This window comes from Triturus cristatus, chromosome 7 (assembly GCF_964204655.1).
Source record: "Triturus cristatus chromosome 7, aTriCri1.1, whole genome shotgun sequence".
Lineage (NCBI taxonomy): Eukaryota > Metazoa > Chordata > Amphibia > Caudata > Salamandridae > Triturus > Triturus cristatus.
The window spans coordinates 127,004,692-127,076,780 of record NC_140590.1 but is presented as its reverse complement, the minus strand read 5'-3'; positions in this window follow the sequence as shown (position 1 = coordinate 127,076,780).

Below are 72,089 nucleotides of genomic sequence, written 5' to 3'. Positions count from 1 at the left end.
CCTTAGGGATGGTTTGCCTTTTGGCCAGTTTTTGCGTATTCACAGAAATTGTTTTTTTAAAAATGATTACTTTGTTTAGGCAGGTAAATTGGCAGAGAAACTGCGACAACGTGGGTATCCACGTAAACTGGTGAAGAGACCTATGAAAAGAGCGTGGTGTAACCACCGTGAGTTTTTGTTAACACCTAAAACTCGCAAACCAATGAACCGCATTCCATGTGTCACTACTTTCAGCACTCAAAGTAACCATATTTCGGCTATTGTCCGTAAACATTGGCCTCTAGTGAAATCAACAGGTATTACTAATGAAGACCCCCTTTTTTCATTTAGAAGAGATAAGATTTTGCGTGACCATCTGGTTAGAGCAGCTTTGCCGTCAGAAGAAACCCCCAGTTTAACATCGATGTGGGGTTTTGATAAAATTGTGGGACACTATAAATGTGGGGGTTGCCTCATGTGTGACTCTGGCCTGAACACGAAGCAATTTATTCATGCAAATATTTGTCATGATTCGCGTGAACATTCGAATTGCAACACTCGGAATGTGATATATGCTGTTTGGTGTCTGTGCGACCTCATTTATATTGGTCAAACAACCCAGAAAATAAAGATACGTCTGGGCCAACACAAAAGTCGGATTCGATGCAAAACTGTGAATGCGCCTCTGGTGGCACATTTTCTGGAATTCAACCATGCACCTACAGACATTCGCTGGCAAGTGGTTGAAGTGGTGCATACCCCACTGAGAGGAGGTAGCATCACTAATATTTTGAACAAGAGCGAATGCCGTTGGATTTTTCGCTGCAACAGTATAAACCAGGGTTTGAATACCATGGAGGAATGCCACTCTCTTACTGTTGGGTAGCAATGATCCTCAGTGACATGATGTTTTAGGTAGTGACTTCTTTACTATTCACATTAATTGCCATTTTATACATATTGGTTTCTATGAAATGAATAATAAATGATATCGCGTGGTTAATATTCAAGTCTACTGACTAACGTTATTCTAATCAGCTAAATAATGTAAACTGTGATCTGTATATAACATTTTTAACGAAAAGTTCTATCTGTGATGTCGTGAATTATTCAAAACAATCCACTATCAGCTTACCATGTATTGTTATATAACAATGCTTTAACTGTTTCTTAAACCGTGCCATTATATTGATTTTATTGGCAATGTAAAACCTTCTGACTGTAATGAATGTGCAATGTGATTTAAGCTTTTTTGAATTTTGGAAATCATGTTATCCTAATGAATGTATTTGTGACTTTTGTAAAATATGCATAACACAACTTTGCAATTAGATGGTCCAAATTGCCAAGCTGAATGTTGTCAATAAAGCAGTACAAATTATAATTCTGAGGTTGTTCAATACCTTCTTACATTACTATCTAATTAAAGAATTTTATTTTTCTTTTCCCCTTTCTATGGTTGTGGGATTAACACTCACTTCGCAATTTATTTTCGGTTTTCTCGTTGTAATTCCCTTACCCGATCTAAGATGGCGCTTGGTTTCTTACGCCCCGTGCAAAGTCCTTCGTTTATTTCTCTAAGATACTTCTTAAGAGAGGACGCCGGTGAAACGGTGAAACGAAGCTGCCGGTCGGTAATTAATTTGCCGCGTTGCGTGTCCATTCTGGTAAGCAGCCCTGAAATAATGTGATTGAATTTTGTGATACTTTTAGCTTTTCCGCCTTCTGCCATCCGACCCTTCTACCACGTAAGATTGTACGCGGCAGTAGCCTTTTGTTGAAAATTAGTGGATATATTCGTTCTATCGTTTTTAACGAGGGATGTAAAAAAAGAGAAAACCAACCCAACTTTTTCTTATTTTATTTGTTTTGACATGGCGCTGTGGCTTATCTGCTGCGCCGTGTATGAAGTTTCCCCCTGTATCGTTTTTAACGAGGGATGTAAAAAGAGAAAACTAACCCACTTTTTCTTACTTTATTTGTTTTGACATGACGCTGTGGCTTATCTGCTGCGCCGTGTATGAAGTTTCCCCCTGCTTTGTTTTTCTTAAAGATTTGATACCGGTGATATGGTGTAAGGAGGCTAATAATTAGCAAGCAATTTGTGATGTGCCATGCCAACTCTGTTAAGCGTTGCCAATTCATTTACTTTGAGTTTGGTTAACTACTCATTAATCCCTTTACGGGCCTTCTTATTATTTACTTATTATGTTATATATGACTCGCTTCATGACGCGCAGGAAATTTAAGGCACTATACATGGAAGTCTCTTTGAAAATGAAATGCGCATATTATTAATATAATTTATTTCTAAAAATCTTCTTGCGTTTTAGCCTTTCAATGCGGGCATAATTTGAAGTGGATCTTTTCATTTTTGGGCCCCATAAGACTTGCTCTTGAGGGCCAGTTGCCGAATTGAATTTAGAGTAACATTGAATCTATTTGTTGTATATGTAAGTTGTTTTGGAAGTTCTACACTATCATGGTGCTGGAATCTAATACACACAGCTCTTCTGATTAATTTTTCACAACTCGTCTATACTAGCGGCACATTGATTCATCTTTTCGCTGCTATGCACTGGTCATTTATGATCATTCACTGGGGACGGTAGAAGGTTTCTTTCCTTTTACTCTCACCTTTTTTAAGATTTGTTTTTGGGAAAGCACACTTTCAAAAAACAATTTATTGACCCTTTTCAATTGAATTGAGTGCAATTACGTTATTTTTGTAATTTTTAGATTGTTCATTTGGGATGCTCAGTTAAACTTTATGTCCTGAGGATGACCATGGATTAACGCCAAAGGTCGAAACGCCGTCGACGCTACTGTGGCCGCAATTATTGGAGGACACATTGTCTTGTTTGTCGGAGTTTTCTTGTAGAGTGTTGAAACTCTGCCTTTTATGTTTTTTTCTCCTTGTCTGCCACTTGTCTGGTTGTATATATGATTGTAATATGTTACATGTACCAGCTTATTATACTGAGCCTTGTTGATATTTTACACTGAATAAATTTTGTAATTTCATTAGGGTCTTTTTATTCTAATCTTTATTTTGCTCTGTATTTCAATGTGTGCATTGTTATACATGTAAAAAAATATATGGGTCTGCATCAGCTGTCTACACCTACCAGCCACCTGAGCCGTTCCTGCTTGAACTCCTCGCCGCTCCTGGGGCCCCGACGCTGCTTGTCCCCTCTGTGGCCGCTTCCTTCCATCCCGCGGGTCGCAGGGGGAGACTACAGCTCCCAGGCTGCCTAGCGGCTGCTACGCGTTTCCCGCGCACGGAGGCTCTGTTAAGAGCGAGGCTTCCCCGGCGGAGCGGGGGTCTGCATCAGCTGTCTACACCTACCAGCCACCTGAGCCGTTCCTGCTTGAACTCCTCGCCGCTCCTGGGGCCCCGACGCTGCTTGTCCCCTCTGTGGCCGCTTCCTTCCATCCCGCGGGTCGCAGGGGGAGACTACAGCTCCCAGGCTGCCTAGCGGCTGCTACGCGTTTCCCGCGCACGGAGGCTCTGTTAAGAGCGAGGCTTCCCCGGCGGAGCGGGGGTCTGCATCAGCTGTCTACACCTACCAGCCACCTGAGCCGTTCCTGCTTGAACTCCTCGCCGCTCCTGGGGCCCCGACGCTGCTTGTCCCCTCTGTGGCCGCTTCCTTCCATCCCGCGGGTCGCAGGGGGAGACTACAGCTCCCAGGCTGCCTAGCGGCTGCTACGCGTTTCCCGCGCACGGAGGCTCTGTTAAGAGCGAGGCTTCCCCCGCGTCGCGGGACGCGCGCGGGAGACGCCGGGTTAAGCCCGGGCAAAGGGCGGGCCGTCTGAGGCCGTCCGAGGTCGGAAGAGGTCGGGCCGGGCCTCCCCTGTTCGAGGAGTGCTGGACGCTACACTCCCCAGCTGCAGATAAGGTACTGTGCTACGGCTAATGACCTTTAGTTATTGTGTGCTGGTCCTGGTCTGTTTGCTGTGGAACTTTGACCTTCGCTTCCTGCTATTCGTTCATCTACGGATTAACAGCTTGTACCCTGCCGTTGCTGCTAGGCTACATCCATGGGCAAAAGAAAAGCTGTAGAGGGAGGGCTGACGAGCATTGGTAAAAAGGGTAAAAAGCCAAAGAAGAATGTCCACGCAGCTATGAACTGTGTCCTGACCAGAATAGAGGAGATCGTACATGCTTGTGAGGATACACTACATGACGAGCAAGCGGGGAGTCAGCCAGTTAACCCCTTCCATGCTGCGCAGATTCCGCCGCTGTGCTGACGGAATCTTGCGCGGGCGTGGTCATGACGGAACGGTTCCGTCATGAGCACAGCTCAACCGTGGCTCATGACGGAACCGTTCCGTCATGAGCACCGAAGGGGTTAAAGGTGCCCCAAAGATCAATTGTACAATACCATCTATGTTTCATACCCAGCGCCTGTCAAAACAACAAATGTCTGACCCCGCTCCCGTCATCCCTACTCCTGACTTGCACCTTACTTCATCGCAGGCCATGCCTACCTCGAATGCCCCTGAAGCAGTCCCAATAACTCCGGACCCTGCCCTCCAAGCCTTACTATGTACCAACAGGTTTGCCTCTCTCGACCCTGACCTGTCTCATTTACCTAGCCAGGCTGCTGAGCCTACAGTGGATCCACCGATTGCTACCGGGCGTGATGCTGACAATCTGGCAGCGCTCTATGGCAGAATCGAGAGATTAGAGGAGTTGGTGGCTGATCTTGGAAAGAGAGTGGAGAGTCTTATCCTGAGCAGGGTTCCCTCTCTGTCTTCCCCTGTTCTTCCATCTGATCCTGGGGTAGCTTCTTCTACAAAGAAGGCTGGATCACCCAAGCCTACTCTCCCTAATACGAATTCTGGTCATACCAATCTGGGTGTGCATGACGAGGGGAGAAATACCAGAGGCAGTGTCCATTCCAAGCCTTCCCAAGACGCGCTGAGACGCTCTGACCTGCCAGGTCTATCCACCGTAGCTCCCCTTTCAAGACACGCTCCTAGATCCTCTTTGTCTTGTAGCAACAACCCTACACCTTACACACCAGCCCCCCCGGCGACCCCTCACCCTGTGTATAACCCTGTGTATAACAGCTTTCCTGTTTTCATGACCAACGCCCCAAAATTGACATCACGTTGTATCGTTGAAAACAGCGAATCCTTACACAATAAAGTCATACACTGGTTGAGACATGTAAGAGGCTGCAGATCAATCATTAGAGAGGACATCATAAGGGTAAGGAGGCTTTCTCGGGCATACTCTGGCTCTGACTGCATAGAGATTGTATTTGGGGACCCCGGCTTGGCTGAAAACCTTCTCCTGCTTGAGTATAGGACTTCACCCCCCGCTCACTCCTCAATCCAGATTCGCAAGTCTCCTGTCTGGACTCACCAGAGGGAGGATGAGGATTCCGGCTTAAGACAAGTAGACTGACTACATAATGCACACACAGGATCCCCACTATATCCGTTTACACTGTATTCTGTAGTGGGCTCACCCTCGAATACTATCTCAGCTCTCAACCCGCTCTTAATTGATTCAGGCGAAGTTACTAACAGTCTGATAGCTGACGAGGGCTGCCAAGCTAGTACGGCAGCAGACACAGGGACCCCCCTAATGCCATCCCCCTCGGGTACCATTAAGATGCTATCATGGAACATCGCAGGGCTAAGGAGGAACCTTCCAGATCCTGACTGGAGCGATTTCATCGACAAGTTCGACGTTATCCTCTTTCAGGAAACCTGGAGCCTGGTCCCCCTCTATAGATCAGGATTTACTACTTTTTCTGTCCCAGCTACTAGGTCCATACGAGGTCGTCCCTCTGGGGGCCTCTTAATTTGGGTTAATATTAGCTTGAATTGGGAAGTCAAGAGCCATGTAACTTCATCTGATGACCTTTTGCATATTTCTATCAAGGGACTGGTCCATCAAATACCTCTTGATATATTCAACATCTATGCTAGGGGCAACCCTGGCGGTCAAGTAAGCCAGACTGTTTCAGTTTTGGAGTCTGAACTCACAGCAATCGCCCCAAAGGCGAGTGTCATAGTTGCCGGGGATCTAAACTGCACCTTTGAGCCCCTGAGCAGCGATGACATTCTGGGTATTGGCGTTATAGATTCCAAGCAGGGCATCACCCAATTAACTCTTCCACCACTGAAAAAATGGTCAAAGAGAGCTGTACAAATTAATGCTCTCACCCTGGAGTTCAACTTGAGGGCCACAAATGGACGAACCCCTTCAGATGGCCTGGGTGCCCCCACATTCACAAGAACTGGAGCCCCATCACGCATTGATTACATCTTGTTGAGCGTAGAGCTCTGGCCAGACCTCAGTGACATGGAAGTGGTTGATAGGCCCGAGAGCGATCACAATCCCTTATTTATGCAATTCAGGCGAGGGCTGGTTACTACTTCTATTGAACTCCCAACCATTCAGAGGCCCGGGGCTAGAGAGGTCGCCCCCACCAACTGTAACAGACGCCTGAAGTGGCCAAAAGTGGTAAAGCGAGAGAGGGACCTGTGTAAAATCAGAAGCATAGTCGAAGAAGGCATTGTTGCTCTGGACCTGCCCACAGGCTGTCTCTCGAAGACTCTCCCCCACAATGACTTCTTAGAAGTCTATCATCGGACGGTAGCACAGGTTGGGAACTTCTTTGTGACTCAGGAAAAGGGGGACCAAAAGCGGCATCCCCCAAAAACAGAAAACCCCTGGTTCTCACAAGACTGTAGGGCTAAGAGACAGACTCTATCTAGAGCTATTAAATCCAAGGACCAGGTAGCTATCTCCAATGCCCGGAAAATGTACTACACCACCATAAGAAAGGCAAAGCGTATGTGGGACGAATCCCTCTGGCAGGAGTTAAAGGTCGCAGCCCTATTAAAAGATTCATCCCCCTTCTGGAATCTTATAAACATCAGCACCAGGGGCGGGGCAGATCCAATCCCGAATCATATAACGGGGTCCCAATGGCATTCACATTTCTCTAACCTTTATTTATCTAGGGAAAGAGAGGGCCATGAGGAGCAGTTGCCGGTATGGGAGCACTCGGAACATCTGGAATTAGAGCCCGTCTTTGGCCTAAATGAGGTCCTTTCTGCAATTAATACAATTGCCCCGGGAAAGGCAGCTGGCCCCGACGGCCTCCCAGGTGATCTACTGCTCCATGAAAAAGATCTCTGGGCTGAATTCATCCTTCGGATCTTAAAAAATCTAGCTCTAGGCTGCCCAATTCCGGACTCCTGGAAGGGGGCGGAGGTGGTGGCTATTTATAAGAAAGGGGATAGAGGGGACCCTGCCAACTACAGACCGATTAGTTTAATCGACGTAATTCAAAAAGTGGTTGGCAGAGTCCTCTTGACTAGGATTAAGGAGTGGATAGACGAGGAGGGCATTCTGAGCCATCTACAAGCAGGCTTCAGGGAGGGAGTAGGTACCGTTGACCAGGTCTTTAGATTCTGTACTATATACTGGAAATCCGTGGTCATCGAAAAAGGCAGCCTATACTTGGCATTTATTGATTTAAAAACAGCCTTTGACCTGGTGCCACGCTCTCAGCTGTGGCAGGTACTGCATGACCTGGGCATCCCTCCCCTAATTCTGGACCTCCTGAAACGTCTCCACGTAGGCAATTTTGCTAAAGTCAGGTGGGGACAACAGGGGCAGCTCACAGAGAGGATCTCCGTCGAGAAAGGTGTGCGCCAGGGCTGTGTCTTGGCCCCGACCCTGTTTTCTCTCTACATAAATGGTGTGGCAGACTATTTGAGAGATGACAGGGTCGATGCCCCCACCCTGTGCGGGGAAAAAATATCTACCCTACTCTTTGCTGACGACACCCTCTTAATTTCGAAAAGCCCCATGGGCCTACAAAGACTGTTGTCCCGCTTCTCAGAGTTCTGCGACTCCAGGGGGCTGCAAATAAACACGCTGAAAACTAAACTGATGGCGCTATCTCCCTCTAAAAACTTTAAGAACAACATCAAGCTCAATGGCACATCTCTTGAGCTAGTGGACGCCTTTGACTATCTTGGAGTGAGGGTAAATAACAAACTTAAATGGGCCCCGCACCTCTCAAAAATGCTCCTTGTCCACAAAAGAGCTGCAGGTGCAATATCGAGACATCAGAGGCTCTCATATAGCAGGCCGATAGCGGCGGCTGTCAAAGTCTATGAGGGGAAGGCACTGTCTGCAGCGCTCTACGGGGCGGAATTGTGGGGTTTCGAAAATCTGTCAGAGCTACTCAGGTCCGAGAACAAGCTCTTTAGGGACTTAGTCTCGCTTCCCCTGTCCACCCCGCTGGTTCCTCTCCGCTACGACCTTGGCAGACAAAACATCAGTAACATGGCAAGGTTGCGCCCTATACTATACTGGGCAAGGATTAGAAGATCCCCTGAACTCCACCACTTTGCCTCTGCCCTGGACGAGCTACTAAATCTGGGAGCAGACCATAAGATTTCATGGGTATCAAACTTGAAAAAACATCTGCAGATGATTGGCCTGGAAGAAGCCTGGGCGAGCCAGGTTCCCCCTCCCAAACTTACGATAAAAAAAATCTATTGGGATTGGGTCACGGCCGATACCCTAAGGAACCAGGAGGGTGTGCTTACTGTAAACTTCCTGGATACAAAACCAGCTCCCAGCCGGGAATCCTTTATGGACCTCATTGAATCACCTGAAGACAGATCTCTATATCTCAAACTGAGATATGGCACGCTCCCACTCTATGATTTTCAAACCCGCTGGAGTAAGGTCATCACACACCCAAAAGGCTGCCCAGGGTGTGCCTCGCCCACAGAGTCTATTGGTCACTTCATGTTTGCCTGCCAGGCGTACAGGCAACCAAGACTTAGGTGGCTTAAACCTGTTTGCAACAATCTGGGCGTAAGGTCCGCTAGGGTTGCATTGCGTATTTTGACCTATGACACTACTGTCCCTAGTGTAATCTGTGGGACTGCCAAATACCTGGGATGGGCCTGGAGATTAAGACGCAGGCTGCTCAAGGCGCACCTTCGTCAAGCTAACCACCCACTCCCCTGACCCTGCGATTATTATTGTTCACTCTATTAATTGCAGGGGATATGTGGAACTGATACGTGCATTTACACGCTGTTTTTTATTCATTTTTTACTATGTATGGACTGAAGCCACTTGTTGTAGTATAATTTTTTAAATCTGTTTTTATTACACATTGTACCGCACTTTTATGATATTTTTATATGTCGAATAAAGTACTACAACAACAACAATATATATATTTTTGGGCTCATTAATTGTCCCTTCTTACTGAGAAATTGGATATTCTGAACCTCTGTTTGGAAATTATTGTACCTCCCTGGTTCAGGAGGTTTGGGCTGCCCTTGTGGTAGTTAATGATTTAAGTACAGTTGTTGAACTGTGAGGGCTCCTTCTTTTGGTCTTGTGAGTTGGTCTCACTATAGTATGGCCACTATAGTATGGCCAACCTCGAAGTACCTACATATTCTGAGGAGTACATTTCAAGAATTAAAAATGGTCCTTCGCTGTTAGGATCAACAGCGATGGCTCAGCCAGCTGTCAGTGAAACACAGGCACTGCTTGATGAATTAGAACAGTACAAAAAGAAGCATGTGCGTACTACTTTGCATGCTCTCATGATGACTGAATATTTGAAAAAAGATGCAATACCGGTGGGACTGCAAGTACGCAATGTTCCTATAATCTTCATTAATGACCCCAAGTTCAGAAAAGGGTTTAGCCATATTGGAGTTACCTGTTCCCGACATTGGCTTGTACATGGCATTGACACTGCCCTTGAACACAGTAAGAAAGAATTGGAAATAATTGCTGACCTTGAGAGACGAATTCGAGAAGGTGATATTGTTAATGATGCTAAAATTGATCTTGAGAAAGTTAATAGGACTATTGTCGACTTTGAGAAATTTGAGAGAAATAAAAAATCTACGAAAATTCAAAGGGATATAGCTAATTTCAGCCAGCTTAAAGCCCATCCATATCTACAAGATGAGTTCTATTCTCAGCCAAAACCTCAATACAATGAAAATTACCCCACATGGGGCCGCTTCAAAAATAGAAATGCGGTAACTTTTTCTGAATCATCAGCAAGTTCCGGTGATGAGGGTATGGCTGAAACTAGTTCTAGACCTGGCCCTTCAACTGGAGGCTATAATTCGCCTTTTTTAGAGCAGCGTGGGAGAGGAGGGAGGGCTCGAGGGAGGGGGATGCCACCTCCTCAATCACGCTGGAATTTTCAGGCGGGAGAACGTCAGACCTGCCGCAAGTTTTATCAATGGGGACCTCCCCAATAATAGATAGTCCTTTAATTATTGATCAAGATGTGCCTATGGTTCTCCCAATTAATCCTGATTCCACCTTGGAGAACAATGAGTTGATTCCTATTTTCAACTTATCGAGTTATCTTCTATCTGTGGACTAGATTTCCCTTCTGAGTAAGGGACTAAGTTTTGTACCTACCGAAAAATCCTCTCTGTTCGAGGTTCAAATGGAACTTTTGCAATTTTTTCGAAAACTACGTCTAAGGACCTTTTTTCTGAATAACACGAGCAATGACGCCTTTAATCCCTCTGGACTGAGACCATTATCTACCTTTAACCCACCTACTAACAAAATGCCTGTGGAACTGTTGGCATTTGAAGTTATGGTACTCAATGAGGTCACTAGTTTGTATAACAATTTTGAATATATACCATACAACATCACACTATGTGAGCGTCAAGCCCTCAAAAAACTGAAAGAAAACCATGACATAATAATAAAAAGTGCGGACAAAGGTGGTGGGATTGTGGTCCAGTCTACTAACAAATACAAATTGGAAATTAAAAGACAACTTGATAATGCCGAACACTATCGGATGCTTAGATCCAATCCTCTAGCTGAGATCCAGAAATCAATACTGGATGTGACAACTGATGCTAAATCGGTTGGTTTCCTTAGCAATAAGGAGTTTTTGTATTTGAATTCAAAAAATCTGAGAACTCCTTTACTGTACACTCTTCCTAAGGTGCATAAGAGTATGGAAAATCCTCCTGGCCGACCCATAGTTTCTGGCTGTGGGTCGGTCTTGGAACCTCTTTGCAAATACATTGATGTTTTTATCAAAGACTTAGCAATGAAAACAACTAGTTATGTACGTGACTGTGGTAAATAATTTAATTACCGGTACTTAATTTGATGCGGAAAATTAATAAGAATAACTCAGTAAAATAAGAGGCAGAATCCGTGGTATTAGAGGTTCGGAACGGGCTTTATTCCAATAACACAATTCGAATTGTGGACTCCATATTCCATCACCACGAAGGTTCAGGAAGTGAAGGACCCACATTATTGACAGGTAATCATTTTTATAGAAGAGGCATTACAGTGAAACAGATGCAGGAGGCGTAACAGTTGATAACAGAGATAAAGACATACATGCGTAACTAAAATGGGTGTAACTAGGCGTAACTAAAGAACGTCATTAGGTATGATGTCACAAATGGGTGGTTCCATGAAAGAATTTCGCAATGTCAGCAGAAATACTTGGCAGAGATGCGCGCGTAGCAGCATGACGTGTGATTGACGTACAACTAGGGGGTGAAGGGGACTTGACATTTAGCTCTACATGCGGAGACAAAAGTCTGGGGGGTCAAGTCAACCTAATCCCAAATCATATCTAATATCCTATGTTTAAAGAACTGTGTTATCCAAAAAGAGAGGTCTCTTAGGATAGAATCTTATTCTATACTGACTATACTGACTGTTAGTGCGTGTACAAGCGTCTAAGTGTCTACACTAGATGCGAGGGCAGAAATCTTCCATAGTAACAGGGCTATGAATTACTTGCATAAAGACAGAGAAGCCGGGCCCTTTGCTCGGTAGCTGGGAGAATGTTTACTTAAGTTACTAGACAGGAATGCATTGGATGAGGAGCGGAGCAGAGCAGATAATCTTGAAGGTGAAATACAGTTTTTGGCAGGCAGACAGGCCGAGTCAGGCACCGTTAGCCGCGCAGGGAGTAGGACAAAGTTCATGGGCACAGATGCAGGCTCAGACTGGAGCTTTCAGAGGTAGAAGGCAGAAAAAGGCTTAATGGCAGAATCAGGGCCTACTCGCCTGGACTGTAAAATGTGGAAAGTGAACCATATAAAGCCGGTGGCCTTTCATACTTAGGAATAGAATATCCGGCCCATTCATGGCGGATCTGAAAGAGGACATGTTGACGGTGGACGCACATGTGTTTGCGTCTTCATAACTGGAACTGGAGGGAACATACATGTACTTGTGACTTATACATGAAACCGTTGGGGTCCAAGATAGGGGACATAACTGATCATAAAAATCCATATTTCCACATTCCCTCCTTGTCCCCTACTTGCCCTTAGGAGATATCAATCTTCATCAATCCGTCGATCTGTTCATATAGCATCATTTGTTCTTCTTTCTTCTTCCGGGATGAATGAAATCTTGGTGGTGGAATACACGATGTGGCACACAGATCACAAATCGCTGGTCCACATTGTAGGCATAAGCAACAACTGAATAGTATGAGAAAGCCAATACCTAGGAAGGATAGGACCCTCCATCCCCAGGCTGACAGTACACTCCAAAACCAACCGGACCAAGTCCAGGTGCCTGGATTCTGGTGTATCTGGCTTACAATCTTATGAAGGCGAGTTATGGCTTTATATACAGATGGCGAATTTTCTGGTATGAAAATGCAACAACTTGATCCGATGACCCTACAAGCTCCGCCCCTATCGGCCAGGATGACGTCAAGGACAAGACGATTTTGAAGCACAACAATCCGCATAGCAGACTGCTCTTCTGTTAAATTGCCTAAGGCGGAAATAGTTTCGTTCACTACTGCTTCAAGGGTTCTGGTTAATCTACGTATCAACTTACTATTAGTGACTGTACCTATATAGGGGAAGAAACCTTTATTGAAATCTGTGTATTTTTCCCATGCTGTTTCAGTGTAATCGACTATTGGGAGATCTCTCTGCTGTCTATTGTGTACTAAATGAGTATTTCTATGATAATCAGGAGGAGCTAGGAAAACAGGTGGCAAAAGGAATCCGATGTAACAGGTACCATCCCAATCTAGAGGCAAACGTATATATGCAGTCTGACCACATACGAAGTAGGAATGGCGAGAAGCTCTAAATGTAGACTTGCCTTGATCACTGAATTCTATTACAGTGGTGCATCTACTATGGCCCATATGTATGGAACCATTCTTTCTTACACACAATTCACCTTTAACAGGAAATACTGACATAGCGGGCAAAATTGGTGCAGCTTCGGATTCAACATTCAGGATCATGAGATTAAGCGTAAAATTCCCTAATCCATATACTTCATTTTCTAGATCAGTTCCTGTTCTTTTGGGAAGTCCCTCCTTGTTAGGGTAGCAGACTTTAAGCAAAACTAGGTTCAGGTTTCCCCATACCCAGTTGTCTTGATAAACTGCGGAATTTGAATCTAGGGAATTGATCAAACTAAACCATGCTCCACAGGAGCCATTGTGTGTGAACGGATATGGAAAGAGAGGCAGAATTCCCTTATAGTTCTGATAGGGAGGGAGTCGGCCACATATCCAACAATTTGTAGCATTGCTAGTCTGATGGGAATGATGTAACATACTAATGAAAGTGTTATTGCGCAGCGCAAATCTATAGGACAACTCATGCAGGGGTAATTCACTAAAAGAATGTTCAGCAGTAACATTGTAAACATGTTTAGAAATAGGATAATATATGTGCAACAATATACTTGCAGCGATTATTAAAAGACTTAAGAAAAACAAAATTAATAACGTCACTGTGCAATGACTACGCAGTGATTTACAGTACGCATGTTTTTTCAACTGCATCTTTCGGTTTCTTTCTCTACTCAGGTCTAGGGGATACATGTCAGAGACAAATTCGACCGATTCACCTTGGAGAGGACTTAAACAATCAAATTGTCTGACTTATTAGACCGTAATTTTAGTTTGTATAGTTCCTTATCGCTTAGTTCAACCAAAGGAAGCTTTGAGTCAATCGGTGAAGACACGCGAGGTGTAACGTTTACATCAGACGGTAGTCCATGAAATTTCTTGATATGACTTGAATGTATCCATCCCTTGCGACCTTCGATCTTCACGGCTGTCCTCGTGGTGAGCAGTACACGTTGAGGCGATTTCCACCTAGGATCCAGCTGAGTCTTCCGATCAAAATTCCGCACTAACACCAGGTCCCCGGGAACTACGTCATGGGGTTTCACCTCGGTGTTGTCGGGAAAGGCTGCAGCTACCTGTGAACGACAAGATTGTAGTGCAGACATCAAGGAAGCCAGGTAATCTGTCAGCATATTACAGTCAACATCAGTTATTTTGCGTGGTACAGGCGTCCCCCACATATTTGGTGGTCTGCCAAAGATCACCTCATAAGGGGATAGCCCTGTTCGAGAGTGCGCTACCATTCTCATGTAAAAGAGTGCAACTGGTAAGGCTACTACCCAATCGACACCTTTCTCCCTACATATTTTGGACAATCTAATTTTCAGAGTTTGATTATGTCGTTCCACGAGACCTGCTGCCTCGGGGTGTCGGACACAGTGAAATCTCCATTGATAGCCTAACAAAAGTGAAACGTGTTTCATTAGTTCGGATGAGAACGGCTGGCCGTTATCTGAGTAGACAACACGTGGTAAACCGTACCGTGGGAAGAATTCTCGAACTAACTGTTTGGCAGTAGTCGGGGCTGTGTAATCTGAAACCGGGTATGCTTCTGTCCAACGGGAAAGAGCACAGACAACTACAAGAACATATTTGAATCCTCGACATCGTTCCATCTGGATATAATCCATCTGGAGGACTTCAAAAGGGTGATCAGGAGGCTGAAATCCACCCTGTTCTACGGAAATGCTTTTACCTGGGTTAAACTGACAACAGATCATACAGGTGCGAACTTTTTGTTTAGCTGCCGCTCGTAAATGTTTGTTGAACCAAATGTGTTGAATGCTGTCTAGCATAGCTTTTTCTCCTAGGTGCGCTGGACTATGTATTGTATTAATGATGACTTGGACCATTGAGTCAGGAAGGAACCATACAGATTTTTCCTTCGTCATCCATCCTTGATCCGTTTGGATCCCTCCTAATTCAGTCCATTTCTTTATTTCATCTGGTGTAGCATGTGTCTGTATATCAATTACGTCAAGAGCGGGATCCTTAACCGTCATGCAATGTGTTGGTGTCGGAACTATTGTCTTTGTCATGTCAGATGTGTGAGTTTGAGCAGTCTGTTTAGCTGTTCTGTCAGCTAGATCATTGCCTTGGGAAATGATATCAGTAACTTTCGTATGAGCTTTACATTTCATAATTGATACCGCAGTGGGTAGATGTATTGCATCTAATAAGGCATGAATAAGGTGTCCGTGCTGAATGTGGGCACCGTGAGAAGTTAAATAACCTCTCTCTCGCCACAGCACGCCGAAGTCATGTACAACTCCGAATGCATAACGTGAATCAGTGTATATGTTGACTTTCTTATTTGTGGCTTGAATACAGGCTTGTGTCAGAGCGATGAGCTCTGCTGCTTGAGCTGACAAGGTATTTATGCAATTTGTTTCAATGACTTCAGTGTCTGTTGTGACTGCATACGCGGCCACTAGCTCTCCTGTACTTGTTCTCATACATGAACCATCTACATACAACGTCAGGTCTGGATCTGACAATGGGACGTCTGTCAAGTCTTGTCTGGGTTTCGTCGTGATAGTAATAACTTCAATACAATCATGTGCTAGTGGGTCTGTTCCGTTTACTGGCAAAAGTGTGGCAGGATTCAATGTACTACAACGTCTGATTTCTATGTGTGGCTGAAACAATGTTAATTCGTAACCGGTGAGTCTTGCTATAGTCAAGTGTTGTGTTTGTGTGCGGTTCAAGAGAACCTCTACTGCATGTGGTACTTGTACTGTCAATGGATGTCCTAACACTATGGCATCGCTTTGTCTGATTGCTAAAGCTGTCGCTGCCACTGATTTCAGGCACGCAGGCAGAGCCTGAGCTACGGGATCTAATGTACTAGAGAAATAAGCACATGGTTTGTGTGATCCTGCTTGTTCCTGTGTGAGTACTGACAAGGCAGTACCTTCGCGTTCTGTAACAAAGAGTGTAAACTGTTTACTGTAGCATGGTGTTGCTAAAACAGGTGCTTGACATAAAGCTTTCTTTAGGCTTTCAAAAGCTTGTGTATGTTCCTGAGTCCAAGGGAGGACAGTCGATGTGGCTGCCTCCTGTGTTGTCAACTGAATGAGTGGTTTTGCTAGAAATGCATACTGAGGGATCCACTGCCTACAATATGAAGTGAGGCCTATAAAAGCCCGCACCTCCTTTTGTGTCTTGGGTATTGGCATGTTAGCAATTAACTGGATGCGGTCGGGTGTAAGCTGCCTTCCCTCCTTGGACAGCGAGTGCCCAAGGTAAACAACTCGCTGGACACAGAATTGCAGCTTAGAAGGGGACACCTTGTGCCCCTTTTCGGCCAAAAATTGTAAAACCGTCAGTGAGGCTTTTTCACATTCAGGTTCGCTTCTAGCGGTGATCAGCAGATCATCGACATATTGAAGCAGGGCAGTGTTGACTGGCATGTGGATACTATCAAGTTCTCGCTTTAGTGCTTGGCTATAGATGCTGGGGCTTTCTGTGAATCCTTGAGGTGCGCGTGTGAATTTAAAGCTTCGTCCATTTAAACTAAATCCGAACAAGTATTGGCTTTCCGGATCTATTGGGACGCTGAAAAAGGCATTCTTGAGATCAATTACAGTAAAGAATGTTGCTTCAGAATCAATGGCTGTCAGTAATGAAGAAATGTCTGGGACTACGGGGTATTGTGGTACAATACATTTATTTAATTCGCGCAGATCAATAACCAATCGATATACTGGCGGGGCTTTTGGATCAGTTCGTTTAAGAATCGGAATTATCGGGGAATTACATACATTGGAGTCGGTTTCCACAACCACTCCTTGGGTAATAAGCTCGTCAATGATTTGCAGTAAAGCCACTACAGCACCTGGGGGTAACTTGTATTGTCGCATTCGTGGTAGTACCACTCCTGTCTTTAGTGTGACTCGATATGGTGTAATGTTCATGCAACCAACATCTGTAGGGCCTTGTGCCCATAAATGTGTGGGTAAAGTCTGCAGTCGGTGATCCATGTCTCGGGACACATAGTGCCCTTTGAAATCACGTAAAAATAATCTTACTCCTTCCGGAGAACAACATATTATAGCTCCTAGAGCTTTCAATGTTTTTATACCTAACAGGTTTTCTGGACATGATTTAGTAAGCAATAAATCTGTAGTTCGTGTCAAGGGACCAATCGTAAGTGGAAGAGGCTGTGATACTTCGTTAATGATAGGTTTTCCTGAAAAACCAAGGGAAATATTCTGTGAGCCTGAGAGGGGTGCCCCTGGAACTTCACTACGTTTTATGGTTGTTCGGCTTGCCCCTGTATCAAGTAAAAATGTTCTATCTTGGCCTAATAGTTCACTGTGTACATAAGGTCCTTCTTGATCTACAGGGACCTCGATAAGGGGTAAGCCAACTTCCCTCTCTAGGCTGTTTCATGAGTATCGTTGATAATCAGGATAGTCATACTGTGCGGTCTGGTACATCTGTCGTGTCGTTGTTTGTGTGGCAGCAATAGGCTGCGGTGGTGGAGCTGGCATAGACTGTTGCGGAGCTGGCATGGACTGTGCATGCTGCGGGGCTCCTTGTTGGTTCTGATCCTGTCTAATTGGTCGTGGTCTTTCTTTTGTATTACCTATGGCGATATTATGTTTTAAAACTGGACAATCGTGTACATAATGACCTGGCTGTTTACAATAGTTGCATGTCCCTTTTACAGAACCTGCTGAAACACTGGACTGTGTCATACCCTTTTTATGACCGTCAGCTGGAACTGTCTGGGAAACTAGCATTTTCATTTTCGTGTCTTTCATGCGTCTTTGTTCATGTTCTTGTTCCTCTCTAATTCTATTGTGATGGTACTGTAGCATTTGTAACATTTGTGACGGAGTGTTACCTTGCCAGGTACTCTCGAATTTCAATACTCTATTCTTAACTTGGGGCAAGGCATTTTCAACTAATTTTGTCACAAACAGATGTGGATACGATTCGGTACTTGCTTTTATTCCACTATTTATACCAAAACATTTTTCGAATCGAGCATAGAAATCACTAGTGTCTTCATCTTGCTTTTGTTTACATGCTGATATTGCACCCCAGTCTTCCTTTTTCGTAGTTAATAAACGTGGCAGTACCTGTACTAATAAACCTGGTAGTATTTTGGTCTTTTCCCCAAGCCCTAAACCTGGACCTCGAGCTGTTTCTTCGTTTTCTAATGCTGTCCAATCTATCTTTTGGTCTCCCACCTCCCAATCCTTTTCCTTGAGTTTTTCGTAAATGCCCGCAGGCATTAATACCTTTAATATTTTCATAATGTCGGGATAGATATACTCTCCCATGAGCAACATGTCTTTAATTTCACGGTGGAAATCCGCTGGGTCTTTGTCATGACTGGGTACCACTTTCTTCATTTCTAATAGTTCCATTTTAGATATGGGTGTGTATACAAACACACGTTTAAACTGATTGTCCTCACCTTTTATCGGGTGCACTTCGCGTAAGGGATTCTGTCTATCCATGTAATACGTCGTTCTTTCCTTGATGGGCAGTGAGACATGTTCGGGACATACAAAAAGAATGTACTGCTTTCTGGATTCTAGTATTTCTCTAATTAACTCAGTACCTGAACCTCTCCATTTATTCGTGAGTAATTCAGTCAATATATCAGGTAAGGGACCAGGATCGGAGTGTTGGCTTTTATATAATATAAGGAGTTGTTGAATCATATAGATACCAGCTAAACGCTGTTCATCTGGGGTGAGGTTCAAAAACGTGTGCGCTAGTGTATCATCACTATATTTTCCGGGACTGTCAACCCAGTGAACGGCTGACCTGGCTAATTCTTGTTCGTCCATAGAATCGAGTATATGATAACCCCTTCGTTCTCGGAGTAATTTGTCAGCGGCTTGGAACGAATGTTCAGGGGACCTTATATTTATTATAGGGGTTTGGAAATTTCTGTTATTTTCTGGACGTATCGGACGTATCGGATCAGTAAAGCATCTAGTATTATTACAAGATCTTCCTCTACCTACATAGGCCATGGTTTCTAACTGTCCTGTGGGCAGTTCTAATTCTTCCTCCTCCTCGTTTTGTTCAGGCTGATCTACCGCTAATCTTTCTTCGTGTATTCGTTCTACTTCTTTGCGGATCTTTCGGCACATAGCTACTATACTTAATAGTTTATTATGTCTCCCCTCTGATATATTCCGACTCCATGTGGTAAGAATTCGCATTTCTTCCGGATTTACCCCTGGTCGGTCTTGATTTCTGATCACACAATTTATGAGGAAACGTAACAGTTTCCCCTGTATTTCCACTTTCTGGTACTCCATGGCTCTATTAATGCTTTCAGAATCTCGCCCTGACTGGACAAAGTGATATATATTTTCTAAATGTGTAGTCATTCCTGGTAGCCTCCCTAAATATATTGCAGCTCGTCGGATACGTAATGATGCCAGCAGCATTTCGTCCTCTTTGCCGGGCACAGGGTCATATCTACAATCTACTAGAAGTTCCTTAAGCATGTCGGGAGTTACTAGTTTGGGCGTACGTTGGTGGGCTAATTCTTGAAAGGAAAGTTTATTTACTCTGGTTGGCGTGGAAAAAATGCTTGTTGTACCTCCGGTAGCACCGCCTGGGGTGCTGGATGTGAAAGGATTCGTTGAACGTGACATAGCAACCATAGGTGTGGGTACAGCTGTAGAAACAGATGTGCTTGCCGGAACTTGTGTCGGAGTTTGTTGTTGCGGAGGTACAGACGGAGGGTCTTGGCGTTGAACCCCCTCGGCAGGCGGTCTATGTGGTGCAGTATTAGCATACTCGGGAGCTGCGTCGTCTAAATAAGAGGAAAGGAAAACATCTTCTGCGGTTCTGGGATGCCCTTTGGGATGTGCTTTTATCGGAAACAATGGAGGTGGCAAGTCTTTTGGTATCTCCGGAGTAGCCTTAGGTAACCCTTCGGCTAGAAGAGGATACATACCATTCATAAGGGCATTTCTTTGTCTGTCTACTTGTTCTGATTTTACTCGGGTACCTTCTTCAATTAATAAATTTTCTCGGACTTTATTTGAATTCTCCTTACTTTTCTCTTCCTGTCTGAGTGCTTTTTCTGTACGTCTATATGATTCTTTACGCCATAATTCAATGGCATCTTTCTGTGATTGTCTAGCTTTCTTTTTCCATAATTCTTCCTCTACTTTCATGATGCAATCTGCATCCCAGGTCCCAGCTGCGGGCCACCTCTGACTTTCTGGTAATTCCTTGGTGTAGTCTACCCATAAATCAAGAAATAATATGGCGTCTAGGCCATGTTTATGATACATGAAGTACCCTGGAGTGTCCCTAGGAGGAATGGGAACAGCTTCTTCGAGTACCCCTTTTCTAGTTTTGATCTGTCTTAATTTCGAAAAGAGCGGCATATTGAGAACTGATCTGATACCTAATTCTGAACACGTTTAATACAACAAAACACAATAATGAACAGTCATTCACACCACAATATGTAGAACGTATTTAAAACATTTAACGTTTAACATTTAATGAACAACAATGATGGCCATTTAGGGAACTAGTCACTAAGCATAATACTCGGCACTAACTAGGTAATTCTGAATTATATACTATACATACTAGATATACTGCTAAACAGTACAGATACACTGCTGAAACAGTGCAGACCGGATTTGTGTACCCAAACCCGTCTTGACCGGCACAACCTATGTGCACGTCAGAACGCCTCCCCGGCAATGGTACTCACCGGGTAGCTCGGAACGGAAGGCCTCGGAACTGAACTGAACTGGACTTGGACCGGACTGGACTCGACTCGAAACTTCGGAACCTCGGAAACTGGTGGGCCTCTGTATACCTCGGATCTTGCTCTCTCAGCTAGGCTCTGGTCGGGATACTTCGCACTTCTCACCGCCTCGTCTGGGTGTTGATCGCAGCCTCAGTTACCCCCGCTCGGCAGGAGGGAGATACAGGAAATCCTGTGGGTACGCGTTGTTGTCCGTCCAGCTGTGGCAGGAGACCGGGCCTGCAACGCACCTCCGGCGCGTGAGATGAGAAAGTGTCCCTGTTCGGGCGCCATATATGTGGTAAATAATTTAATTACCGGTACTTAATTTGATGCGGAAAATTAATAAGAATAACTCAGTAAAATAAGAGGCAGAATCCGTGGTATTAGAGGTTCGGAACGGGCTTTATTCCAATAACACAATTCGAATTGTGGACTCCATATTCCATCACCACGAAGGTTCAGGAAGTGAAGGACCCACATTATTGACAGGTAATCATTTTTATAGAAGAGGCATTACAGTGAAACAGATGCAGGAGGCGTAACAGTTGATAACAGAGATAAAGACATACATGCGTAACTAAAATGGGTGTAACTAGGCGTAACTAAAGAACGTCATTAGGTATGATGTCACAAATGGGTGGTTCCATGAAAGAATTTCGCAATGTCAGCAGAAATACTTGGCAGAGATGCGCGCGTAGCAGCATGACGTGTGATTGACGTACAACTAGGGGGTGAAGGGGACTTGACATTTAGCTCTACATGCGGAGACAAAAGTCTGGGGGGTCAAGTCAACCTAATCCCAAATCATATCTAATATCCTATGTTTAAAGAACTGTGTTATCCAAAAAGAGAGGTCTCTTAGGATAGAATCTTATTCTATACTGACTATACTGACTGTTAGTGCGTGTACAAGCGTCTAAGTGTCTACACTAGATGCGAGGGCAGAAATCTTCCATAGTAACAGGGCTATGAATTACTTGCATAAAGACAGAGAAGCCGGGCCCTTTGCTCGGTAGCTGGGAGAATGTTTACTTAAGTTACTAGACAGGAATGCATTGGATGAGGAGCGGAGCAGAGCAGATAATCTTGAAGGTGAAATACAGTTTTTGGCAGGCAGACAGGCCGAGTCAGGCACCGTTAGCCGCGCAGGGAGTAGGACAAAGTTCATGGGCACAGATGCAGGCTCAGACTGGAGCTTTCAGAGGTAGAAGGCAGAAAAAGGCTTAATGGCAGAATCAGGGCCTACTCGCCTGGACTGTAAAATGTGGAAAGTGAACCATATAAAGCCGGTGGCCTTTCATACTTAGGAATAGAATATCCGGCCCATTCATGGCGGATCTGAAAGAGGACATGTTGACGGTGGACGCACATGTGTTTGCGTCTTCATAACTGGAACTGGAGGGAACATACATGTACTTGTGACTTATACATGAAACCGTTGGGGTCCAAGATAGGGGACATAACTGATCATAAAAATCCATATTTCCACATGACAGTGGTGACACCATTGTACAACTTGAAACCATGACCTTTTGCCCTGAATCGGAGATGTTGGTGAGTCTGGACATAGTGTCGTTATACACCAACATCCCTCAAATACAGGGAATTGAGGTAATCAGGGGGGCTCTCAATGCACGTCCAGCCCCCGTGACAGTACCAACTGCATTTATTGTTGACTTGTTAACAATTTCTTTAACTAGGAATTATTTTGAATTTGATGGACGATTTTATTTACAGATTAAAGGTACTTCTATGGGGGCTTCTTATGCCCCCAATTTTGCCATTTTGTTTGTCGATGATTTTGAACAAAATTTCATTTATGATTGCAGACATAACCCTTTTTTTAGTAGCATTCGCCATTGGCTACGCTACATTGATGATATTTTGTTTATTTGGACTGGGACGTTCATTGAGCTCACTAACTTTTTGAGCTGGTAAATCTTTGTTCTTCTGACTTAACATTCACCTCCCATTCGAGTAAGATTCACATTGATTTTTTGGATTTAACAATTTTTCCTCATGAAGGAGGTTTGACTACAAGACTCTTCACCAAACCCACGGCCCGGAATACTTTGCTTGAATATTCAAGTAATCATCCAAGAGGCCTTAGGGATGGTTTGCCTTTTGGCCAGTTTTTGCGTATTTGCAGAAATTGTTTTTTTAAAAATGATTACTTTGTTGAGGCAGGTAAATTGGCAGAGAAACTGCGACAACGTGGGTATCCACATAAACTGGTGAAGAGATCTATGAAAAGAGCGTGGTATAACCACCGCGAGTTTTTGTTAACACCTAAAACTCGCAAACCAATGAACCGCATTCCATGTGTCACTACTTTCGGCACTCAAAGTAACCATATTTCGGCTATTGTCCGTAAACATTGGCCTCTAGTGAAATCAACAGGTATTACTAATGAAGACCCCCTTTTTTCATTTAGAAGAGGTAAGAATTTGCGTGACCATCTGGTTAGAGCAGCTTTGCCGTCAGAAGAAACCCCCAGTTTAACATCGATGTGGGGTTTTGATAAAATTGTGGCACACTATAAATGTGGCGGTTGCCTCATGTGTGACTCTAGCCTGAACACGAAGCAATTTATTCATGCAAATATTTGTCATGATTTGCGTGAACATTCGAATTGCAACACTCGGAATGTGATATATGCTGTTTGGTGTCCGTGCGATCTCATTTATATTGGTCAAACAATCCAGAAAATAAAGATACGTCTGGGCCAACACAAAAGTCGGATTCGATGCAAAACTGAGAATGCGCCTCTGGTGGCACATTTTCTTGAATTCAACCATGCACCTACAGACATTCGCTGGCAAGTGGTTGAAGTGGTGCATACCCCACTGAGAGGAGGTAGCATCACTAATATTTTGAACAAGAGCGAATGCCGTTGGATTTTTCGCTGCAACAGTATAAACCAGGGTTTGAATACCATGGAGGAATGCCACTCTCTTACTGTTGGGTAGTAATGATCCTCAGTGACATGATGTTTTAGGTAGTGACTTCTTTACTATTCACATTAATTGCCATTTTATACATATTGGTTTCTATGAAATGAATAATACATGATATTGCGTGGTTAATATTCAAGTCTACTGACTAACGTTATTCTAATCAGCTAAATAATGTAAACTGTGATCTGTATATAACGTTTTTAACGAAAAGTTCTATCTGTGATGTCGTGAATTATTCAAAACAATCCACTATCAGCTTACCATGTATTGTTATATAACAATGCTTTAACTGTTTCTTAAACCGTGCCATTATATTGATTTTATTGGCAATGTATAACCTTCTGACTGTAATGAATGTGCAATGTGATTTAAGCTTTTTTGAATTTTGGAAATCATGTTATCCTAATGAATGTATTTGTGACTTTTGTAAAATATGCATAACACAACTTTGCAATTAGATGGTCCAAATTGCCAAGCTGAATGTTGTCAATGAAGCAGTACAAATTATAATTCTGAGGTTGTTCAATACCTTCTTACATTACTATCTAATTAAAGAATTTTATTTTTATTTTCCCCTTTCTATGGTTGTGGGATTAACACTCACTTCGCAATTTATTTTCGGTTTTCTCGTTGTAATTCCCTTACCCGATCTAAGATGGCGCTTGGTTTCTTACGCCCCGTGCGAAGTCCTTCGTTTATTTCTCTAAGATACTTCTTAAGAGAGGACGCCGGTGAAACGGTGAAACGAAGCTGCCGGTCGGTAATTAATTTGCCGCGTTGCGTGTCCATTCTGGTAAGCAGCCCTGAAATAATGTGATTGAATTTTGTGATACTTTTAGCTTTTCCGCCTTCTGCCATCCGACCCTTCTACCACGTAAGATTGTACGCGGCAGTAGCCTTTTGTTGAAAATTAGTGGATATATTCTTTCTATCGTTTTTAACGAAGGATGTAAAAAAAGAGAAAACCAACCCAACTTTTTCTCATTTTATTTGTTTTGACATGGCGCTGTGGCTTATCTGCTGCGCTGTGTATGAAGTTTCCCCCTGTATCGTTTTTAACGAGGGATGTAAAAAGAGAAAACGAACCCACTTTTTCTTACTTTATTTGTTTTGCCATGACGCTGTGGCTTATCTGCTGCGCCGTGTATGAAGTTTCCCCCTGCTTTGTTTTTCTTAAAGATTTGATACTGGTGATATGGTGTAAGGAGGCTAATAATTAGCAAGCAATTTGTGATGTGCCATGCCAACTCTGTTAAGCGTTGCCAATTCATTTACTTTGAGTTTGGTTAACTACTCATTAATCCCTTTACAGGCCTTCTTATTATTTACTTATTATGTTATATATGACTCGCTTCATGACGCGCAGGAAATTTAAGGCACTATACATGGAAGTCTCTTTGAAAATGAAATGCGCTTATTATTAATATCATTTATTTCTAAAAATCTTCTTGCGGTTTAGCCTTTCAATGCGGGCATAATTTGAAGTGGATCTTTTCATTTTTGGGCCCCATAAGACTTGCTCTTGGTGGCCAGTTGCCGAATTGAATTTAGAGCAACATTAAATCCATTTGGTGTATATGTAAGTTGTTTTGGAAGTTCTACACTATCATGGTGCTGGAATCTAATACACACAGCTCTTCTGATTAATTTTTCACAGCTCGTCTATACTAGCGGCACATTGATTCATCTTTTCGCTGCTATGCACTGGTCATTTATGATCATTCACTGGGGACGGTAGAAGGTTTCTTTCCTTTTACTCTCACCTTTTTTAAGATTTGTTTTTGGGAAAGCACACTTTCTAAAAAACAATTTATTGACCCTTTTTAATTAAATTGAGTGCAATTACGTTATTTTTGGTAATTTTTAGATTGTTCATTTGGGATGCTCAGTTAAACTTTATGTCCTGAGGATGACCATGGATTAACGCCAAAGGTCGAAACGCCGTCGACGCTACTGTGGCCGCAATTATTGGAGGACACATTGTCTTGTTTGTCAGAGTTTTCTTGTAAAGTGTTGAAACTCTGCCTTTTATGTTTTTTTCTCCTTGTCTGCCACTTGTCTGGTTGTATATATGATTGTAAAATGTTATATGTACCAGCTTATTATACTGAGCCTTGGTGATATTTTACACTGAATAAGTTTTGTAATTTCATTAGGGTCTTTTTATTCTAATCTTTATTTTGCTCTGTATTTCAATGTGTGCATTGTTATACATGTAAAAAAAAGTTTTGGCTCATTAATTGTCCTTTCTTACTGAGAAATTGGATATTCTGAACCTCTGTTTGGAAAAATTATTGTACGCCCCTGGTTCAGGAGGTTTGGGCTGCCCTTGTGGTAGTTAATCACTTTGATGAGGCTGCGTGCTGCGAGTGTGATGCAAATTCCTGGCTCCGGGAAAGTCCACACAGCATAGGCAAAGATTCGGTTCTGGTCAGGGTTGCACTGCACAGCAGAGAAGATGCTGAGATTATGCTGGGTCCACAGATGGGCTGTCAGAACATATTCAGGCCCACTTTAAAGGAACCAGGAGTGGGGCAGCTCCTCCTGGCAGGGTAGGACTAATAGTTGCACAGTCCAGGTGCTATTTACAAGATACTAGCACCTGGAGTCACTCTGGTGGTCCTGAGTATTTGTTGCAGACTCCAGTCCTTTCTCACCCAGGCAAGAGGGTAGCAGGTCAGCCACACCAGGGCAGCAGTCCTTCAGGGCAACAGTCCAGCAGAGTTCCAGTCCTTTCAGCAGCACAGCAATTATTTTTCCTGGTAGGGTCTTCTATATGTCCAGAAGTGTACTGCAGAGTTGGTGTCTGGGGTCCAATATTTATACTTCTTTGAAGTGGAAGAAGCATCTACAAGATTCCCTTTGAAACGCTCAGGTTTCATGCCTCCCCTGTCCATTGTGTGAAGATAGGACACAACCTTTTCAGATTTAAGTGGGGCTGTACCCAGCTCTGCCCTCCATCCTGCCAGTGGTGGCCCATCCAGGCACACCTAACCTATCTATTGTGTGTGGCTGTTTGAGAGGAATTTAGTAAAGACGAGCTGCGAACTACACCAAGTCATATGACCAAACACACAGGCTCCAAGCATTAAATGCCTAAGGCAGGAAAATGCCAAAATCCTAAAAATTGCATTTTCAAAATTGTAATTCCAAATCCATCTTTACCATAAAAGTAGATTTTCCCTTACAATTCCAAATATTATGTTATGTAATTAAATTTAATATATCGCATGACTCACCCATGGGCATCTCGGAGCTGTCATCAATTTTAAGTATCGGCAAAATGTGTTTAAAAAAAAAAAAAAAATAGATGAGCTTTCAACAGTTTCCTAAATTTGCAGTAGTTCGTGCAGGTGCTACTATAGGTGCTGGAGCTCATTCCAGTAGGAGGGGGCAAGGTAAGAGAAAGCTCTCCCCCTGCATCTCATTAGACAGATGCGGGGGACAGACAGCAGGGCTTCATCCCAAAATCTTAGGCTTCTGCAGGGTATGTACGGTTTAAAAACATTTGGAAGTTATACTTATTAACTGTAATAAGCTAGTATTTTCTGGTGATTGATCCTTAGGTGTCTGGCTAATTGATACAGTCCCCAGACATTCAAGAATCAGATGTACAGCTATGCAGAGCAATATGAATTAGATTCCAGGGTTTCGAACCCCACTTTATGCTTGGCTGGCAGCCAATAAAGCAAGAACTATGATAATAATTTCTTTCTATAAAGTGCTACAGACCATATGTCATAGCACTGTCCATAGCTGGGTTCATTGGTGCTCAATTTAATGATACTCAATTTTCTGATCTTGGAAGGAGGAAGGGCTGATTTGGCCTATCCGTGATTCAAACTCGTTACCTGCAGATCAAAGCAGGTGTCATAGGTGGCACGTTAATCTGTACAGCCATCTTTCCACCAAAATTGGTAAGACTCAGAGGAATAACAAAAGGTAAAACCTCTCATAGAAATATCAATACTACACTTTGTAGGTTTTCCACTGGGTTATTTTGCCTCCCAGTTTGGATGCCTACACATCAGGAATGAGGTATAACATGCAGGATCAGTTACCCTACTTTTTCTGAAAAGACAATCATCCCCAGATGGTTGATTCCGAGAGTTGAAATGCTCCAGCTGAAGTATAAAGCAGGGAGTCTTCGGTGCTTTTTACCTGAGGGAGGGGCAGAAAACTTAACAAGCCTTCTTGCAAGGGTGCCTGCTTGCCTGAAAGATATGTAAATGTGCGTAGTGGGTTAAGTTGTACATATAGAGGGTGCTTGGAAGCCAGCATTGGGTTTGATTGATGGAACCACTTGAAGCTTCCTGATGACACATTTTTTCTTTTGAAGTTATTGCAAGGGCGTTATCAGCTAAGCTGTGAAGTGTATGCTTGTAAAGGACAGTTATAAAAAAACATTTGCACTACATACAGTCTGGGTATTACTAAAATCTATATTTTGTAATCACTTTTTCAAGCTTTTAGCAGCGCCTTTGACCCCCATTCCACCGCTCACTCACCCAGCCCCCATGTCATGCAGCATCACGATTCCCATACTATTTTTAATACACTTAGGGCCTCATGTAGGTAGCCAAATACCGGTCGGTAACGGCCGATTTTCGGTAATTATACCGTTACCGACCGGTATTTTGGCCATTGGTATGTAGGGGTACAAATTTTGCTTTCAGAATTTACCAAATCGGTAAAATTACCGATTCGGTAAAAATACCGAATCGGTAATGTTACCGAATCGGTAACTTTTCCGAATCGGTAATTTTACCGATTCGGTAAATTCCGAAAGCAAAATCGAGATGTAGGGGGAGTGTGTGTGTGTGTTTAAGAGTCGGTATTTACCACCAACTTATAGTTGGTGGTAAATAATGAATGTATGTGTAAATGCATTTTTACGCGCGTAGCAGTGTGCAATGTGGCATACATACATGCCCTTAGGGCATGTATGTGTGCCACATGTGCACACATGGCCGAATCAGGGGTGCAACAGGGTGTCAATGTGACACCCTGCCACCCTTGTATGTGTTCCCCCCATTACCGAATCGGTATTTACCGATTCGGTAATGAGGCATACCTTCCCCTCAATGGGAAGGTATGCCTCATTACCGAATCGGTAAATACCGATTCGGTAATTACCGACTAGTAACGATTCGGTAAAAAATACCGACTCATTACCTACATACCAGTTACCACTTCTAAAATACCGATTCGGTATCGTTCGGTATTTTAGAAGTGGTAACTGGTATGCTACCTACATGAGGCCCTAAGACTGCTGAGACATCTCAAGGTTTGTAATATAATCCCTGTTCACTTTCAGTCCTCAGGCTGAAGGTGTGGTGGGACTTTCCTGTTGGGAGGCTGTGAAGGAGTCCTCTTAATGCTTTGCTGTATCTGCTCCTTCACCATAAAATAGCGTCCATCAAAAAAGCCATTGTCAGGAATCTGAACTGTTGTGAAGATAAAAGTCTGAGTTTGACCTGACGGGATTCCTGAAACACAATGATTTTCCAATAAAAATGTTTTAGATTGCCTCATCAGAAAATGGCCACCGGTCTTGATGCACACAGTCTGGAGGGGGTGGTGTTGGGGAGTACATGAGGTTAGACTTTGCATTGTTTTTTTGCTTTTTGTTTCTGTTGTTATTCTGATGTCCTTCCAAATGCGATACATAAGTGCAAACTTGGCTGCTGGAGTGAAATATAAACTGCAGGACATAAAGTGCTGGGCGCCGGGGTCAGCAGAGACTAACTGGAAGCGTGCATAATGAGTCTGGTAGGGGATGGGTAATCCCATGAGATCAGAGACTGGCGGGGACCTAATGGCATCTGCTTCTGACTGCTGTATCACTAGCCCCCTTTTGGGGAGGAGTCAAGTACCCCAGAACTAAAAGTTAGATAAGCATAGGTGCCAAGTGACCCCTGCTAGGTAAGTTATCTTCATCCCGTTCTTTCTGATATTTGCAGGCTCTTTGTTCAGGTGGTAAAACTAAAACTATATGTTTATGTGTGCTACGTAGTGTCATAACGTGTCCACTTGACACTGGGTCACATGGCAACTATGGTCATCTACCATATTACTTTCAATGACCACCACACATCATGAAATGGAGCAGCCCACCTTTCACCACCGGTGCCTGAGAAGTGAATTGATGCTGCTTACAGATTAAACACTAAATTTGTCCTTTCTTACTTCATTGAGAGGTAATCCCAACTCAGTTTCTATACCGGTGTTTTATCTTCAGTAAATCACTCAATCTCAGTCCTCATTTTATCTCGGTTCTCATGCACACGATGGGCCCGATTCACAGAACTAACTTAAAACAAAATCCTAAACTTACTACCATTTTGGTATTCACAGAAGGCACTTACTCATTTTGGTATTCACAGAAGGCACTTACTCATTTCGGTATTCACAGAAGTTAGGAGTCCTAACTCCTAAATGCCTTCTGTGAATACCGAAAGTCTTAAAATTAGGATTTTTCTCAATTTAGTAGTAGTAAGGTTAGGACTCCTAACTTTAGGACTCCTAAATGCCTTCTGTGAATATCGAAAGTATTAAAATTAGGATTTTTCTCAGTTTAGGAGTCCTAAAGTTAGAACTTTAGGACTCCAAAACTGAGAAAAATCCTAATTTTAATACTTTCGATATTCACAGAAGGCATTTAGGGGTGCTAAAGTTAGAACTTTAGGACTCCTAAACTGAGAAAAATCCTAATTTTAATACTTTTGATATTCACAGAAGGCATTTAGGAGTCCTAAAGTTAGGAGTCCTAACTTTAGTACTACTAAATTGAGAAAAATCCTAATTTTAAGACTTTCGATATTCACAGAAGGCATTTAGGAGTCCTAAAGTTAAGAGTCCTAACTATACTACTGCTAAACTGAGAAAAATCCTAATTTTAAGACTTTCGGTATTCACAGAAGGCATTTAGGAGTCCTAAAGTTAGGACTCCTAACTTCTGTGAATACCGAAATGAGTAAGTGCCTTCTGTGAATACCAAAATGAGTAAGTGCCTTCTGTGAATACCAAAATAGTAGTAAGTTTAGGATTTTGTCTTAAGTTAGTTCTGTGAATCGGGCCCATCATGAATAAATTACTCCACCTTAATCCTTCAATTATGAGGTTGGATAAATCACTCTGTCTCAGTCCTCAAACACATGTTAGCTAAATCACTCTATCTCTTTCCCCATACAGACATCTTCAGTAAATCGCTGAACCTCAATCCATAAACATACAGGTTGGATAAATCACTCTATCTCAGTCCTTAAATACCCATATTAAGTAAATAAATCTATCTCAATCCTCAAACACACAAAGGATAAATCACTGTGTCTCATTCATCTAAAAGACTTCTTGATTAAATCACTTTATCTCAATCCTCCAACGCACATGTTGGATAAATCGCTCGATCTCAATCCCCAATCAAACATAGGATAAATCACTCTATCTCTCTCATCAAAAAGACTTCTTCTTTAATTCACTGGATCTCAAACCTCCAATACACATGTTGGATCAACCACTCTATCTCAATAAGGGGTAGATGGTACTCGCTGAGTTTTGCTCCTCTGAATTCCACTGAGTTATATAAAAACTCAGCGAGATTCCGCAGACTTCCACCCACCCACCCACCATAGATCCACCTGTCATGATAACCACTGCAGTAGAATTCAAGGGTATTTTTGTGGCACAAGATATAGTCTACTTAAATCGGAAATGTCTGCAATGCAGCTACAATCACTATACATAGGCAAATTATTCCGGCATGAGAACCCCATTTCTGACCAATGAGACAGCAATTATAAAGACAGTTATTAAGTGTATACAATGCTGCTCAGCAAACCTAAATGAGAAACACTGTGCAAGGGTGACCTCTCGCTCTACTGTTGCAGAAATGTCAGCTCTGTTCAATGTCAGTCTAAGACTATCAGTCCCTAAAAAATGCAAACAGCAGCAATATTTTTAAAATACTTCAGCAGAAGTACCAATGTGTATTCACAGGAAAAAACCCTTGTCTGGACACCTTCCACACTTTGTCCCCGATTACGATGCCGGTCGGCCGCGTGAAAGACCAACATCTCGGAATGGAAACCGACCAGCCTGTAGTCGGCAGTTGCATCTGACAAATTAGGATGTAATCACACATGAGGCGGTTGGAAACATCAATTTTTCCATTGTGGCATGTGCTACATCCGGAAAAGGGCCGCAGCACAAATCACATTGGAAAAATGCACCATGTGCCAGGCACCATGTGGTTCAAATAAATGCATAAAGTGGTTGAATATCACAGGAAATATTGCATATTTATTTTAGGCAAAGCTCTTTCTGTTTACACAAAAGACTCAGACAATGCAACAAAGCCTCCTGATGTAAATGGAGAAACAGACAAAATAATAATCTAAACATAGACTAGTGCTTCAAGTGTTCTCAACTTATTTAATTTAATTTAAATAGAATAGGCCCTGAAACGTTTTGCTTGTATCTCAATTTAATGAAGTTCAACTTGGTTTCATCTTTACAGGTAAAGGGGATGAAAAGCATTGACCCTTTAATAGTTTCATCACAGAATCGTTCTAATGATCATGAAGCTTAATATACATTTTGAGGAGCCAGAACATGGCAAATTCAATTTTCTAGAATTGATAACTTAGTTAACGTACTTATCTTGTTAGAATCTGTCAACATTTGCAGATGTTCCTCTCGTTCAGCTGGCACTGACACTTTCTCAATCAACAGCTTGGGCAGAGACCTACCTTCTGCTGTGATGATGCTGGCCTGTTTCCCCCATTTCCAGTCTGCCCAAGAGCACACAAGCCTACCACAGTTCAAAGCCGCTACTGTGGCGCCCGTAAGTGTTTGAAATCTTGTCTGACTGTAAGCAAGCTGTGGGTTACTGCCCTAGGAGCGTCTGCTTCTCTTCATCTAAGTACCCAAGGGGTTATAAGAGAAATACTGTACTGGGTGCGAAATAGGCGTTTGCACTGCTTCTTGTACCCCGGGGCAATTTGGTATTATCGGAAGCGACACAGATGATGTTTCCTTTAATACAAATAATGCTGATATTCATTTTGTGCTGGCTAGATCACATGGCGGCAGTCCCATATTTGCATGGGGACTGCCGCTATGCACATTAGATGATAGTTAGATGACACTTTGCCTCTGCACCTCGTCACATTACAGACTGAAAGGAGATGTCATGAAGATCACTGATTGTGCACTGTTGGACTTGGCCCTTTTTGCAGGGTCATCCCAGAACTTTTTGCTTACCTCCTGTTTATTTTCTGACCTGTTGTTGGTGGTTTTATGACTCTAAGGGGCATATTATCAAGAAACGGCGTTAAAAGTATTGCCGCTTTAGCGGCAGAAAACTGCTGCTAAAGCGGCGATAATGGCTTGATAATATGCCCTTGAGAATTCCCATAGAAGCCCATGTTCTGGTGTCAACATGGGCTTCTATTGGAATTCTCTGCGCCATATTATCAAGCCCATTATCGCCGCTTTAGCGGCAGTTTTCTGCAGCTAAAGCGGCGATAATTTTAACGCCGTGCTTGATAATATGCCCCTTAGCACTTTATCACTGCTGTTCATTGCTAAAGTGCATGTGCTCTCTATGGTAAACTTGGTAAGATTGGTCTACACCTGTTTGGCATATTTAATTTACCTATCAGTCCCTTGTACAGTGGTATCCCATATACCCAGGGCCAGTAAATTAAAGGCAACTGGTGGGCTTGCAGCACTGCTTGCACCATCCACCAAAGTAGCCTTTCAAACCTGTCTCAGGCCTCTGCCACTGCAGGGCTTGCGCGCGCAATTTACTGCCGATGTTCGTGGCACATAAAGTGGTTGCCACGTCTGCAACTCCCCTTTTACTACATGTCAGTCACCCCTCAGGTAGGTTCTAGCTAGCACTATGTGCAGGGTGCGGTGTAGGTGAAAGGTAGGACATGTGCCTTAACTGGGTAGCATGTCCTGGTAGTGACAAACAGCCTGTTTGGTTTCTCACTGCTGTGAGGCTGCCTTCTCATAGGGATGCATAGGGGACTGCCTGATATGTGCTTCAGTGGTAATTCCTGATATGAGAGGGGTAGCGTGATCAAGTTTGGTATGTTTGGAATAGTAGTGATAAATCCTGCTTATTGGTGAAATCAGATTCATTATTACTATTTTAGAAATGCCACTTTTAGAAGTGCTCATTTCTGTGTGCTATGTGTCTTTGTGCCTGCCTGTTGTGTATTGACCGTCTGATTCTGACTGACAGGGGGAGAGGGGATGTGCATTCACTCGAGCCAGTCCCTGGGAGGTTGAGGTGTGTCCTGCTCTGCCTGGGTGACTCAGCGCTAGGCTGAATAGATCTTGGCTGAATTGAATTTAGAGTAGCAGGAGGGGTTTCACCTGGCACCTGAATAGGCCTGGTCTGCATTTGGAGTGGTGGGAGGAGTAGCACCTGCACCTCATTAGAGCTGTGCCTGCCTTCCACAATGATGGCACCACCCCCCTGTGGTGTGTCTGGAGCCAAGGATGACACTGACAATGGAGGTGGTGGTGCACTTGTAAAGATATGCTAAAGTGCCCCCAGAGCTGGTTTGGACTGGGATCAGAGCCCTGTGCCAGGGTGAAGAACAAAACGTATCGACTATAAGTATTGGGGCTGTGACCCCATGTCTGTTGAACTGGTGGAGCTTGCTTGGAACTGGACTGGAGGAAAAAGACTGCTGTGGCCAGGAGGAACCCCCATGGGGGACTGAACTGCTGCCAGCTGGGTGGCTGAAAGGACTGCCACTCGATGGGATGACCCTGTGTGCTGACCTGCCTGGGCCCTGTCCTCTGCCCTAATCTTCTCTGGGGGACCCAGTGGCGTGTCCTCCTCATCCAGCTCATTAAGGGCTCTGGATTTATTCCTGCCAAGGGCATGGGGAGCGCTTTGGCTGGAGCCCTAAGCGCTGTGTACTGGACACCAGGAGCACGTGGAGGGTGCTTTCTCTCTCTGTTTTTGCCCAGCGCCTGGTGAGCACAGCATTTTCTTACAAGGAGGAGAAGGGAAGCAGCCGGTGCGTATGTCAGCGCACCTCCCACAAGCATGGTGCCACTCTGCATTCTCGGGTGCCTGCAACCTGCCAAGCGGAGCCGAAACCGACTGAGACTTTGCTCTGTAGCGGCCGGAAGTCAGGCGGAGGAAGCCTGGTTGTTGGCGGGGCTCTCATGAGAAAGAGGAGAGCCATGCTTGTTGTTGGCGGGGCTGGCGGCAAGATCGAGCCAGAGCCTTACGGGCTCCTCATGCTGCAAGAAGAGGACCAGAGCCTCACAGGCTCCATTTTGCGGCTTCCCGCCTCCCCCCACCTGTTCGAGGGAGAGGCGGACCATGTGGGGCAGTAAGTCTCGCTGAGGAGACCAACGAAGTCGAAGAGGTCCCGGTTAGTAGGGCCTCCGGGGTTGGCACGACCGCCCCCCTGTTCCCCGCATCGGTGCAAGTGAGGGAGCCCATGTCGGTGGGCCGAGGTCCCGCTGCAGGTTTGCCCAGAACTGTTACCTTCTACCCTGAGTCGTTTTTGTTCCTCGGTGCTTGGGAGCGTGGGGTCAGTGTCCGCAGCTGCGCCGCCAGATCACGGATAGCTTCTTGAGGTACATACGCATTGGCCTGAGCCCTAACTTTTGAAAGGGGCATTGCGGGGAAAGCCAAGAATGGGGCTCCTAAGGACGAAGCTAAATTGCCTGATGTTTGCCCCTATGTCTAAGTTGGGCATGATGCCATTAGGTGATGTGAGCACCTTATAAAGGATTATTATAGTGCACTGTTGATATGGTTTTCACCTAATGCTTTTCCCTAATGTGTGCTCTACTGCTGATGGTGCTGGTTATTATTAGGGTGCACTAAGGATAATTATGTCTAACACAATGTGTTAGAGTTAGTGTAAAATTACCCGAAGTTACTGGTTGACTTGATGATGATGGTTATGACGTCCGATTGGCCAAGTGATTTATGTAAATCCATGTGATGTCATGACAAGTGCCTAGTGGCACAGTGATATATGTAATTGTGTTCTAATGTGTTTTTATGGATAATACAAAGGCTATTTTTAGGTCGAGGACTACCGGTCTGCCGAAAGGCAGAACCGGAAGTCGGAGATTTAATGACTTGGAGAAGAGGGGCTTGAACCCGCCCCTCTTCTCCCCTGTTCTCCATTGGCTGGCCTCTTGAATGCTGGCCAGCCATTGGAGAAGAGGTCAGTCATTCAGATCAGGCCCCGTCCTTTTCGGATCGGGGGGGCGTGTTTTTGGCGAGAAGTCTCAGGGAGGAGACAACAGCAAAACACGCCCCCGAATCCGAAAACGACGCTGCCTTTCTCCGAGGCATTTTGCCTCGGAGAAAGGCTGTGGTGTTCCTGGCCCTCACCTCGCCCGCTTCCAACCCCTCGTTCGCTTCCGCACTTCCTCCAGAAAATCGAAGTCCTAAACTACAAATCTCCAGAAAATCGAAGTCCTAAACTACAAAACAAGTAAATTATGGGCACCTAATTTACCCGGGAATATTCGCTAAATAATACAACTCAATAATAACACTATACTTGAAAAACACACATTCTAAATCCAACATGAACAAGGAAAACACCACACAAACCAACTTACCAACAAAACAGAGGACCCCTCTGCCCATTTTTTAAATCAATAGTGCAGATGCGGCATTTGGTCACGTGCCACCTTTGGACAAATCAGCGGCTCTTCAATAATTACAAGCCACGCCTATTGCAGTCACGTAACAATCTCATGGACAGTCCAAGGCCTCGCTGAGATCTTGGCGGGAGCTCGATGGGATGGAGCCAGGTGCACAATTGTAAATTCTTGGCCAGTAAGAGGAGGGATAGCGGCTCCTGAAAAGCTTCGCGAAGGGGAGACAATGAGGGTGGCTGCTGGGGAGGCCGCGTCAGTGGGGCGCGTGACCCCCCTCACCGGCTGCTTTTCTCCGACCCTTCTTGTCTCCTGTTTCGCTGTGGATGATTAAAAAAGAGAACCGTGGAGACAGAGCGGGAGAGGGAAGGCTCTCCGGCTCAGAGATAAGGGGGAAGACAAAATGATCCAAGCCACACAAGCCCTGCCTCGTTCTATCTCTCCCCCCGTCTTTCCTATTTAACCCTCTCCTTTTCTCGACCCACCTCTTTCTGTGTGTTCTCTTTCTCGCCGCATCTCTAGGCCGCTCTCGCCCTGTTTCCAAGCTTTTAGCTAGCTTTCTTTCCCTTCTATATATCTCTTCCGCTCATCTGGTTCCTTTTCTTTCTCATTCCTCATCTCATTCACTCTCCCTCTGCCTTCCAGTCACATTTACTTCCCCATCCCTCTGTCTCAATGTCTTTCCCACCACTGTGGTTGAGAATTTATCTCTCTCGCCTCTGTGCCTCTTTTTTCTCTCTGCATACCCAGTCGCTCGTTTCCTAAACCTACCTACCTACCTACCTACCTATTATCTATTTTGTGCTCTCTCTGCCTTGGCCTTTCTCTCCTCTCTCCGAACCTTCGCTTCCCATGCGGCCCATTTGATTCATTCAGTCTTTTTATCCTTCCTTTTCACATAACCTCAGCTCCCCCCCCCCTCACTCTGGAAGGTTGCCCAAAAATCAGGAAGTGGCCATATCGATTATGCACTGAATACTGTCTTGGGAAAACAGAACTCGTCGTCTCCTCCACGTATACTTCAAGGCAATCTTTATATAGACATACATACAGGTTTCTGTGTATTCAGGTGCATTGACATATAGCTATATACTGTATATGTAAATGCGTGCATATATACTGTATTTACAAAGGCTTCCTACACACAGTCAAGAAAACACTGACGCGAGTCGCGCGAGCGCGCGAAACAAGATGGCCGCCGTTTAGAGAGCTCCGGCGCTTTTTCGCCCGTTTTTTGATTAAAAACGACGAATCCTGTCAGTTTTGCGGCGCAAATGAGGTCGCTTGGCTTTTGAAAGTCTTACCTGCCGATTGCTGTGATTTATTCTGGATTTGGACGGTGTTGGAGGCGTTTTTCGGTGTCCAGCCTCTGCTTCCAGTTCTACCTTCAGGTATTCCCTGCCTGGTCTGTCAGGGGGCGGAGCAAGCCTTCAGGAAAGGGCCTGGCTTGGGCCTAGCCACTCCCATAGCCAGTTATAGCTGCTGCACCAGCTTTAATAAGGATTTTCTCACTGCTGCAATATTTTTTCCTTCATCTTCTTGCTTTGTGGATATTATTTTCGCAATTTTGTTATTTTATTTTATAAGTTATTATTACTATACTACATCAACATGGATAATAAAAATATTCATCCTAAAAGGAAGCAACAGGTTTCGCCTCCGCCAATTAAATCAAAGGCGGTAGAGTCTACAGAACCCTCATTAGCATTAATTTTAGAGGAAATACAAGCGCTTCGTGTCAACACAGATTCCATTGCCTCAGAGATTAAAAATGTTCGAAAGGAAATGGCGAGTCTGTCAATGAAAATCTCTGAAAACACAATTAGAATACACGATAATAAGGCTAAGCTTGAGACTTTCGCTCCACTGATAGCTAAAATATCTCCTTTGTCTACCCGACTTCTAGAAATGGAAAATCGTAACAGACAATACAATTTACGCATTTTTAATTTACCAGAGGATGTGGAGGGTGGTAACTGTAGATTGTATCTGGAAAATTTGATTCCTGGGCTTCTACAAATTAAATTTCCAGAAAAATTTGAGATTGACAAGGCCCACAGAATTCCTTCACACCGCAATCCTAAACATACAAAACCTCGTCAATGATTTTCAAAGTCCTCAGGCATCATCATTTGGTTTTGATTCGCAAGGCAGCACGAGATATTCCTTCTTTGATGGTTAATGGGAATAACATTTTTATTCACCAAGACTTTGCCAAGGAAACAGTCTCAATCCGCAAGGAATTTTCAGCTCTTCGGCCTCAGCTAAGAAGTCTTGGTTTCAAATATGGTCTTTTTGACCCTTCAACAATGCGTATCTGGAAAGACAATCTGTCAAAATCTTTTCAACATCCTACGTCAGTTTTTGGATCAGCGTTCACAGCAGTCCATGGATACTCATGACTCTAATACTTGATTACAGCTAATTTACGTAATTTTCTGACAGGTTAATGGATCAATGCTACATTGGGCTCCAACGGTTCGGTCATGCTTGTTGAGCGTATGTGCGTCTCATCTTTGATATGTTTGTACCCTGTTTGTTGTTCTCTCTTTTTTTTTAATTTTTCCACCTCTTTTTATTTGTTCTGGAGCTACTATCTTCTCTTATCATTGTTCTCCTTTTTCTCTTTTTCTCCTCTTCTTGATCCTTTTAATTCCTTCTTTCTTCATTATGGCTGATAATCACAATATTAAAGTTGTTTCACTAAATGTTAAAGGTTTACGTCATCCAGTTAAGCGTACAAAAATCTTAGACTATTTAGGTAGTTGTAAGGCAGATATCTGTTTTCTTCAAGAGACTCATATAGATGATAAAACCTTAACTTATATGAAGAAAAAATGGGTAGATACTATTGTTTCATCACCTGCTGTTGGTAAAAAAAATGGGGTGGCTATTTTTGTTGCAAAAAAGTTACATTGCCAAGTCTTAAACAAAATTTCGGACACAGATGGAAGATATATTATAGCCAAAATTAAAATTCATGATTCAGTCTTATTTTTACTCAATGTTTATGGTCCTACTGCGGATGACCCTCTTTTTTGGTCTAATATTACCACTGAGGTTCTAAAACTGGGAAAAGTTCCTTTAATTGTTGGAGGTGACTTTAATGTTATTATTGACCCATTATTGGATAGAATGTCCAGTACTAAATTTCGCCCTCCTACGGTTTTTCATGCTTTTAAATCATTTATTCATACCACCAAGTTAGTTGACATTTGGCGTTTACACTTCCCTACGGAAAAATGTTTTACATTTTTCTCTAATCCACATAATTCACATTCTAGAATTGATTATTTTTTAATTTCCACACAACTAGTTCAATCTGTTAAGACTCCTAAGATTGGTAATATTGACATCTCAGATCATGCCTTGATTTCGTTTGTTCTGAACTTAACTTCAACTTTTGCAAACCAAACTAGGTGGCGTATGAATACTGGAATTATTCTTAATGAACATAATAAGCCTAAAATCTTAAATGCTAGTCAAGACTATTTTTTACTCAATCCTGAAGGATCCACTTCTATGGTCAATAGATGGGACGCCTTTAAAGCTTATATTAGGGGTGTAACTATCTCAATTATGGCCTATGAAAATAAAACATTCAACGCTCGTATTAGATGTTTGGAAAAACAAATTGCGAAATTTGAAAGGCTTTTTATTTCATCAAATGATCCTCAATTTAAAGTCAAGCTACAAAAACTTCGATATGAATTTAACTCAATTCTTAGTACAAGAGCTGGCATCCAAATTTCTAACTCTAAGGCTAAATTCCGTTTTAATGCCAACAGGTCTGGGAAGCTTTTAGCTAATTACTTACGCATAAAAAAAGATAAAACGCAAATTACTTCAATTCACGGCCCTAATGGTAATATTGCAATATCTCATAATGATATTGTTAAGGAATTTTTGGATTTTTATTCTACTTTATATAATAAGCCTGATCCTCATGATCCCTCCATTTTGGACTCTTTTTTAAATACATGTAATTTGCCCAAAATTTCACACTCGGACAGGCTTGGGCTAGATTTACCCATTACTACAGATGAAATTTTAGCTGCTATTAAATCTATTAAAAAAAATAAATCCCCTGGCCCAGATGGTATTCCAGCTGAGTTTTATAAAGAGTTCCAATCCCAACTTTTGCCTTATTTATTTCAACTTTTTACTTTTTTTGGTTCTTCGGGAACGGTCTCCGGTTCCTTTACTGATGCTTTAATTATTGTACTTCCTAAGCCAGATAAAGACCCCACTCTTGTTTCAAATTACCGCCCTATTTCTTTAATTAATCAAGATTGTAAATTGTATGCTAAAATACTTGCTTCCAGTCTGGCTCCTGTATTGGATTCTATTATACATCTTGATCAAGCCGGTTTTATGAAGAATAGATATTCTACAAATAACACAAGAACCTTATTACATGTTATTGAACAGAGTTCCACTTTAAGTTCCCCTGCAGGAATTTTGGCTTTGGATGCAGAGAAAGCTTTCGACAAAATTCACTGGCAATTTTTATTTCAAACCTTACTATCATTTAATTTTGGTACTTTGTTTATACGCATGATTTCTGCTCTATATTATGCCCCTACTGCTCGTTTATTTATCAATGGCCAAGTATCTAGTCAGTTTTCTCTTTTTAGAGGCACGAGACAAGGCTGTCCCCTCTCTCCACTTTTATTTCTCATTGGAATTGAACCTTTCCTTACTCATATACGACAATGTGTTGATATTAAAGGTATTAAGATTAAGGAGATTAATATCAAAACTTTAGCATATGCTGATGATGTGCTGTTATTTATTAGTGAACCTATATCCTCAATGCCTGCCTTATTAGACATTATTGCAAAATATTCCATGGTTTCTGGCTATAAACTTAATATTAATAAAACTGAATTCTTCCCTTTAAACATTTTTTGTACTCCTGATATGTTACCCATGGCTGATATTGTGTGGCAAAAAGATAAATTAAAATATCTTGGGATTCTATTTGCGTCCTCCATAAAAGCAACATTAACATTAAATAGTAACTTTATTCTGAATTATATCAAAGATAAAACATCTAAATGGTCTTCACTGCACCTCTCTTGGTGGGGTAGAATGGACTCCATTAAAATGACTATTGCTCCTAAAACTTTTTATACACTTGCTATGATTCCTATTCAATTTCCATTACAATTCTATAAAGACAGTGATAGACTTCTTTCCAAATTTCTCTGGAACAATAAACCAGCTCGTATTGGTTATAAGAAATTAAAAATACCTAAATGCAATGCTGGATTTGGCGTGCCTGACTTTTTTCTATATCACAAGGCCTTTATACTGAAACAAAGTTCCATATGGTTTCCTCCTTCCTCTTTAAATAACCAACCTACATGGCTTCATATAGAGCAGTCTCTTGTGGCTCCTTTTCCATTGACTGCCTTACTAACAATGTCCAATAGGTCAACATATGTGCATAAGTCGGTTATTATTAAATCCCCTAAACTCATTTTTAATGACCTAGATTCAATTTTGTTGACCCCTATGAATCATACTGAAGATCTGTCACTGTGGCATAGTAATGTGATTAAATTGAATAGAAATGTTAATTTTTGGAATGCTTGGATTAAAGCTGGTGTCTTGTATCTTAAAGATATCTATTTTGACAATGTTTTTATTTCTTTTGAAGCTTTACAAATGAAATTTAGTTTACCTCATTCTGATTTGATTAAATATGAATCTTTATGTAATTCAATTTTAGACTCTTTCCCTCATGGTATTCCGTTTAATGTTAAAGCAGATTTAGCACTATATATTCGAACTATCTCTATGTCATTGCATACGGTCTCTATTTTATATAAGAAATTATCTAATTCTATAGGAAACAATTTAAATATTATTTCAACATTCTGGAATGCTGAGCTTTCACTTTCTTTGTCCAACGATACTTGGATGGCTGTTTGGCTTAATAGTATTTCAGGATGGCTGCCTGTTTCACTTTACCAAACCAATTCTTATATTTTATTTAATTGTTTATGGACCCCAGTGCGTTTATTTCGTGCTAAATTGATGCAAGACGACCTATGTTGGCATTGTAAATTACTTCCTGGATCATTACGACATATGCTTTTTGAATGTCCATTAATTTTTAAATTTTGGTCTGATGTTTGGGATATTATTCAACAAATATTTCATATTCATGATGTTATTTCTTACGAAATATTAATATGTAAATCTGTTGGTCTTTTGCATAACTTATCTGAATTAGAAGGTAAACTGTTTAATTTCCTACTGTCAGCTGCTTTAAAGTCCATTACTTTTTGCTGGAAGGATATTTCGTCTTTATCGGTTCATGCTTGGTGGTCATGGGTCATTTTTACAAGAAGAGGTGCTCAATTATCCCTGCAAGGGATCAATCATAATTCTAAGTTGTTTCACTCTTTCTGGTTACCTATTGATATATACTTATCTTTATAATTGTTTATTTATACTTGATCCACCGTTTTACAGTCATTCTACTTCAAGATTTCTATGATGATTATAGCTCTTTTTTCTAAATAAGTTGACATCGCAATTTTTCATGGCTCCTTCCCTTCTTTTTAGTTTGTCATCCCTCCTTTACTTGATTATTTATACTTCTTTACCTATTGTATTTAGAATTGTTTTTTGAAATTTCTTATTTTACATAGGTATTTTCGCTTATGATCAAAATTTTTTCTGTATTGTCTGTATTTGTTTAATATTATGGAAAAATTTAATAAAATATTTTGAACTCAAGAAAACACTGACGCGCCTGCAGCACGTGCATAATATGTGCCGATCTATCAATATTTAGCGTCTATAAACATTCACAAGTCGGTGGGTCATTAGGCACCACTGCAAATCTCTCACAAAGGAACCTTTTATATATTTTCAAATCTTTAAAAATTAAGCTTTGCATATTATTGTTGCTAACAAGCCCTCTATGTGAAGTTTTCATCCTTCCTTGAAGGATTTCGCTGTTGTAAAGTAAAATGTAGTGGAAGTGCGAAATTAGCATACTTTGTTTTTGCATAATTTCAGGCAAAATATTCTGTGTGATTACTGACACACAAACCCTGCGTAGCATAAAACGCGACCTCGCATCGGTTTTAGACGTGACAAGGATATTTCGCGCGCAAAAATAAATACAAAATAAATACAACTGCTCCAAACAGCAGGCGCGTGCATTCTGATTGTCCACGTTGTTCCTGTGCAATCTCGCTAAATATGCGATGTGGCATATAGAGTAATTTCGAGGATGTTACATAACAAGCGTAACACAGAATTACGCAGCAAACAGGAAATGTCACTTGGGCCTCGTAAAATGATAGTGTATGCCTATACTATATACCGCCTGCTGCACTACTAAAGTCCAGTTCTGTGTGGAAGGATGGAAAATATTCTGTTTTTAATTAATATCTCATTCCAGGTAAGTTATTTACTCAGAAGAGCTGATTCGTGTGAAAACTGGTTACCAACTCATGTGGACGCTGACTGGGTATTCTTAGCCATGCATTTTGTTGTTCTTATTGCACATGCTTAGTTGTTTCTTTTTTCCATCAGTTCCCCCGGTAGGCCACCTACAGTCTGCCTGATCCCCTAGCTGCCAACATGCCTCCCTACCCGTCTCCCTGCCTCTGTGTACATATCCATCTACCTGACTGCCCACTTGCAGGCCTCCCTGCCTGTCTCCCCATAGAATCCTGCAGGCATCACTATCTGCCTACGTATACACCTACCTCTACCTACCTAGTGCCCTGCCTGCCAGCCTCCCCCTTTCTATCTACCCACCTGTCTGCCTGCCCGCACTAGCTGTTTATGTCTTCACCTACCTACCTTCCCATCAGTATGTGCCTCCCTACCAGCCACCCTGCCTACCCATCTACCCACCTACCGGCCTGACTGCCTTTCTGCCCAAGTCTCATCTACCTTCCTGTCGTCATCTCTAGCTACCAGCCTGCATATCTGCCCACTTACCTTCAGAGCAGTGTACAATGCATATATGTATACTTATTGTATACAATCTAACGCCTACAGACACAGACACGTAGCTTTACGTCAGCGTGTGTGAGCACGCACACACACACAGCAGCAATATAATCATGTCCACGCGCGCGGACATGCAGGGTATGGACGCACGCATACCTGCACTTACAAATGCATATTTTTATGTGTGCGTTCATTTATTTTATTCCACACTCTGGAGCTAAGACCTGAGCCTGCATCTCAGAGCTGGTGTCAGGCTTCCCAAGTGTGGGATTTACTTCTCTGCTGATGTTGGGGGACGGAGGGGAGGGTGTAGAGGAGGGGTGGGGGGAGAGGGATGCGGGAGGGAGGCAGGGAGGGCTGTGTGCGTGTGTGAGCCAGGATTCCACTCGGCTTTCCCCTCTCTGCAAACTCACCGGATCCGTCAGCTGGAGGAACAAGCATTTACAATGCAATGGTCTCGGCATTGGTAAAATTAGAGCTATTGGCATTGCTCATGACATTATTTTTGTTTATGTTTTTGATTTTAAAACATTTAAAGAAACGGCATTGTCATGAGCAATGCCAATAGCTCTAACTTTAACAATGCCGAGACCGTTGCATTGTAAATGCTTGTTTATATAACCTTGTGTGGAGTTTCTTTTGTGGTGTGCCTAGTGTGTCACTGCTGTGTGAGTGTGTTGCGGAAATGCTTTACACATTGCTTCTGGGCTAAGCCTGACTGTTCGTACCAAGCTACCAAGGGGGTGAGCAGGGGTTATCTTCAGCATGTAACTCCCTTGCCCTGACTAGAGTGGTGGGTTCTGCCTGACTTAGGTGCATACCCTAGCCAACCAGAAACCCCATTTCTAACATGTACCAAATATGAGGTGGTGCAAAGTACATGTTTCCCGCCCCATGGTACCCCTTGGGTGGGGTAAGAAGTGCCACTGACCCCCGGTCATTCCCACACAGGTGGGCATAGTTCAGGCTGCACCCACCTGTGGGGTATCTTTGTTTTCCCCTTGAAAGGGTTGTCAGGCCTGCCTCCTTCAGTGAAAGGCGAACTGGCCGTTTAAAGAAGCTGGTCCACCTTTATTAATGTGCTGATCCCAGTACACACCTGGGCTGGGAACAGAGGATCCAACGTAACAGGCGGCTGCACACTCATGCGCCACGGCGGAAGCTGGTGCTGTGCGCCTCTTATGTAATAATGGCCCAGAAAGTGATACAGTCACACTCTCGAGCCGCAGAGAGCCCCCTCCTTCTGTACCATGAAGAGAAGAGAGAAAATCAGGATGACGATACTAACAACGACAATAATAATAAAAATACCTCTAATAATAATAATCTTATGATAATAATAACCAGCTCTTTATCAGCCCCCTACTGCCTCAATTTTGGCATTTACCTCTGTAATTACGAGACATCAAATCTACTCAATTTAATCATTTCCAATTTAAACTCAAAATAGCCTTTTTGTTCAGAACACTTAAGCTCTTGAGGTGAAAACGAACATGCTCTTGTGTGCTCCATTGCTGTGCCAGAGCACACTAATTGATGGACAGTGTGCTGTACAAGTGCCAGGACTCTGCAGAGCGCTTTTCAATTCCCAGCCCTCCTCTAGCAGCCTTTTAGAATGAGCGACCTGTCAGGAAACCTCTTTCCCTAAAGCTGTTTTCAGCTTTTCATTTCAGGCTCTGCAGGTAAACAAAATGTCTGCCTCCGGAGGGATGGCGAAAATTGGATGATTAAAGGATTAGCTTTTTTTTCTGGAGGGAGACTTTGAAAGAAGGATGCAAGTAACTTAATTGCAGGTCGTGTTTGGTTAATAAAAAAAACATGGTCATGTGACCTGTTTTCGTGAACTGTGCCTCGGCAGCGGTCGATCGGGACCATGCTCGGTGGTATGAACATTCTCCGTGTTAAATGCACTTACTTTTTGCTAGCCCTTTCTTGAGCAAAGACACCAACTGAAAAAGCATTCTTCTCATTAAAACACCCTACCAAGGTCTCCGGCTCTCCCCCGGGGGAGCGCTACCTGCCGTTTGAACATTCCTCTTACACGGCCTGTCAATAACCCTCTGAGGCGAAGGCGAGCCATCCATCCGCCTTCCTGGAAAGCATTGATTACACCGAGAAAACACCAATCCTGCCGCTGTTCGCCATTAAACATTAGACAAAGACAAAACGAAGAGGAACGGCTCATTTTCTGCACAATAAATGGATTCGAATGGATCGGCCGCGGGGCCGTCATGGGAAGAACGAAGCGACGGCGCTTTTAAAATGGCCGACACCTAATTAAAGTGTTGTTACAGTCCAAAAGTCAAGACATGTATGCGCAGTACATTTCTCTTCCACTCTTTATCTCTATCTATCGATGCTATCTCTGTCAGTACAATCTCTTTATCTGTTCTATATCTATCTAAATTATACAGCTATGATGGGAAAATGTGCCTGGAACAGCCTCTGAGAAGTTTACACAACAAAGCGATCACATTGATTAGTGCAAAATAAAGTGGGGCTAGCAGCCACCAAGCTCTGCACAATGCAAGGGTTGTCGAATTCCTGGGTGGCCTTGTCTCAGACCTCTCTCTTTCGACCTCCCTGTATTTTATCTGACTCTTGGGGGAGTTTTTCTCATGGCTGATTTTCCCTCGGTCCCTCTTTGCCTTTCTCTCTCTTACTTTGGGTCAAAGTCTGATGAGGAAAATTAAGTCCCAAAAGATAAGTGACGGTGCCCATCACCAGCAACCACCAGCACAGATCAAGTACTGACATTAATTGAAATAAATAAAAAAACACAGACCCTTGCTCTGTTAGAGACATTTGCGCAGAGCAAAAACTACAAGGATACAGAGGGGCACATGTACAAACCCATATCGCCACCACAACATCACTTTTACTGACGTTGTGGTGGCGATAGGGATTGCGCCTTATGTACAAGGCAGCGGTAAGCCACGTAACGTGTCTTAACGCTGCCTTGTACATAAGGCCCCATTTCACGCTATGGTTAGCGTGAAAGGGGCGTGCAGTGGGTGTTGCGTTGGCTGTTCCACAGCAACACCCATTGTATTTGAGGCTGCCCCCTATGTACAAGGCTGGCGTACATAGGAGGCAGCACCAAAATTAAGACTTAAGTCTTAAGTTAGCGAAACGAGGAGAAATGCATTATTTCTCCTCGTTTTTGCTTTTTCCATGTGTGCTGCCTTGTGCAGCCAAACTGGGAAATGTATATTTCATTGCAAGTTTGCCATTTTTTATGGTATTTGGATATGTAAACATAATGGCCTGTGTATGCAGGTTTTTTGTTTTTTTTCTTTAAATGTACAGATAATGGAATATCCTTCTATGCCACAGCTTTGTTAAAAATAAAAGCACTTAAAGTCTCATAAAGAGTGCCATGTGAACACTAATAACGTGTAGGAAAGTAGGATCCCCTTTCATGGTTACCCACACTTTGTGCTGGTGTCATTCTTTTTTCTCAATAGTCTGACTTGGCTCCTGCTAATCAGGACCCTCTATGCTCTCTCCCCAAATTGGACTATAATAAGTACTTTGGTACCTCCCTAACTGGCTACTGGTGTATCCTTCTAAGTCCCTAGTACATGGTATTAAGGTACCCAGCACATAGGTACACCAGGGATCTCCCATGGGCTGCAGCATGTATTGTGCCACCCATGAAAAAACACTCAAACTGCGACTACAGGCCTGCCATTTCAGCCTGTGTAAGCTGATGCGAGCACCACTCACAACAGGTATACGTTTCCTTATATCTAAGGTCACTGCACTTAAAACCTATAAGTCACCCCTAAGGTAGGCCTGTCACTCCTGAAGGCAGGGTATCTTGTATCCAAGTGTGAGGGTGCGGTCAGCCGATTTATACCTATAGTGCACATCAAGTCAATTATGAGATGTCACTATATATTGGCTTCACCGAAGCTGGTCATGATTGGCATCAAACATGTTGTAATCCTACCCCAACAACAATTCCAGTGTTGGATGTAGGATCCCATGTATTGGGGGGCTCCCCTAGAGAGTCCCCATGTATTCCGGTACCAGCCTTCCAGGTTCTGCCAGCAAGCTAGTGCTGCTGACGACCACAGACGCAATTCTGCCCTCCTGCTGCTTGGCCAGGCTCAAGCAGGGGAAGGTAGAACAATAGGTTTCCGGTCACAGGGAGGTGAGACCACCTCCCAGACAGGACTTAGTGTATTGGGCTGGGGTGGAGGTGCTTGTCAGCGCCTCCAGAATGCTTTGAAGGGCACATTGTGTGCCCTCCTTGCATACTCCAGTTGAAACAAGTGCAGGCAGCCGTTGGCTCCCGCTCTGGCGCGAAGTTGGATAAAGAACATGGGAGTATCCTCCTATCTGACCATCCCCTCCTCTGGGAGGGACCCCTGAATCATCCCAGACCTGTGGGCATCAGAGACACCTGTAGGAATCTCCCTTGGAGTGAAGGAGTCACTTCCCTGCATCTGCAGGCACCGCAACTAAGCAGACTGGTCTGCTGCCCCTGATGTCCTCCGGACTTGGCAAGGCCCAGCAACCCAAGTGGTGGTTCTGCAACTCCCTCGAGGTCTGCACTATACTCTCACCAAGTTTGAGGACAGTATCCCTTGTCGTAACCTCTAGAACAGCACTGTGCACCACATTGACTTGCCAAGGCTTGTTGACTCTCTTCGCCAGCGATCTTCAGGCTCCAAGAAGCTCCAGCATCTCTTACTGCCAAGATCTTCATCCTCACCACATCCTCTGCACCGTGAACCTGCATCATTGGTGAGCTGCTCAAGGTCCACTTGTGACTCCTATGCCTTCGGCCTGTGGGTCCACTACAGGGTCGTCTTTGGCTCCAGTGGGCTCCCTTGCTTGCTCGGGGCCTTCTCTGACTCTCCTGAACTTGGTGAGTCCCATGGACCTTGCTGGTCCCGACACTGCACCTTCTTCGTTTTCCACGTCTGTTGGTGCTGCCAAAGCTTGTTGGTGCTCCCACCGGACACCGACCACCTGGTTCTCGACTTCCGACGTGGGACAGCTTGTGAACAGCTCCTGGTCTTTCACAGTGTCGCCTGGTACTCACAGCTGCAGCAACAAGTTCACCGTCAAGTCTCCTGCATCTTCTTTTATCGGTGGTCATTGGTCTTCCGTGCCTCTTGGTCACCCACGAGAGGCATAGACTCTGTCCCCTCTGCTTGCAGGTACTCCTCTTTAAGAATCCACCCTTGGACTCCACCGGACTCTTTCAACTTCTTCGTCAGGGGCATCTTCACTGAAGTCCCCCATTGTGGTCTACGACGGTTTCCAACGTCAATTCACACCTATGCACCAGGCTCCCTTGGTATAGGTATCCTGGTGCCTGGGGTGTCAACGGGTGGGGTGAGTCTCCAACCTTACATCTTCCACAGAGTTTCTTCAGGGTCCTCTGGGAAGGGTCCTTCTTCTCGAAAATACTGCAACTATGACTTCCTCATTGACTTGCATTGAGTACGTAGCTGTGTTTCCACACTGCCCACGGCCTCCGTGGGGTTCCTGGGTACTTACCTTGGGTGGTTCCTTAGGTCCTCAGCTCTTCTACGTATTCTGGGTCCAGTCTAGACTTTGGTTGCAGTTTGCATTCCACTTTATTAGTCTATGGTTTGGTCCCCCCTGGAGATCACTGTGTATTTGTGCTACTTACCTGTTCTCCTTTTGAAATATTGTGTGTATTTTGTTTATCCCTCCGGGTAGGAGATATACCAATGTGTTAGTGAGTGTGTATAATAAATATTATTATTTTTATAGCTACACTGTGTGGTTCTTTTTCTTTTAACCTACACTATGTGAGTATTATTGATAAAACAAGCTGCTTAACACTCCTTCTGGACTAAACCTGGAGGCTGCTTTCCACAGCTCCCACTTAGAGAATTTTCTAAGGTTGTCTAAAACCACTAAAATCACCATAAGTGTTGTCTGGATTGGTGCTGGGTGCTTCACCTAAATAAGTGTGCACCATATACTAAGCATCCTCCTACAACACGTTTTCAAAAAGCACATCGTACTGCACTTCTAATCACTGTACATAGCGAGTTCATCGGCATTCGTTCATCTCAGCGGGATGAAAGGTTGAGTTACTTGCTCAAAATTCAAACTTGTGACCTCTATATCACTGCTTGTTTTTGCAGCAATTGTTCAGGCCCAGAGGAGTACTTTTCTCTCACCATCATTCTATTGGTTGTTTGGTGTATAATATCCACTTCCGTGGAGTGCTTGCTTTTCAATACATGAGGGACTGTTTTACATCTCAAAGGTACAAAGAATAATCACACATTAAACATTCTATCAAGCACAGCTGCAAAAATGTTTTATAAATTTCATGACTCACATTTTGCGTGCTGGAGTACTAGAGATATGATGATACATAAGCTTTGGCAAAACCAATAGACTTAGTTTCATGCATTAAACTAGACCTATTAGCATCTGATCAGGAACAGTGCAAGAATTACTAGCATCACAGGCAATCAGGCCTTTCTGCCTGTGAATCTCCATTTCTCTATTGCAAAAAGACCGTATTAAAAGTTATCAGCTGCAATACTGTGCTCTTTGCTGCACCGTATGGCATCTGCATTGCATCATCTTGTTGAGGCAACAATTCTTCATAGTGACTCTTCCCAGTCAGACTCTCAGTGCATTGAGTTGTGAAGGAATAGACAGTGCACTTCTGTATTTAGCTGAAGCCAAATTGTGTGATGCAATCAAATATGGTATTTACTCAGTGCTTTAAAAGGAAAAAAAGAAGTGCAGGTACTCACCAAATTGAGATGTGGACTAGGGGGCGGGGCTTGGGGGCGGGACTATGGGACGGAGCTATTTGCAATGCTACGGGACCCAAGCCAGGGGCACACATTTAATGTGATTGAGATTGAATTGGTGTGCAGATGTATATAATGATACTAAAGCATTTCTGGTATATTTTGAGTATTCCATTTCCCTTATATGTACAAAAGGGTACATTCGATGTCAGTGAATGTAATGCCACGTGGTGTAAGGTGTCCTATTCTTATATTGTAGTGGAGTAGAAGCTAGAGCTGTGAGCAGCTCAGCCATCCATCCAAGCCTAACGGGAGCAGCGCACTGCCACTGCAGCTTTCAGTCAGCATTGTGCATTATAGCAGCGCTCCAGTTTAACAGCTGAGGAGGCGCTATAATTCATGACTTTGCATTTCAGTGCGGTGATGAGGATCACCACACTGAAATGCTATAGTCTAGCTTGGCAGGACTGCATGTGCTTTAAAAAACGTTTACATTCGCCTCTGCTCACATTACTAAACCTTAATTCCCACTGTCTCTGCACAGCATCACTATCACTACCTTCCTCCTCAGTCTGGCTCCAAACAGGTGCTGCCCTACTCTGCTATACCAGCAGGAAGCCTTCTCCGAATTCCCTACAGTCAGGAGATATGTCCGTTAGCAGGCCCCGATCACACACCTAGAGTGCAGAGACGTTTTAAGGCATGGGCAAAGTGGGCTATGGCCCAGGGCCCCAGTCTTTCAGGGGGCCTCCAGACAGAGACAGCTCTGTTCTGCAGAGAGTCTTGCCCTTATGACGTGTACTAATTCATAAACAGTCTATTTTAAATACCATGTTTCCTTTCATTTATTTTTATTGTGGCCGATATGTGAGAGACAATTACAGATATTTCGCAGAGAAATTTAATGTTTGTTTCATGCAACATCCATACAAAAAACTTTCTTTTAGGTCAAAACAGGACCTCACATATGAGAAATGGGAGGGTGTGACAGAGATTATTTGCAGCATAATTAGTGAGCTACTGCTGTGTTACAATGCTGAAACACACACATCACTATCACTGAATATTTGATGTAAAGACATTTAGAATTTAGACGAATGTGCCTGTTAGTGATCTGGCAAAAGACTGCATGAACGAGCTGAAATGGAATCAGGAATTCAAAACTGTTCCCAACAGGGGCCCCAAAAATACGCTTGGGCCAGGGCCACCAAAATCCTTAAGATGTCCCTGATAGAGTGCTAGTGACTCCACAGAACCTGAGTGGACACTGTGTCAGTTATCACAGTGAGAGTCAGGTCCCTCCCAAACTTCCTGCCAGCTCTGAATGAATGCATGCGGCACATTGCGGGGGGTAGATTAGCACTCGATCAGAGTGCTTCAGGACAACGGACCGACTCATTGACAGCGCGTTGTGCTTCGTTTTTGCATGCCAATTTCCCTGAGCTTGGCTTGCTGTCCCGTGAGTAACTGTACTCTCTTTAGACAAAGAGAAGTTCCGGTACTCAAGAGCAGAAAATTTAGAAGTGCCGGTACTTAGTACCAGTGAGCACCGGTCCATTTAAAGCACTGTATTTACTTTATATGTCCAAATGAAGAGCACCTAGAAACAGACTACCCTCAGGATGAAGCACTATATGAAGTAGCACACGATATGGGCAATCCTTTGACTTTAATCAGCAGTCTTAAAAATGGACAGACTGCGCGAAGCTGCACTCGCAGGCTCATGCCCGAGCGCCCCGGCATCAGAAAGATAGATGACATTTCAATGCATATCAATGGAGACACCATTGACTGGTTTTAATTAAGTTTGAGCTGCTGAGGGAATAGAAAAGAGCTGGAATTATATTTTAAAAAATCATCTGCAGGAATTGTCCTCCTTCAGAAATGCAGGAAAGAAGCTGTGTCTCACTTTGTGGACCGACGATATGGAGGGCTGAGAGCTGCCTTTGTTGAACCACAGACCTCTGAGTTCAATTGTCTTTATCTTAAAGGGCCATAACAGACACCTTCAGGCAGGGGCGTGCCTGGTCAGTGAGATGGGGAAAAGAGGGTGAGCTGCCAATTGCCCAACAATCACTCTGGCATATCGTGGGAAAATACATTATTTGAGAAGCAGAGCAGGAGGGGGCTTAAGGAGCAGTGGGAAGGGATAGCAGCGCAGATTGTTAGGGTTGCTTAAAAGACAATATGTTGTAAAATAACCAACAGTTTTAAGAACTTCTAAACAGAGTGGAGCGAGAAAGAGTGGAAATGTATTTTTTGTTTTTGTGTTTTTGTCTGTGTGTGCATGTAAAATTCCTAGGGGAAATCTGACAGCCTCCTCCCCATACCCCAACTAAAAGCACCTATTCCCAACTATTTACTAGAGAAAACCTTTATTAGGGGATGCAGCACCCCAAACACCCTCCTGAAGGTATGCCCCGGCCTTTAAGCAATCCATTATATATAAATATATGTGCGTGCTTGTATAGATAGATAGATAGATAGATAGATAGATAGATAGATAGATAGATAGATAGATAGATAGATAGATAGATAGATAGATAGATAGATAGATAGATAGATCACTGCTTTGACTCAGCTCTCTTCACCCACTGATCTGTTGAACCGTCGCGCACATTTTGCTTCTGCTCACTATAGAATACACCACCGGGCAATGGTTTAGCCCACTTCAGCCTTCGGCTCCTTTATACTATGAGTCACATGTGCACACCCACCTTAAAGTCAGTGGCGGCTCCTCGAGGGAGTGATGTGGGGCGGAGTGGGGGAGGGACAGGGTGGTGGGTAGTAAAATTCAGCATTGACCCCAACCGAGTTAAGTCCATAAATAAATAAATAAATAAAACTACATGGCGCGCGCTGCATCGCCGATTGGGTTGCAGCACGCGCCATGTAATTTGTTTTATTTATTTATTCATGTACTTAACTCAGTTTGGTCATATGCCGGATTTTAATACGCCCCACCCTACCCCTCCCCCACCGTGCCCCACTGCCCCACAGCAGTCCCTCGAGGAACTGCCACTGCTTAAAAGTAGTGACTTTCTGACCTAGGGCTGGTGGGTGAATACATTTGTGTGTCAGTGCTTTTTTTATTTTCATTATTTATCTAGTTTTACATTTCTTTTAGTCAGCATCATGCGCTTATACTATGTATTCAGGTATGAATAATTCAAAGCCAATAGTAACCTTTATTTACACCAGTAAGAATCATATTGTCCTGTGATGTTTATTAAATTAAAAAAAGATGTAGATACCTGTGCTAAGTACTCCTGCCTTCTGTGAAGCATCCTTACTGCTCTATTGAAACTGTAGGAGGCGATTAGTTTTAGGAATTAAATATTATTCCAAGCATATGGCTACCAAATTAAAATGCATATGTTGTTCATTTTTAGGTCACGGCTGGCGATGGAGCGCACATGCGCTCCTCGCCTGCGAGAGCTATAGTGAACAAGTCAGTTTTCAGACGGGAACTCTAACCCCGCCCCTCCTTTCAATTGGGTAGCGTCAGCGTTTATGGTAAACGCTGGCTTCCCATTGAAAAGGAGGGGTTTTTGTTGCCTCCCTTTTGCTTTTGCCGGACTGGCTCACCTGATTCACGGCTGCCGTGAAGACTTTTCTTATCTGCTTGTTTATTTAACAAGCAGATAAGAAAAGTCTTCATGACAGCGGTGAAGCAGGCACGGAGCTCAGCTGCGCACGGGGTCACGGGGAGGACAAGGCAATGGAGCGCTTGTCCTAATATCTCATGTGTGTGTGCTTCCCTTTATCTGGCCGGGTCTCCCACCCATTTTAAGAGGTCCGCCGAGCAGGCTCAGCGCTTTTGAAGGTTTGTTTTCTCTGGAGGGGAGGTGGGGCTCAGATGAAAACCCAGTGCTTAATTTTGGCCGGTGCTTTCCGGTGCTAAGCACCAGCACTTATTTTTCAGGGCCGGGTCTACTACATGGGGCGGCTGCCTCACTAATAGAACATAAAAGAAAAACCCATGGAGTTGCTTTTATGAAGGTGGTGCTTAGTTTCAGGCAGCAAGTAACCTGAAACTTGTTTTTTAGCACTGTGAAAGTGGATGCAGGCAGCTGCTCATGTGTCAGCCTGGGCAAGAGTGTACGCGCCCTTGAGCCACAAGGCAGTGTTGTGTCATCAGGATGGGGACAAAACTGGATCATTTGTGGACCGCCGGTTCTGGGCCCTTCTTAGGCCCCTGCTGTGCTACGTTCTCCAGGACTCTTAGGCCCTTTTCAGGCCTTGTCTGCCCGAGCTCTGATCCTTCCTCTGGGGCCGCCATGGCAGCTAGGGTGGGGCGGCGGCTCCCACCTGACACTCCGGGGCTGCTTTCATTTTCAGTTCCGGGCGTAGTTTCCACTTTGAGGCACGTAGTACTGCGAGCTGCAAGACCGTGCTGAGGGGCCCTGGCCACGATCCCCGGGACCAGCCAGCCCTCTCTCCAAAGAGACTAAAACTCAACCGGAGCTGAAGGCACCAATGCCCGAGGCCCGCAGGGGGCACGACATGACCCTAGTGCTGAGTGAGGCGCTACAGAGGTGGAAGGACCTGGAAGCGGTGGATGCTGATGGTGAGTTGAGGGGGTGAACCACTGCACTGACTGGGGATCTGGGGTGAGCGAGGGGAACCCGAGACAATCAAGAGCTTTGTTTACAAGCATTAGTTATGTGGGGGTAGGCAGGGCTGTCATTTAGGGGGAGGGGGGCAGTAGGGGTCACCTAGCTCTAGCTACTAATGGGTGCTCCCGCCAGAGCCACAAAAGTGCCAGAGAACGGAACCCAGTCCTGGAGAAATACACTGCTTACATTAGAAACTGTAGGACAAAATATTTGTAACAAAAGGTTGTTTTGTTTCTTTCAGAAATGGTTTTTGCAAACAAGATTTTAGACGTAAACTGTTCCAATCAAAAACGTTGTAATCTGACGAATATAACAATTTTGCAAATTGCAAAAGTTGTCCGATTTCCGGCAGCGGTCACATTGTCAACATTATCAAACATGAATAAAGGCAGAGCCGGAAAAGCTGCTCACTCTGGACAATGTAACAACAGTTCAGCCAGTGTTGAAATTGAAAAAACTTTACTCCTTGAAGCCATAAGTTGGGGTGATCAAAGTGTGGCAACAAAAACGGGGTAGCCTCAAAAGGCATCCTGACTGGTCAATTCATACATTTATTTTATTTGTAATCTTTTTCCACAAAGGAATTGGCAAGAAAATGAAATGTGACAGTAAATGTGAGCGCAATTAGTTGTATCACAGCAGCCCCCTTGCATAGATGGTCACAGGTCTTTCACCTTCTATTTCTCAAAGCACCACTAACTGAGAGGAACTGACACCAATAGGTCTCGCGTATGTGGGATCTATTGGCTTTGTCAATGTTTTTTTAATGGTGTGTTGCATTGTGGTGTGGTATGCAATGGCCTGTCATTCCATAGTAGTGTATGGTATTGCCTGTCATTCTATAGTATAGTATGTGAGCAGTGTGCCTGTATGAGTGCAGGTTGACTCGTGTGCTTGTATGAGTGCAGGGTGAGTGGTGTGCCTGTATGAGTGCAGGGTGAGTGGTGTGACTGTATGAGTGCAGGTCGACACGTGTGCCTGTGTGAGTGCAGGATGTGTGATGTGCCTGTATGACTGCAGGCTGAGTGGTGTGCCTGTATGAGTGCAGGGTGAGCGGTTAGTCTGTATGTGTGCAGGGTGAGGAGTGGACCTGTATGAGTGCAGGGTGAGCACTGTGCCTGTATGAGTGCAGGGTGAGCGGTTAGCCTGTTAACTGTGCATATTAAGGGTCTGCATTGTATACTCTAGACATATTTTTGACATTGCATTTTACATGAGCATATGTTATATGCACATTTTGGAGACCTGATATATGCATATAATCAGAGGTTTTAGATGTCTATATTGGGTATATGACAGGATTGAATGATGTGCATAAATCAGTTACAGATCATGCATGTGCCAGAGAGGTGCATAATGTGCATCTAGCAGTGTCCAATATATTCTTCATGTGCTAGATGCCTTCTTATTGGGCTTGATCCTCTGAACTCTATCATGTCATATATCCGTTGGCAACAAAATGTACACTCATAAGTGGTGAATTCTCAATTCTTAATGAAGTCTCGCCTTTCATTAAGTTAAAGCCATTTGCTTTGAAATACAATACCATTAGCAAAGTAAATGGCTTTAACTTAATCAAAGGAGAGACCTATTGCATTTTCAATGCTTGTTTATTTTTGTGACACAAGCTTTTCAGTAACAGAGAAAAACATTGCCAATGTGCCAGCTTGCTCAGACCAGAACTGTTGGTGTCATATGCACCAATCTAAACACACCGTTTAGACACACAGGGATGATTGGGGAAAAAAAGCATAAAGAGTGAAAAAAAACCATTGTTTTTGCACATTACTGCCTTAACATCGAACAAGTTACTGAAAAAGCATGAAGCTGACCACAAAGATTTAAATAACAGCAGAACAGACTGAAAACTATCATTTACCACTAAAGAGCTTGAAAGTATCATTGAGATTCAACTCAAATAATAAATTATAGAAAACAACCTCCACCAGTCAGGCTTCAGGGCCTTTTCTGATATTCTATTGATCCTCTACAAAGGAGACTTCCTCCTCCTTACACCTCCTGAGCTATATGTCTGATAAAGTCCACCACTCAACGCTCGTGAAAATTCTTGATTAGAGAATGAGTATCAAAGTAGCAGCTCTCTGCCTATTGTCCTCTCACCAAAACATTAGCTTCCGATGCATAAAAATTGCTAACTAAGGCTTCAACCTCTCCATACTTCAACAGAACGTGCCCAAGGTTGTGTTCTCCGCAGTGGGCGTAATTACGCAAGAAGCATGCAGCGCTATTTTCTTTGTGCAAAATAAACCCTGCCTCCAGAATGGGCCCAAGAATGCACTTTTTACAAACAAAATAGCACTAAATATCACAGGACACAAACAACAGTACCCATCAGCTGCTCACTCTTTCAGTTCATTGCTCCAATGCTCCTGTAGTAGGATTTTTGCCCCAAAATACTCAAGGTGGCGTTTATCGCGTAATGTGGGTAATTTCACATCACAGCAGTAATGCGTAATTACTGAAATTACTCCAATTACTAATTGAAATGTCACCCAGGCCTAGTGTTCTCTGGGCCACACCCTCTTCAATTTAAACAAGGAGCCTCTCTGTTCATTTCTAAAAAATTCTGGCATTACATAGCACTCCTAAGGGATATGCAGCTCAATATGAAAGCATCAACTCCTGAAGACATCTCTGTTCTTGCACAGATTCTGGAAAAAATTCTATCCTTCATAACACAATAACGCCTGTAACCTAAACCTTAGAAAATTCTTACTGATTTTCCACCACACCCAAAGCCTTCGTCATTGATAGAGCAAATTCACTAGGTATTATTCTTAGCAAGAATCTCAACCACCAATCACACATAAACGCTCTGTCAAGAGGAGCGTGCTTTAAATTTCAAATTAGAATCCTGCAGAACTTCAAATCCATTTACACCTGATGAGGACTTTAAACAAGTACTACAATGAAAGAGAGGTCTCAGCGGAGAAGTTAGATCCTCCCCACACACTACTATGCACACCTGTCATCCAAGAGAGAGGTCTCAGCGGAGAAGCTAGTCCCTCTCCATACACTACTATGAATGCGTATCACCCTGTGGAGGGGGGTTAGTGGAGAGGTTAGTCCCTCCTCACACCTTACTATGTACACCCGACACTCCGGAGAAAGCTGTCAGCAGAGAGGCCTGTCCATCCACACATTGTACTAAATACAACTCTCGTCCCAGGGAGAGGTCTCAGCGGAGAGGCTAGTCTCTCTCCACACCCTACTACCACACACCTGTCATCCCAGAGTGAGATCTCAGTGGAGACGCTAGTCTCTCTCTACATCCTACTATGCACACCTTTCATCCAAGAGAGAGGCATCAGCATAGAGGCTAGTTCCTCCCACACACTTAGAAATATGTCTATCACCCAGTCGAGAGCTGTGAGTGGAGAGGTTAGCCCCTCCCCAAATTGTACAATGTACACCCAATGCCCTGGAGAAGCTGCCATCAGAGAGGCCAGTCCTTCCACACACCCTACTTTGCACACCCATCATCCCAGTGAGCGGTCTCAGTGGACAGGCTAGTCTCATTTCATATTCTACTATGCACACCTTTCATCCAAGAGAGAGGTCTTGACAGAGCGGACAGTCCCTTCCCAAACCCTACTTGCGCTTTTGTCATCCAAGAGAGAGGTTTCAGCGAAGAGGCCAGTCCTTTCCATACCCTAATACACACACCGGTCATCCAAGAGAAGGATCTTGGGGGAGAGGCCAATCCTTCCTCACTGTAGGAGAGTAGAATCTGCACTTATGTTGCCCCCACTTTTTTCTGATGCTTACACTGGTTTCTGGCTATAGTCTGGCTGGGTCCCTGCTAATCAGGGCCCCAGTCTCTCTGTTCTCTCTAAACAACTTGGAGTGCATATTAGATGCACTAGTGATTGGATACTGTGGTACCTTATGAGCCCCTAGTATATGGTACCTTAGGTACCAAGGGCATAGGTACTTCACAGGCCTACCAGGGGCTGAAGCATGTATTATGCCACATCTGAGAAGCAGACTAAATCTGATACCACAGGCCTACTACTGCAGCCTGGGTGAGGTAGTGTTAGCACTCCTCACTGAGGAATAGGTTCCTATATCTCACCATACACACACATCTAAACCTGTCACCCCTAAGGCAGGCCCTATCAATCCTGAGGGCAGGGTAATTTGTTTACAATGTGAGGGGGTGCCTCTGCATGAGCAGGACCCCTCTGCAGCGGGCAGTGTCTACTCTCTGTGGCTGTTTGTGGATGCGGTTAAACCATATACTCTTAAGTGCACTATAACCCAACGGTAAATGCTAACTTTGGAATGACTGCATCAAAACATGTTGTGTTTGGTGTCAAACAACTTGGAATCATACCCCCACATCAGTAACTGGTGTGGGAGTATGATCCCACCCTCCTAGAGGGGACGACATGTACCCACTGTGGAAACACGGTAGAAATCTGAAAGAGCCCTGGCATCACAAAATGGATTCCACCAGCACAGACACTGGGCTTCCCTCCTGCTGCTGACTGAAACTCGGAGTGGAGAAGGCCCAACAATAGGCATCCTGTCACAGGGAGGTGTCACCACCTTCCAGACAGGATGTAGTGTATTGGGGCTGGGTGGGTGCACTCCTAGAGTGCTTTGAAGTCCTGCACTGGGGGAGCAGTAGGCTCCTCTGTGCATATGCCAGCTCAAACCGGTTCAGGGGCTACCTGTCCCTGCTCTGGCACGAAACTGGACAAAGGGAAGTGGGTGTAACCACCCACTACCCTGACCCTCCCAGAGGAGTGGTCAGAAAGCTAATCCCTCCCTTTCTTTTACTATAAGATAGGGAACCCTTGACATTGCAAACTAGATATCCCTGGATGACGCTTTACAAGAAGAATCCTGGCCCTTTGATGTTCCACTACCTTTGGAAGACGGAAGAATCTCCCTTGGAATCAAGGAGTGACTCCCCTGCTTGGCAGGCACCAAAAACTCTAATCAACGGTCGCAAACTTTCCCGCTCCCGCCGGAGTACAAAGTCCCTGCAGCCCCGGAAGTAGATTTCCTGACTTCTCGACAGCCATTGTGAGTCCCCAGCAGAGCTGAGGCGAATGGTCCCCACGAGTGACGAGGAACAGCAATTCCCGGGCACCGTGCACTATTGTCGAGTGCAACCCCTCCATGACATTCAACAAACTTGTGCATTGGACCATTTGTGGCCCAAGCCTCCAGCAGGTTGTGCACCAAAAATCAGAGGCCTACCCCGTCCCGAGTAACCGTGGGCTCCTGTAAAGCATTTCCTCACGAGGCGTCTTCGCAATCCATTGCCCATTGGCTTGTGGGTCCCCTGAAGACTTTCTTATCAAACCAAAGGACTCCCCTGGTTGCTCCAGGCTTGCCCTCACTCACCCTTGCTGGGTGAGTCCCTCAAACCTTGCTGGTCTGCACCATTGACTTTATTCACTTTCCACGAGACTTGCTGTTGCCAAGGCATGTTGGCTCCAATCTGGTTGCCGACACCTCAGTAAGCTGCAGACGTTGTGGAGCACTCCGAATCCAGCTGCTGGTCATTGTCGATGCCTCCTGGACCTCGTGGGCGAAGAGTCAAAACACCCGTGATCACCTGAAATCACCGACTTCCGTGGGCATCCATCTTCCTGGCCCCGGGTCACTGGCAAGTGACTGTGAACACTGTCCCTTCTGCTTTCAGGTCATCTTCATCTTGAAGCCAGCCTCGGATTCCACCGGACACTTCTTCAGTCTTCGCAAGCAGCAAATCTTCTTTGGCATCCATAGAAAACAGCGACGCCTCCCGACACCAAAAGACACCTATGCACCTGGCTTCCCTGTGTGAGGTAACTCGTGCACTCCGGTGCCCTAGTGTGTGTTGGCCCTCGAATTACTTACCTTGAAAGTGGCTTGCTTATAGACTTCCTCAAAGTACCCTAAAACTTTAAAAATCCAACCTCGACTTGCTCCATTGAAATCAATAGGGAAACCGCGGCTGTGTTCTCACACTGCACGCGTCTCCCGTGGGTCTTTTACTTACCTGCCTTGTGTGGATTAGTGAAGCCCCAGCGATTCTCCAGGCCCTAGGCCTTGTCCCTCTGCAAGTCAACTTTCCTAAACCTCTTTTTCAGTATATGGTCTGGACTCCCCTAGGGCCCCAGCCATATTTGTGCTTAACTTATTGTGAAACGTTAGTATTTGAATGTGTTCCTGACTTCTAATCTCATAAAGAGATTAGTAGAGTGTGTCTAGAAATAAATACATATATATTTGATATATATACCATTGTGGTGTCCTTTCATTTGGTAATTCAAGAGATTATAAGGTAAAACAAGCTGCTTTACATTCCTCAGAGACTTAGCCTGAAGGCTGCTCTCCACAGCTACCACTAGGATAGCTTTCTTTAAAAGGTTGTCTTAAACCTATCTACCATAAGAGTCGAATTGGACTGGTGCAAGGTGGCCACTATAACTAGTGACCAGCATATGCCAGGCCAACTTCTCACATTGGTGGGCAGCGTGTGGGATTCCAGCTTGCCATTGTTTTACCAGAAAATCTCTATTTGAATTCCTAACTGAAAACCACTAAAGGTACTCAAGCTACATATAAAGTCAAGTTTAGTATCAATAAGTTCTACTAAACTTAGAGCTGTTTGTGAAGGGATAGCACACCCTTGCAACAGCTCAAGCTAGGATCAGTAGGCCACAAACTAGTGTAGGTAGTACAACACTGCACAACACTAGAATGTCCTCAAAGGGTGGAGCCAGTGGGTCCACTCAACCTCAGTATAAGGACATGACCTTCTTTGACCTGAAGGCCATGTGTGTTGCAAGACACCTGAAGCTAGGACAGAGTCCCTCCACACTAGGCCTGATAAATCTGCTAACAACAGATGATCTGAGGTTGGCTCTAGGAGCTAACAGATCTGAATCAGGGAGTGGGTCAATTACAGTATCTGGGTCAGATGATGAAAATCATGATGACCAGGACTCTGTGATTGAAGGGCCAGATCCAGAAGGATCTGAACAGAACAGAGGAATTCTCCCTAAAAGAACTGACAAAGTAGAAGAGAGGGTAAGGTCCCCTTCAAGGGAATCTGACCACTCATATCACTCTGAAAGAGAATCTGTTCATCAGAGGAGCTCATACTTTAATAGAAGAGAGACCTCCACTGAAAGAATGTACAAACTGCTACAGTATGAGGAAGCAAGATTTGCCCTTAAAGCCAAGCAGTTGGCATTAGATAAAGAAGCCTTGGAGCTCCAGAGAGATTCTAGGAAAGAGGGGTTAGAACCCCCTGGTGGCAGCAACAGTGTCCCTAGAATCAGAGATTATATCCCAGACCATAGGAACCTGTCCAAGGTTGTTCCTCCCTACCAGAGTGGGGATGATATCCACAAGTGGTTAACTGCTATGGAGAGGGCCTGTAAAGTTCAACAGGTCCCCCAGAAACAGTGGGCAGCAATCTTGTGGCTCTCCTTTTCAGATAAAGGTAGAGAAAAGCTCCTCACTGTTAGAGAAGAGGATGCTGATGATTATGATGTCCTGAAAAGTGCATTAATAGATGGGTTTGGCCTAACCACTGAACAGTACAGGTTGAAGTTCAGAGACACCCAAAAAGCACAGAATCAGGACTGGACAGACTTTGTAGATTGTGCAACCTAGACTCTGGAGGGTTGGCTGGTTGGTAGTAGAGTTACTGATTTTAAGGGATTGTATATTTTTATGATGAGAGAACAGATCCTTAATAATTGCCAAAACCAGTTGTTGCATCAGTAGCTGGTGGACTCTGATCTGACCTCTCCCCAAGAATTGGGAAAGAAGTCAGACAAATGAGTCAGAACCAGGGTGAGGCAGAAAACCCCGAACCAAGGGGGTGACACTAAGAAGCAGGATCCTAAAGGCTTAGAGAAAGGTGGGGATAAGTCAAAAGACCAGAAGTCTTAACAAGGGCCCCAAACATCTGCATCTGGTGGGGATTCACAGTCTACAAAGGGAAAAGGCCAAAAGAAGCCCTGGCGCAAATTCTGTAAACAGAAAGGGCACTGGACTTCTGATTGTACCAAGTCCAAGGACCAAACCACCACCACTCAAGCCCCTAAGGCAACTGTCCCCCCCTAGTACAGCTACTGGTGGAGGTGGTAATCAGAATAAGGGTGTGGTAGGGTTGACCCTGGGTTCTGATGTGGACTCTGGCCTAGTCAGAGTACCCACACAGGCATTGCTGGTTTGTGAGGGAGACATTGATATGTCCTTCCTAGTGCGCCCCAGTAATCTGGGCAAATACAAACAGCAGCCTGTAATTGATGGCAAACAGGCTTTGGCATTCAGGGACACAGGTGCTAGTGTCACAATGGTGGCAGAGGATCTGGTGGACCCTGAGCAGATGATCCTGGGTGAGATGTACCAGGTTACCAATGCAAGAAATGTCAGGACCAACCATAGTTTGGAAGTTGTGAATTTCTCCTGGGGAGGGGTAACTGCCCTCAAGAAAGTAGTAGTCAGTGCAGACCTCCCTGACGAATGTCTATTGGGCAATGATCTAGAGCAGTGTTTCCCAAACTGTGGTCCGCGGACCCCCAGGGGTCCGTGACACATTCCCAGGGGGTCCGCAGGAGGCAGTTTTAAAAGCACTGCAAAGTTCTTTGTCTAATTAGCAGTTTTCGAGCAACAATAAAAGTGTAAAAATAAAGCCAGTGATTAATGCACCTGCTGGAGAGATGAGAGTTTGTCCAGTGGCAGCTTTGAGTTATCTAGTGTTGCACAGAGGGTTAATATGCCTGCTGCAAAGAACGTGTACCATGCATTTTGAAAAACAGTATTTTATGTGCATAGGTGAGTGTGTTACTGCTTTTGTCACATAGATTATTTTGTTACTGTGCAGTGCATAAGTGACAACCAAAATCTAGCACAGTGACCTATAAACTGTCATCAAAGAGCTGCTTGCAAACTGCATGGTACAAGTTAGTAACTTATGTTTTTTCCCCAGTCTTTCATTATCCTGATGCTGCTAAAAAGGTTTATTTGGGCGGAAATATATTTTTATTCTTAAAGTCAATACTGACCACTGGGTGAAGAGAGGCACTGTTGAAGGGTGATAATAAGGGAATCATTGAAGAACCCCAACAAAGAATGTCGTCCTAGTGTATAGTAAGGTCTTCATTTACTATTCGTTAAAAGCTAATACAATTTAATATATAATGATAAATGTGTTTTAGAATGCACCATTGTTTCCTACATTTCTTGGGGGGGAGAGCCTCCCAAAGCCCCCTTTGTAGTGGTCAGGCTCACTCACTACATTTGGTGTGCACCGTATGGTGACTGGTTTGAAAACATTTGCCAGGGCTGCTTTGGGTTTCCAGTCTTGCCCAGGGCTGCACCATATTTACAAGAATATGGTGCAGCCCTGCGTTTCCCCCAATGCTAGCGCTACACTTAGCAGTTTAGCGCCAACGCAGGCTCCCTTGCACTATGGCAAGGGTGTGTGCATGCAGGGGAAGATTCTTTATGTACACGAAGGTCCCCCTTCCTGCACATAAACAATCTTGAAATGCCGTTTTGTCACTTCTATGTGTGCTGCCAAATGGCATTTTTTAAAAAGATTGTTTATGTGCAGGAAGGGTCACCTTCCTAAACTTAAACAATTCAAGGCGTTTTGCTTTTTGCATGTGTGCTGTACAAGGCAAGCCACATGGAAAAAGCAAAAACGAGGAGAAATAAGGGATTTCTCCTTGTTTTGCCAAGTTAAGACCTGGTTTTCCCTGGTCTTAATTTTGGCGCTGCCTCCTAAAATATACTGCCCTTGTAAATAGGAGGCAGTGTCAAAATCAATGGGTGTTGCGGTGGCATTACGTGACAGGGGGGCCTTATTTAAAAGGCAGCATTAAGCCATGTTATGTGGCTTAACGCTGCCTTGTAAATAAGACAAAGCCTCTATCGACACGGTAATGTCGCAAAAAGTGTGCACATGTGTGTTTATTTTTTGGGAATTACTGTTTTAATTTTGACAAATTGCTTGGGGGTCCCCGACTTCCAGTGGTAACTCAATGGGGGTCCTCAGGAGTCAAAAGTTTGGGAACCACTGATCTAGAGACTTCAGCCTGGTCTGAAGTAGAGTTATGGACTCATGCTGAGATGTTGGGCATACCTGCAGAGGTATTTGCTGTGACCAGGTCACAGGCCGAAATGCATAAAGCTGAACCAGCTCTGGATTCTGAAACTATGGACCAGATGCTACCCAAGAGGAGGAGCAGTAGGGTTAAGGCAGTGCCTTCCCCTCTGTCTCAGATCTCAGATTCCCCTCCTGAGGGAGGAGAAGCAGATCCTGAAGAAGGAACTGCCCCAGAGGGACTTGAGCCTGATCAGGTTGAGTTCTTGGGGGCAAGGGGACCTTCCAGGGAAGATCTGAGTAAGGAGCAACAGTGCTGCCCCTCTCTTGAACCCCTCAGACAGCAGGCTGCTGCTGAGGCTGCTGGGAGTGCTAGTCGGTCCCATAAAGTTTATTGGGATGAGGGACTCCTATATTCTGAGGCTAGAGATCCTACCCCTGGAGCCACCAGGAGGTTGGTAATACCTCAGATATTTAGGGGGTTCCTCTTGACCCTAGCACATGATATCCCATTGGCAGGACACTTGGGCCAAAACAAGACCTGGGATAGGCTTGTTCCCCATTTTCATTGGCCACACATGTCAGAGGACACAAAGGAGTTTTGTCGCTCCTGTGTCACTTGCCAAGCCAGTGGCAAGTCAGGTGGCACAACAAAGGCCCCCCTGATACCACTACCTGTGATAGGGGATCCTTTTGAAAGGGTAGGGATTGACATTGTTGGTCCCCTTGACCCTCCAACCGCATCTGGGCACAGGTTTATCCTGGTGGTAGTGGATCATGCCACCAGGTACTCAGAAGCAATTCCCCTCAGCACCAACACAGCCCCTGTGGTGGCAAGAGCCCTCATTTGAGTTTTCTCCAGAGTGGGTTTCCTTAAGGAGGTTATATCTGACAGAAGTACCAACTTCATGTCAGGGTATCTAACTGCAATTTGGAAGGAGTGTAGTGTAAACTACAAGTTCACTACTCCCTATCACCCACAATGCAATGGGTTAGTTGAAAGGTTCAACAAAACCCTAAAGGGAATAATTAAAGGCCTCCCAGAAAAGCTTAGGCGAAAATGGGACCTTTTACTTCCCTGGCTTCTGTTTGCATACAGGGAGGTTCAACAGAAGGGGGTTGGCTACAGCCCTTTTGAACTTCTGTTTGGGCACCCTGTAAGAGGTCCATTATGTTTGGTGAAGGAGGGCTGGGAGTTACCTCTCAAACCTCCCAAACAGGATGTGATGGACTATGTACTGGGTCTCTGCTCCCGGATGGCTGAATACATGCAGAAGGCAACCAAAAACCTGGAGGCTAGCCAAGAACTACAAAAAGCTTGGCATGACCAAAAGGCTGTACTGACTGTCTATCAGCCAGGACAGAAAGTGTGGGTGTTGGAGCCTGTGGCCCCAGCAACTCTCCAGGACAAGTGGAGTGGCCCCCATACAATTGTTGAGAAAAAGGGAGAAGTCACCTACCTGGTGGATCTTGGAACTCTCAGGAGCCCCCTTAGGGTGCTCCATGTCAACAGATTAAAGCCATATGTGGACAGGGCTTACATGGGCTTGCTCATGGTAACTGATGAGGAACAGGAGGAGGAGAGTGACCCTCTCCCTGACCTGCTCTCGCAGAACCCTGATGATAGTTCAGTAGATGGTGTTGCTTTGGCAAGCAGCCTCACTGACCATCAGCAAACTGAGTGCAGACAAGTTCTGCAGCAGTTTAGACATATGTTTAGCCTGACCCCTAGTCAGACTTCCTCGTGCACCCATGAGGGGGACACTGGAGACAGTCTGCCTGTCAAGAGTAAAATCTACAGGCAACCTGACCATGTCAGGGACTGTATCAGGACTGAAGTCCAGAAAATGTTGGAACTAGGTGTGATTGAGCCTTCAGATAGCCCTTGGGCTAGTCCAGTAGTCCTTGTGCCTAAACCTCATACCCAGGGTGGTAAGAAAGAAATGAGGTTTTGTTTTGACTACAGAGGCCTCGATGCAGTCACCAGGACTGATGCCTATCCAATTCCCAGGGCAGATGAGCTCATTGATACTTTGGCCTCAGCCAAATATCTGAGTACATTTGACCTAACAGCTGGCTACTAGCAAATCAAGTTAGCTGATGATGCAAGGCCAAAACAGCATTTTCAACCCCTGGTGGGCACTACCACTTTGTGGTGATGCCCTTGGTTTGAAAAATGCACCTGCCAATTTTCAGAGGTTGGTGAATAAAGTTCTGACAGGTATGGAAACTTATTGCTCAGCTTATCTAGATGATATTGCTGTCTTTAGTTCCACCTGGCAGGAACACCTGGTCCACCTCAGAAATGTTTTGGTGGCCCTGCAAAAAGCAGGCCTCACTATCAAGGCCACCAAGTGCCAGATAGGGCAGAGTCAGGTTGTGTACCTGGGCCACCTTGTAGGTGGAGGCTAGGTTCAACCATTGCAGAGCAAAATCCAGACCATAATGGAATGGGTAGCTCCAACAATCCCAGACACAGGTTAGAGCCTTTTTAGGCCTGACTGGGTACTATAGGAGTATTGTTAAGGGATATGGATCTATAGTGACCTCCTTAAATGATTTTACCTCTAAGAAAATGCCAAAAAAGGTTCAGTGGACAGCTAGCTGTCAAAAGGTATCTGATGACCTGAAGCAGGCCATGTGCACTGCTCCCATCTTACAGAGTCCCGACTACACAAAAAAGTTAATTGTCCAAACAGATGCTTCTGAGCTGGGTGTGGGAGCTGTACTGTCTCAACTGAATGATGAAGGTCAAGACCAGTCACTAGCTTTTATAAGCAGAAGGCTGACCCCTAGAGAGAAACGTTGGTCCGCTACAGAGAGGGAGGCCTTTGCTGTGGTGTGGGCCCTGAAGAAGCTGAGGCCATCCTTGTTTGGCACTCACTTCATAGTTCAGACTGACCACAAGCCCCTCCTATGGCTCAAACAGATGAAAGGTGAAAATCCTAAACTGCTAAGGTGGTCCATCTCCCTACAGGGGATGGACTATACAGTGGAACATAGACCTGGGACCCAACATGCCAATGCAAATGGACTCTCAAGGTATTTCCACTTAGAACACGAATACTCAACTGGTCAAGGTTAGTTTCGTGTCCCTGCGTTTGGGGGGGGGGGTTGTGTAGGAGAGTAGGATATGCACTTATGTTGCCCCCACTTTTTTTCTGATGTTAACACTGGTTTCTGGCTATAGTCTGGCTGGGTCCCTGCTAATCAGGGCCCCAGTCTCTCTGTTCTCTCTAAACAACTTGGAGTGCATATTAGATGCACTAGTGATTGGATACTGTGGTACCTTATGAGCCCCTAGTATATGGTACCTTAGGTACCAAGGGCATAGGTACTTCACAGGCCTACCAGTGGCTGAAGCATGTATAATGCCACCCCTGGGAAGCAGACTAAATCTGACACCAAAGGCCTGCTACTGCAGCCTGGGTGAGGTAGTGTTAACACTCCTCACTGAGGTATAGGTTCCTATATCTCACCATACACACACATATAAACCTATCAGTCACCCCTAAGGCAGGCCCTATCAATCCTGTGGGCAGGGTGCGTGGTTTACAATGTGAGGGGGTGCCTCAGCATGAGCAGGACCCCTCTGCAGCTGGCTGAGTCTATTCACTGTGGATGTTTGTGGATGCGGTTAAACCATATACTCTTAAGTGCATTATAACCCAACGGTAAATGCTAACTTTGGAATGACTGCATCAAAACATGTCGTGTTTGGTGTCAAACAACTTGGAATCATACCCCCACACCAGTAACTGGTGTGGGTGTATGATCCCACCCTTCTAGAGGGGACGACATGACCCTCTGTGGAAACACAGTAGAAATCTGAAAGAGCCCTGGCATCACAAAATGGATTCCACCAGCACAGACACTGGGCTGCCCTCCTGCTGCTGACTGAAACTCGAAGTGTAGGAGACCCATCAATAGGCATCCTGTCACAGGGAGGTGTCACCACCTTCCAGCCAGGATTTAGTGTTTTGGGGCTGGGTGGGTGCACTCCTAGAGTGCTTTGAAGTCCTGCACTGGGGAAGCAGTAGGCTCCTCTGCGCATATCCCAGCTCAAACCGGTTCAGGGGCTACCTGTCCCTGCTCTGGCGCAAAACTGGACAAAGGAAAGTGGGTGTAACCACCCCCTACCGTGACCCTCCCAGAGGAGTGGTCATAAAGCAAGTCCCTCCCTTTCTTTTAGTATAAGATAGGGAACCGTTGCCATTGCAAACTAGATATTCCTGGATGACGCTTTACAAGAAGAATCCTGGCGCTTTGACAATCCACTACCTTTGGAAGACGGAAGAATCTCCCTTGGAGACAAGGAGTGACTCCCCTGCTTGGCAGGCACCAAAAACTCTAATCAACGGTCAAAAACGTTCCCGCTCCCGCCAGAGTCCGAAGTCCCTGCAGCCCTGGAAGTGGATTTCCTGACTTCTCGACAGCCATTGTGAGTCCCCAGTAGAGCTGAGGCGAGTGGACAACACGAGTGATGAGGAACAGCAATACCCGGGTACCGTGCACTATTGTCAAGTGCAGCCCCTTCACGACATTCAACGAACTTGTGCATTGGACCATTTGTGGCCCAATCCTCCAGCAGGTTGTACACTGAAAATCAGAGGCCTACCCCATCCTGAGTGACCATGGGCTCCTGTAAAGCATTTCCTCATGAGGCGTCTTTGCGATCCCTTGCCTGTTGGCTTGTGGGTCCCCTGAAGACTTTCCTATCAAACCAAAGGGCTCTTCTGGTTGCTCCAGGCCTGCCCTCACTCACCCTCACTGGGTGAGTCCCTCAAAGCTTGCTGGTCTGCACCATTGACTTTATTCATTTTCCATGAGACTTGCTGTTGCCAAGGCTTGTTGGCTCCAATCTGGTTGCCGACACCTCAGTAAGCTGCAGACGTCATGGGACACTCCGAATCCAGCTGCTGGTCATTGTCGATGCCTCCTGGACCTCGTGGGCGAAGAGTCAAAACACCTGTGATCACCTGAAATCACCGACTTCCGTGGGCATCCATCTTCCTGGCCCCGGGTCACTGGCAAGTGACTGTGAACACTGTCCCTTCTGCTTTCAGGTCATCTTCATCTTGAAGCCAGCCTCGGATTCCACTGGACACTTCTTCAGTCTTCGCAAGCAGCAAATCTTCTTTGGCTTCCATAGAAAACAGCGACGCCTCCCGACACCAAAAGACACCTATGTACCCGGCTTCCCTGTGTGAGGTAACTCGTGCACTCCGGTGCCCTAGTGTGTGTTGGCCCTCAAATTACTTACCTTGTAAGTGGCTTGCTTGTAGACTTCCTCAAAGTACCCTAAAACTTTAAAAATCCAAACGTGACTTGCTTCATTGAAATCAATAAGGAAACCGCGGCTGTGTTCTCACACTGCACGCGTCTCCTGTGGGTCTTTTACTTACCAGCTTTGGGTGGATTAGTAAAGCCCCCGCGATTCTACAGGCCCTAGGCCTTGTCCCTCTGCAAGTCGACTTTCCTAAACCTCTTTTTTAGTATATGGTCTGGTACGCCCCTAGGGTCCCAGCCATATTTGTGCTTAACTTATTGTGAAACATTGATATTTGAATGTGTGCCTGACTTCTAATCTCATAAAGATATTAGTAGAGTGTGTCTAGAAATAAATACATATATATTTGATATATACACCTGTGTGGTGTCCTTTCATTTGGTAATTCAAGAGATTATAAGGTAAACCAAGCTGCTTTACATTCCTCAGAGACTTAGCCTGAAGGCTGCTCTCCACAGCTACCATTAGGATAGCTTTCTTTAAAAGGTTGTCTTACACCTATCTCCCATAAGAGTCGAATTGGACTGGTGCAAGGTGGCCACTATAACTAGTGACCAGCATATGCCAGGCCAACTTCTCACACTCACATTCTACTTTGCACACCTGTCACCCAAGTGAGAGGTCTCACGTAAAGGGCCACTCCCTCTCTACACCCTATTATGCATACCTGTAATCTTGGAGAGAGGTCTCAGCAGAGAGGCCAGTCTCTCCCCATGCCCTTCTATGCATATCTATCATTCAAGAGACAGGTCCCACATATAGGGCCACTTCCTCTCTACACCCTACTATGCAAACCTG